General features: G+C 46.0%; 1 protein-coding gene across 1 annotated transcript; it reads right to left on the reverse strand.

Moving 5' to 3' along the window:
• Nucleotides 1-10,636: 10,636 nt before the first annotated feature.
• On the reverse strand, nucleotides 10,637-52,117 carry LOC133350544 (tetraspanin-15-like). Its single transcript, XM_061564975.1, has 8 exons — nucleotides 51,718-52,117; nucleotides 36,858-37,043; nucleotides 32,994-33,068; nucleotides 25,897-25,992; nucleotides 23,401-23,517; nucleotides 20,703-20,756; nucleotides 17,769-17,885; nucleotides 10,637-16,143 (listed from the first exon to the last, which is right to left on the reverse strand). Exons 1-8 carry the CDS (start codon nucleotides 51,823-51,825, stop codon nucleotides 16,024-16,026), a joined length of 873 nt encoding a protein of 290 aa, XP_061420959.1. The 5' UTR covers nucleotides 51,826-52,117; the 3' UTR covers nucleotides 10,637-16,023.
• Nucleotides 52,118-72,089: the final 19,972 nt, after the last annotated feature.

A 72,089-nucleotide genomic window follows, 5' to 3' on the forward strand; every position in this document is an offset into this window, starting at 1 on the left:
TGTAAAATGGAATTCGAGAAGAGAATTATGGCTCCGCTTCGTGATTCATAAACATGACGATGAGTCAGACAGGGCGATGTGTTTGAAGCCGCAGTCAATGGTGACTGAAACAAATTCGTGTTGCGTAGGAAAGCTTTTTTTTCTTTCATGAAAACTTGCAACTGAAAGGAGCAAGCTCGTTGTGACCAAACAGAATGAAACACAAATGAATCATGGGCTGGTGGGTGGGTGACACCGTCGCAGTGGGTTTAAAAAAAAAATCAATCATCGCAACACGAGAGCCGACGCGTTGGGCCATCGATGACATTAGCCAGCTGCACACAATTGCGTCGAGAATATAGAGACAAGCGTGAGACAGGGTCTCCGTTGCGAGGCAGTTTGACTCGCTGACCTCCACAACTGCAATTCTCTGAGGTCCTCCGGGTTAATCGTCATCATCATCAGCCATGATCAATCTACCGCTGGGTGAAGGCTCTCACCTAGCCGGCGGCAACCGTCATGATTCTGCGATACCACGTTACAACCCAGCACCTGCACACGACCTTGGATTCATCGCTCCATCTCCGAGGTGGGCGTTCTAAAGGGCCCTTTCTATTCCACTGCTGCCACTCCAGCATAGGCTCTGGAGGTGCAAGTAGATGTAAATATATGCTTCATATCTGTCTCTCCGCATAAACAGAGAGAGAGAGGCATCGCCTATAACATTTGGCAGTTCATCTTCTTGGTTCTTTCGGTAAAGTCACGTAGAAGGGAAGTAATAAAAGAATAAAATAAAACATAATAAAATAAAATAATAATATAATATAATAAAATTATATAATAATATAATATTATGTTTTATTTTTTTTATTTTATTACTTCCCGTCTACGTGACTTTACCGAAAGAACCAAGAAGATGAATCCCTGCAGTCACGAAAGCTTTAAATCGAAATTTGGCAGTTCGCTAGCATTCATCCAAGCACGCCCTGCTCTGCTGATGAAACACATTGACTTTTTAAGCCCGTCCAGAGTTTTCTTCTATTTAGTCAATGCTGCTAAAATGGCGTGTTCCCAAAAGACAATGGTGGCCGTTGAGTATGTCAAGATGTTTATTTTATTAACGTGGAGACACGGGTATTTGAAGGAGACACCGTCTGCTTACAGGTGTAGGCAAACGTGCGTGTATGCGTGTTGGACTTCTTTCGCACCATACGCGGCCAACCGGAGGTGCGGGGGGAGGACAGCATCTGTGGGTAACCACGTTGTGGTCAAGAGCACGCACTGGGAAGAGTGAGCAGCAACCAGCAGAGGTGGGACAAAGTCATTGTTATGCAAGTCCAAGTCGAGTCTGAAGTCATCAAATTCATGACTCGAGTCTGACTCGAGTCCAAGTCACATGACTCGAGTCCACACCTCTGGCAACCAGTGCGGCCACCTCGCCAACCCTGATCCAGCAGCAGCAGCAGCTCAACACCACCACGTGCTTTGTTCATCGAGGATTGTATCGACTTGACAAGGCCCCTGATCGGGATTCCATTTTGTTTAAACACATTCCTGCGGAGGGAGCTGGTAGGAACGTTGGGTTGCTCGGTCAATGGCCAGGGTCAACGGCGGCGTGAGTAGGTTAAACGTTGAGTTTTATAAGGGAACCACGGGGTGACCAGCCCCCCCCCACCCAGCCCCACTCCTCGCACACCCCACCCAGCCCCTCCCCACCCTCCCCTTTCCACCCAGCCCCTCCCCCCCCACCCAGCCCCTCCCTGCACGACCGACACAATAATCCCCTGTGGGCTGGTGTAACCAGGAGGTTCCTACCAGTAAGACTTCTACTTCTTCACATTTCCGCCTCGGTGCATTCCAACAATCAACAAATGCCCAAATGTGTTACCGGTTGTTGCGAGTCTTTGTTTACAGAGCTCATTGTTGGGTTGTTGTTGTTGTTTTGGTTCGGTTCGCTCAGGGGGTCCGCAACCTGCGCCCCTTTAAGGACTGCTGCTTCGTGACGTCATTTATTTAGGACTGTAAGTCTCGTATTCGACGTTGCATTGGCGGCTCTTGGATGATTGAGTTTGTATTGTTGTTTACCGAATTCGACAAAAATTGCTCTACTTGTTCCTTTGGTTGCCGGTCCATGGGTTAGCGCAACGGGGGGTGGGGGGGGGGTGTCTGGGGGTGGGGGAATGGTTAACATTTGGAGGGTCTACGAGCTGCGCATGTTGGCTGACCGCGAACAAGGTTCGTGTGTCCTGGTGGCACTGGGCCCAAGGGTCTCCGACATGAGAGGTTTTTCAGGAATGGCTCGCATGTTCCATTAAAGAACACCTCCTTTTCCTTGAAACCTGTATCCCAGGTGCCCCAGAGAGGCTCTAGCTGATGTAGGGAATTTGTTCCACGCCACTAAGGATCGAAAATCGTGTTTTCCCACGTGCCCCGTATGGTTTCTCGTACCGCTCCGTACAACGTTTGGGGGAACGCGTTTTTACTTTTGGAGATGCCCTGGGCTTTCATACCCAGAAGTGACATTTGCATTTATGGAGCAATGTTTGTGGAGTTAATTTTGTTGAAGTATGCAGCGATGTCTAGACAGGACCAGAGTGCACGCTCGTATGTCCGATTTGTGCCACGTGGACTTTTGGGAGAATTTCGCGGGATGTAGCAACGTTTTCATTTGTAAGGAGAGTTCCGTACAAAAATACATTGGATGGTCCCTAGGGAAGATCATCTGGGGCTGTTATGTAGTTACTTCCAAATCTAACTCCATTGAGAGTCTGTGATGGCATTGGGGGAAATTCCATCCTATAGTGCCTTATTTATGGGTCTCATTGGCGTGTTATAGATTATTAGGATTTAGTCGGATTCCTTAATGGCATACATGGTTCTGTGGCTTCAAAGGTAGGTGATCAATGGGGTTGGGGGGGGGGGGGTTAAATCTCCGTCTCGTGCTTCGTTAATTGCACTTCTAATCTGTATCTGAAAAAGTGTGAGTTTTAGATATCGTATTTGGCTCCGATGCTTTGACAAGTATCTATCTCCACCCTCTTCGCATTAGTAGGTCTCCAATCTTGTGGACATTTTTTTACAAATGGATCGATTCCACCAGATCGCCGAATGGGGGCTGGGTGCTTGTGGAGGACATCATTCGCCTCTGAGTGATTCTCCGCATCCACATTGTACGGCACGCCGATCAGACTGGTTTGAGGTTCAAGGGTTTATCTTTGGGGTGGGAAAAGGTTATTCCTGCCAAGGGCTTTTTGAGGTTTGTTCCCCATTTGGATTCAATTTAAGACCAAGTTGGAATTGAGGCATCTATTAAAAACAAAAATACCCCGATTTTTTTCTAATAGTGCTATCGGTTTTGTGTCAAGGAATAATAATAAAAAGGCTATTCTTGCATGCAGCAGTGCATCATAACCCTGCGCGAGAGGACAGCCTGTAAATGGTGATGTCGCAGCACTTTTTCTGAGATGCCTTCAAGTGATCTCTCATTCACACAAGGAGTGTTGCGCTTTACCAAAAGGCTCTGCTGCAGGAGAAATGTTTATCACACCATAGCCAAACCAACATTGGTAATCCTCTGGGCTGGAATTTAGCCGAATTTAGCGAAAATCTGAAACTAATATGGTGGTGTTGGGGTGGGGGAGTTATGAAGTTTTGGAAATTGGGCTGAGACCCTCACCTGGGTGGCACAATGGCAAGAAGTAAACTCCTTCGCCTGGTATACAGGAAAAAACTTAATTAGGAGCTTTCGTGACTGCAGGAATTATTCTTTGGTTCTTTCGGTAAAGTCACGTATAAAGATAAAATAATAAATTAAATTAAATACTATTATACGACGTTTCGATTGCAACACAAGCAATCATCATCAGGTATAAATAAAATAGAAACACAAATCTAGTATACTTAGAAATGTAATGTAATACGACAGAGAGTCGGATAACATAACAGTCAACACCCTATCTGGTGGATTACGTTCTTCCTGGGAATGCTAAATTTGAGAGAGAGATTAAACACAGAACCAGAAACATAGACAGACATATAAGCGGACAGATATCACAGAGATACATAGAGAGAGCAAACATAGGCACAAAGAGAAACTACGCCTCTGTGTCGAGGCCTTAAATAGAGAAAGGGGGGGCGGGGGCGGGGAGAGAGGGAGGGGACTTTACCGAAAGAACCAAAGAATAATGGTATACAGGATAGTTGGGGGTTCGATCCCGATCCCGAACCTGAATCTGATGCCTATATATTTGGAGTTTGTATGTTCTCTCCATGGTCGTGTGGATTTTTTCTCCGGGTCCACCGGTTTTTCGCTCCACATTTAGAAATATGCATTGAGATTATTTAGATAATTTTGGTGCTATAAATGTACAAACGATGGGCCACTTTGTTCAGCTATCATTTGTAGCCAGGTCGCTTCTGAAAAATAAGTTAATACCTCAGTGGGCTTTGCCTGGTAGGATGGGGATGGTTTATTTTTATTTGTATGTGTTTGTTTGATTTTAGTTTACCTTGTACTGTGCACCACTATCATGTTTTTGTACTGTTTGTTGTTGTAACGTTCTTACCCGGCCCTACTGGACATCAGTGAAAACTTTATTTATAGCTCATTGGATTCCTCCAGTATTAATACATATTCTGATTCTGATTTCCACATTATAAGCCACTTCGTTGAGTTATAATGTGCGGCCAGCTCTCTTCTGAAATAGCACTATATTTCGATTTAAAGCTTTCGTGACTGCAGGGATCCATCTTCTTGGCTCTTTCGGTAAAGCACTATATTGCTCAGTGTGCCTTACCTAGTAAATATAAAATAAAAATACGTAGTTTATAGAACTGGATGTAATCACAGGTCGCTAAGACCCATATTCATAGCCAAGATCTCGGTGATGTTGGCTCAGCGGTCTGGCTCGTGAGCCACCAGGCCACCCCTAGCACACTCATTCCAGGCTGAATTAAAGGCCAATCCAGGTGAGTGTTGCACCGTGTGCCACTGGGGTGGTGGCGTAGTTCACGCCCTGACCCTGTGAAGCTTTAAATATTTAGCTGTTTCTCAGCGAAGTTTGACCATCAACAGGAAGTGCCAATATATGTGGTAATTCTACGAAGTCAAACACCGTGTTTGTACTCAGTGCGGGAAAATATGTTACAAATATGTGGGAAAAGTCACCCTTTTGTGAGCTCTGGCCGTAAATAATTTATCACAGCCGCCTTATAAGGTTCCGTTGAAGGTATACAATGATGACAGCAAATTTGAACAGCCTCTCTGAAGCCTCGTCTTATTTGCCTTATGTAAAACCACCACAAAACAAAGCTCACGGAGTCCACATTGAAAAATCATAACCTAGCATTTGAATGAACCAAAGCAAATTATAGACGGTGCCTAGGCTTTTGTCGGATATCTAAGGGAGGCTTCGACTTGGGTCCTCTGCTCTCCCAGTGACACTGGAAGAGTTAAGCCAGCCTTCATAAATAAACAATTAAAAGTGAATTGGGATTCGCTTCCTTTGACGGTGCTGACCTTTACACATGGCATTTTATTATCATCCCCTGGCCTCCCGCTGTTTGTGTCACTCTGCCTCCTCCTACCTCCAGCAGTGTCTGCCCAGATGGACCCAACCCCCCGTATACCTTCTCACGTACAAATGCGCGCATTCGCAATCGGGCATGTCGCATGCCACATTTCACGAAGATGTGAAATATGAGAGAAATTCCCGGGTTTCAGCAGTTAGTTAGTGGTCTTGGCAGCCAGGCACTGCTGGGAAAGTGGCGTCTTCCGCGGAAAGAACACATTTCTCTTCTTGTTATGTCAAATTACCTCGCAATATTGTGGCATATATAAGGTTTGCCAAAGGCAGACAAATTAAAGCTTAGATAATATGGCAAAGATGCAATTTTTGCTATTATTTTAAAATAGCATAAAGGGAATTATTTGACCATATTTCAACACGCTGGTCACTGTGGGTTGGTTGAGGAGAGAGAGTGCCCAGGACTGGTTGAGCTATTATTTACCAATGCTGTCAGCCGTGGCTGGGAATCATCGTGCAGTGTGCTAACTACTGCACCACTGCTCACCTCGACTTATAGTAACTGTGAGGATACAATGCACTCTTTGTGCCTACAGAAAGTGTTGTCATTTCCATTACGTTTAGAGATGGTGCACTGAAAAAGCGGCCATAGAATATCCAGGTGATGGCAACATCGCTTAAAATCCAAATTGCATAAAATGTAAAAACCGGAACCTTTGTGGCACACACATTAACCACATCTCTCATTTCAACATAAAGCGACACATGCATACGTGAGAAGATATTGATAAGCGTGCATCTCATAGAACAACCAGATCGTGGAAAATACCAACTTAAATTCAAACGGCCCCAAACTTGCAAACTGAAACCTTCAGTAGCAAACACAACACAACGGCTGTTCTCCTTTTCGATATAAAGCAACACAGATATGCGTTAGAAAGATCTCTGCGTGCACACACACACACACACGATACATTTCCAACACACTCGCGCACAAATTGACGGCGCTTCCATCGGGTTGCTGTGTGGCAGCGCCTCGCCTGAACATTCATGGCGGACGCCCTGAGCCGTGCGCTAGGACCCGCGGGCCCTCCCAGGAGATGGACAACTTGGCCAATGGGGGACGCGAACCAGAGGTCGCAACCGGGTACCCGATACCCGTACCCTACCCGATACCCGGCTACCCGTACCCGGCCGGGTACGGGTACCCGTTTGCGACCCTGATGCGGCCTGGTACGGGTACGGGTAGGCCGTGAGTCACTGGTGAGTCACCGTTTGTCACTCATTTCCCAACGTCTTGTCTCTTCTCACAATTCAAGTTCCTAGAATCAACCCACCCGCGCCTGCAACATGGCTTCATCCCAGAGGTCGCAATCAGGTACCCGATACCCGTACCCTACCTGTACCCGGCCGGGTACGGGTAGGGTACGGGTACGGCCGGGTACGGGTACCCGTTTGCGACCCTGGTGCGGCCGGGTACGGGTAAGGAATCAAAACCCGTTTGCGACCTCTGACGCGAACCCCACCTGGCCGTCTTTAATTTGCCAAACGCTTCCCGTGGAACGCATTCACAGTCGGCGGCCGTCAGTGCCGTGTCACTAGTGGGCTCTGCGGCAGCTCTGCTGTCTGCTGTTCCATTTGCTGCTATCGGTTTAGAAAAAAAAATGTCCACTTTCAGCCGTCCAATTTATTTATTTTTACACAAATATACCCCCCCCCCCCCACCGCCGAAAACCGTGAGCTCATAAATCTGGTGCTAATAGACTGTCGTCAACAGTCATGGAAATAAAAGATAAATTCTCAGGCGAACGAGTGCAGTTTGGTTCAACTTTCAGAAAGACGACGCCAACCCCTGTGTTGTTTTCATTAAGGCTGACGTTAAAAAAAATTAACCCGTAAAAGCAAAGTTTTTCACTATAAATCCTTAATATGCGTGGCGGCTAGAGTCCTCTCGTCCTCTGGCTTGAGATGGCTGCCACCTATGGGTCAGATTGTGTGCCAGCATTAACCAATTGGTAAATAAATATTTAAAACATTTTCCCTAAAAAGTGTAACATTTTGGAAAAAAATTTTCACGAAAATGCATTGTCACGCACAACGAGTCTGTGTGCAAAATGTCAGCTCGATTGGATCACGAGAAGTGGGTTAAAAAACGACCGAAAGATTTGCACGGTCCTAAGCAAGCAAGCGAACTTAATATAAAGGATTTAATAAGTAAAGTTTTACCACTGCGTAGGTGATTGCGGTTGTGTTGTGCAGCCCTACGATGTGTTTTTGTTTTCAGCTGTGCGTTCTTCACCACGATGCGCAATGATTTACACCACAAGCTGAGAGCTTCTTCAGGAAATTGAATAATTCATTTTGTCCCTCTTCATTAGGTAAAAAACAACATCCTCGTTTACATCGCTCCATGCCGCACTTGTAACTTTCTCACTTGTGTTTAAGTTAGGGAGTGCGTTTGTTTTTTTGTCCCAGAGGTCATGCAATCACCTGCTCATGCTCAATTTCCCAGATCTGTGGCGCACGTGGTGTAATGTGGTTCGACTTTGATGAATGGCCGGGCAAGCATGAGGGGACGCGACATCCAGCCCATTCCCCTTCATCTCACTGCACCCACAACTCAGCCACGGAGTTACTGTCATGTCCAAATGTGAAACCGCTGTAAGTTCACCTGCGCAAAGTCTTGCCGACCCGAGGTAACCTCTGTTACCGAAGGCAATAGGCATAGGCAATCTAAGCTTAGCGTCCTAAGAATCACATGGGGCCCGCAATTCATGATAAAAAAAACGTATATTTGGATACACCAAATCGAACTCAGAGCCTTATACAATCAAACAAATCTGGTCATTCAAATAACACAATTAAAACAAATGTAATTCGTCTAGTGATTTAATAATGTCACACAACTGTGGCGTAATTAATTTACGTGCCTTTTCGCAGCACATGTTTTCAGTCGTGTGGCGCACCCAAATGAATTTCTGCTTCGGGCCCCCCAATCACTCCGTGGCACCGCCACTGTCTGCAGCGGCACGGAGCCCCCAGCCGCTTTGCGTTCCCAGACGACCCACGAGGACGGCGGCGAGCAGAGGTGAGGCGCGCCACATGGACAGACTTCTTGTGTTTCACCTCCTGCGGCGCCACGGTGGCTAGGAGATGGTAGCTACCTCGCCTGGTATACAGGAGGTCGTGGGTTCCATTCCGACCCTGACGCCTGCTGCTGTGTCTTTCGAGTCTGCGTCTCTCTCTCTCCCCGTGTTCGTCGGGATTTTTCTCCGAGTTCTCCGGTTTTCCCCTCCGCATTTATAAACACGCGTTTAGAGGATTTGGCTGCCTTACATTGCCACGCGATGAACCACCTCGTTGAGCTATCATTTGTTGCCAAGTCGCTTCTGAAAAAAAGAGCCAACGTAGCTCAGTGGGCCTTACATGGTACAATAAAAAAAACCTAAATTGTGTTTCAATCGCATAGGCGATGAGCAACTCGGAGAGGCTTTCTTTTGCATCACCTCCAAGAGGCCCCAACAACAAAACATTGTCACGCCGTGACGCTTCGTCGCGATGCACACACGAATGCTTCTGTTGTCAGGACAGGTGGGGGAAAGACCTCGCGAGTGGAAAATGAACGCCGGGTTAATGCTCGTGGGTGAACACAAGCGTCGCTATATATGGCAAACACACTGATATGGTCCATATAAACAATAAAAATAGAACACACTTATACTGTACAGTAATATGCATATCTACACAATTTATTCAAGACCCACGTATATGTGCGCATGTGTTTTATACAATCTCCGGCCTTAGGGGCCGTCCATAAATGACGTCACGCACCTAGGGGGGGGGGGGGGGTTCAGACATTTGTAACGATGTGTGACGAGGGACCGGGGTTGAGAAATGTGACGTCACAGCAAAATGGGCAACTTTAAATAAATATAGACAACACAATTAAATAGACTTTTTAATAAATGTTTTCTCCTACAACATCAGAGTGCAGCGCCACATTAAATACACACTACAATGGCCATAGTTTAAAGCGATTTGAAGCATGTTTTTTTTTGGGGGGGGGGGGCAGAGCTTTGTGACGTCATATTTGAGGGGGGGTCTGTCTTTTTGTGACGCCGTGTGACGAAGTGGGGGGAGGGGGGGTAAAAAATTGTCCAAAATCGCGTGACGTCATTTATGGACGGCCCCTTAACAAGTGGCATTAGCGAGCGTGCCTATGAAGGTCTGCAGGGCACACGAGGGGTTAGTTTAGACAGCACCACTCCGACCGACTTTATCTCCCCAGTGGTGATGCTTAGAAAAATTTGACAGCTACTTATCCGAGGCAATGTCGACCAAGGGTAGGTGCAGGGCTGGTTCAGATATTAGCCACTCAAGTTGGTAGTGAGTGATAATCAGGTCATCGGGTTCACCGGCCAGTTCGATAGCCAAAGCGCTATACTACACACTCACACACCGTTTATTAAAAACCCATGTGGTGTAGACACGTACAATCTCTCTACACAAGTACAATTTATATATATAAACATGTGCCTTATATATGCGCATACACGATACCAGACCCATGTGTATACCACGAAGACAAAGATTCCCCGTATAGCATGTAACAGACTGTTGGGGCAGGTGCCATTAGGCATCACCTATGAAGGCTGGCACGGCACATGAGAGGCGTGTGGCGAGCACCACGCCCGGCCGCCTTTGTCTCCCGAGTGGCAATGTTTACACACCACTCCAGGTGCTCATTTGAGGCTGAGTCGACGTAGCGGAGGCCCAGGATCCGTTCAGATAAAATCGTCACTGGTTTTGGCATTGAGAGGGAATCGAACTCGGGTCGACAAGTGCGTGGCGCGGCGCACTAACTGCTAACTGCTACACTACCGCTTCCCATCCCAAAGACACACACCATGCATTCGCCACCCGTGTATAGCACGCACATCGCATTGCTGTGTTGGAAACACCGTAATACCCATGTGGAATGCACACGCAAACGCGAATTCATTCAGGCCCCATATAGAGCACGTAATATGGGTGCGTGTGTGTATGTGGTTTGTTCAACACCTGTGTAGGATGCAAATACACGATTCAAGACCTATGTACGGCACAGCGTGCAACGCCATTTATTTCTTCTCTTTTAAACAACACGGAACCTCAAGACTCTTGTTTAAGAGCGTTCAGCAGGGTTTCATCGAGTGACGCGTGGGAAAAAGCCAGCGTGACCGGAGAAAACCCACGCACAATCGATCTTGGGTAGCACTCCAACATCTGCACGGATCGAGTCAAGCTTCCAGTGCTGTATTGCCATCTCTTAACTACCACGCATCTCATGAACTCTACTAACCAATTACTCACAGAGCTCAACCATAAAAAAACTTAACACATTCGTCAATAACACTGTGGCCTTGAAAAGGAAATGTCTATAATAGGTGACATTTAGGCAATGGCCCTGGGGAGACTGGGCGCATTTCGGTCGACGTGGTAACGCACAGGGCTTAATTTCATATTTTCTGGGGCCGAGTTGCGGTAAATATTTCCCCACGAGACCTGTGTGTAATGAACACACACACACAAATCATTCCAGACCCCCGCAAGCTGGCTGGCTGGCACTGATAAAGATGCATCACACAAGTCTTTGACAGCAGCTGTTTATGCCATCTGCGAATGTGACCTCAGCTCCCCGAGGCTACAGCCAGACTGTCTGGCACGGCTGGGTACCACGCCACCGGTTTCGTCGCTACGAAGTAAGAGGACCAGCGCAATTACAGCGGGATCCACGGAGCAGAGGGGACCCAGGCGCAAGTGGACTGTTGACGAGGGCATTTGGAAGGGGGCAGCCAATTTGCATTCCTTGCCAGCGGTGTTATGTCATTGCCCCTGGTGTTGTGTTCATCACACTCGACTTACACATCAGAGGTCGCCGGTTTGATCTCCTGGCGTGGCAGTTATTCTTAGCCACCGCCTCTGTCCACCCGGCAGTATTAATGGGTACACTAGTCGACTGAAAGGTTGCATGTGGTGTGATAAAGTGTCGCTACTCCCATCCCCTTTCAAAGACATCTCGCTGGCGTGGAAGAGTCGGGCAAAACACGCGGTCGCGGCTCCCTCTGGAGATCCCTCAAGTTCAGATGTTTTTTTTTTACCAGCAATGGCATTCGCAATTCATTGCAGGGCTGCACCTTTAATTGTTTTTCTGTACCTCAATCCCCGGCTCGGTCACGTGCCCACCCGCTCCACGTTTGTCTACCCCCATGTGGTGGTGCACAATGCGACGGAGGCGACCGCTTTGTTCCCCCACCGCACGGTTCGACGCGACCCCGCGTTGGCCACCACACGAGGGTGAATGCCCTGGACCGCTCCCAGCGCTGATGGATTCCCAAACCGATCAATGCAGCGCTTGATGGGATGGAGGCCACAGACGTGTGCCATGTGTGTGACGTCGCAATGCAGAGCGCTTCGAAGGCGAGCGCGCGGATCATTTATCATTGACTGCCGGCGTCATGGTCCACATTTGAAGAGTAGCACCGCAGATTACTCAATTGTGATTATTCGTGGCAATCATTGCACCCCCCCCCCCCTCCCCGACTGCAAAAACTTGGCAGAGCCCTGCTGAAAAAAAGTCACGAGACCCAAGCGAAGCTTTCCTGGGTAAAGCACCATCATGGACATCAATGCAATCTAAATGCCTGTCTTGCAGTAAATGATTCATGCGGCGCAGAAAAGAAGAGTTGCCGGTGCACAGGTATGATATGTGTGCATGTGTTGGAGCAGACAGGCGATGCATACATACATACTGCACTACTAAGTGTGCTGTGTTTTACTCGGCCAGGGCCCATTGAGATTTCAGCGAGATGCTTGGGTAACAAGGGAAAGCAGGTTACTTTTTTTTTCACAATAAATTATTTGGTGATCCTGTGTGTGCAATGGTGCACAATCACGAAAAAACACAACTCACATTCGCCAATGACAACACGGAGGCCTTAAAAGGAAAAGTATATCATGGGAAATGTCTTAGAGCAATAATGCCCTTTCTTCGTATTACATCAACATTTTTCAAGGTACCTTTCGAGGGCAATGAAGAGCCATTGTCCCAAAATGCCACCGGGATTATTTCGGTGCGGAACATGTTACCATTTCCTGTGTGCATACCAACATATGGACGTTATGTTGAACAGCTTTCGCACCGTACGTAGCCAACCGTATTAATCGGAGGTGCGGGGTGCTAATTGGATGAGCCACAAACAGAAATAAAATATTCTTAGGTGTTTTCGGTAAAGTCACGTAGGTAAAACATTAAAATTAATAAAAGTAAAATAAAATAAAAATCACGACATTTCGGAGGCAACACAAGTCTCCGTCATCAGGTGGGACCGTCACAGCCAGATTTGCTGCATCAAGTGAGGCAATGATTCAAGATGTAATCCCTTAAAAGCAAGTTGAGGGGGGAGGAGAGGGGGGGGGGGGCTCATCAGAATGTGGTAGCCAATGAATGGAACGTATCGGGGGGGAGGGGGGCGGGGCCAAAAGAATGCACGACTTTTATTAATTTAAATGTTTTACCTACGTGACTTTACCGAAAACACCTAAGAATATGAATCCTTGCAGTCACGAAAGCTTCAAATCTAGAAGAAATAAAATAATCATTAGTGTTGTCGGTTAATATCCAAACCAAAACAAATTCCCGATACAGAACACACCTAACCCGGTCACCAGCATTGGTTCAAGCAAGCACGACTGCTCAGGAGACATTAAATGTCAACAACAGTCCAGTTTGCTTGTGTTGAAACGATCTTGCTCGAATACTGCACTCCCAGAAGGCTGTGGGCGCTGATAGGAGGTGTCTAAATAACTCTTAATATTTCCTGCAGAGGGACAGATGCGAATGAGGCAATGCGTATGCTTATTTTTAAATCCTTTATATTAAGTTCGCGTGCTTGCTTGCTTGCTTAGGACCGTGCAAATCTTTCGCTCGTTTTTAACCCACTTCCCGTGATCCAATCGAGCTGACATTTTCCACACAGACTCGTTATGTGTGACAATTAATTTTCGTGAATTTTTTTTCCAAAATTTTACACTGTTTAGGGAAAACTAATTAAATATTTAATTACCAATTGCTTAATACTGGCAGACAATCATCTGACCCATAGATTTCAGCCATCTCAAGCCAGAGGACGAGAGAACTCTAGCCGCCACGCATATAAAGGATTTAGAGTGAAAAACTTTGTTTTTACGGGTTTACTTGTTCTTGTTTAAACGCACGTGTGGCACACACACAGCACACCGTGTACGGGGTGCACGCGACCGGACACAAGTGGAGCGATGACACGGTGGCTCGCGAATCGCTTTCTGAGTCCGGTGCTGCGAGTTCGATTCCTGGCCACGGCTACCATCAGTGGCGATATTCGAACCTGCTCCTAAACCACTCTCTCCTTCATCAACCTGGCCCTGAATTTCGATTTAAAGCTTTCGTGACTGCAGTGATTCATCTTCTTGGTTCTTTCGGTAAAGTCACGTAGAATGGAAATAATAAAATAATAAAAATAAAACATAATAAAATAATTCTCACGACGTTACGGCCACAACGCAAGCAGCCGTCCTCAGGTGAAGAACAGGTCTGTCAGAAAGACAGCGTTTGAATGAACACCACCAGGCTTGGCAGCGTTTATTATTTTATTATTTCCATTCTACGTGACTTTACCGAAAGAACCAAGAAGATGAACCTGGTCATTGTGACGAGATGGCGAGGCAAAGCCTTCATCACTCTGGGCATAGGTTTTAAAAGTGAAACGTTTCTGAAGCAGCATTGCGCTGCCTTGCACTCGTCAATTGCATCAGGTAGAGTGACACATTGCGCACGGCTTGATACTGACCGGTGATGAAACACTCCTGCCGCATTGTCAGAAAAATTGAGCCCCTAAATGATCGTGCGCGATATTGAAAAGCAGCATGCGAAATAATCACGCACCAATTTCACTGCATTATAGATCTACGCACAAATGTGCGTGGATTCAAGTGAAATTATGCGTGACAGTTGGTTAAATAAGGCCGCTTATAATTTTGTTGAACTAGTTTAATAGTAGGCCAAACAGCGCAACCAGTTCCAATACATGTTGACAGACCTTTCGACTAAAACACAGTGATCCGTTACTTTTTATTTCAAAGTCAAGTCATTAATCGGGTATTAAACATTTACATCTCAAAGCCCCGCTGTTAATTAAAAGGCCACGTGCCACATCGTGTGGAGTAAAAGTCTCCGTTAAATGCTCCTGGAAAGGACCCCCAAGCAATTGTGCCACAATTAACAACAAATTACTTGCCCTGATTGAATAATTAAATAGGCATTAATAGTTTGCCGACGGGTGCATTATAATTTAATTAAAAACACGTATAAAAGTGTGTCTCTTAGCCATCATCGAGTTGGGGAGGGGGGGAGGGTAGGGCAGCTTCACACAGATGTGTGAGCTCATGAACGCCATTCAACCAACAACTTTAAAACAAAACAAAAAAATGTGAACACAAAAAACAGTCCACCATGATCATTTGCACGCAAGTCAAGACGTGTGGCGTGAATGCAGGGAGCTTCCAGTGGCATTTGGTGAAGTCATAGAGAGAGAGAGACGCGGTTTGAAGCGGTGTCTCATTTTTCACGGAGAGGCAAACATGCAGCGAGTAAAAGCATCTTGGGAGACTCATCTTGTACAATGTGACAACAAAGATTAGCAATTATATAAAATGACGATGATTGACGATGACTTTTTGTGATACTGCGTTGGCAGTGGCGCATAAGCGCAACAAATCAAGACTCACATTCGTACTAAAAATGAAATGTATATAAAATGTGACATTTTGGCAATGGACTTGTTCAAAGCACATTTTTCTATTTTGACATGATCATGAACGAGCAAAACATTGGGAGGTATGTTTTTAGACTATTCTATAGTTTGTTTGTAAAATCCGGTGTGTTTTTAATGGCAAACTACAAAGTCCTTGCGCGTGTTTTTTGCCGTAATATCATCTTTATATCCTCCATCCCAAATAAATTCTTTATTAAATAACTCACATTGTGCACGAGGGATAACTCAGCGATGGAAATAGAATAAAAGCATCGGAAAAGCATCGGAGCTTTTCAGCAGGTTTTTTTTAATGTAAAACTTGCCTCTGCTATTCAAACAGTACAAGTTGTAATGTATGTTGGACTTCTTTCGCACTGTACATAGCCAACCTCGCGAATTGGAGGTGCGGGAAATATTACGACTTTCTATTAAATATAATGAAACAAAATTCTCCAAATTATTCATATAGGCACGTTGCACACACTTGCACACGTTTATTAATATACCAGAGCGATATGAGCATTATTTTCTATTTTACAACTGTTGCGATGTAGATCTTCGTCATGGCGCTTGTGCGTATGAATGCTGGAGTGTATACGTGCGTGCGTACATACGTGCGTGTGTGCGTTCGTGTACGCACACGTGCGTGGTCGTGCGTGCAGTGCAACACAGTATGCAACGTCTTCTGTTCACGCCTCTGCTTCCTCTATGAACGCATCACGAGCTTCTTCTTGCTCTTGCTGCTCGTTCTGCAGAATGATGTCCTCTAGCCGTCCGATGTAGCACCACGACAGAATTATGCCGGCAAGCTGCAATGCAAACAAAGCAACATTAAAGGCTGAGCAATACCAGCGCACCGACAAGAGACGATCAATTTGACTACGTAGCACTGCACACTTTGAGAGAAGCGATGTTCTTCAGTTTAACACGTAGGGGCTTTTGCGACCAATATCATCCATGATACAGGTTTTTTGGGTTAGATCGCGTAAATATATAAACGTGTCGTTAAACTTGTTACCACCCGACACAGCCAATTAGTGAGGTTCGTCACGTAAACAGAACATCGTTACTAGTACAGCAAAGTGGTGTGTGCTTGATGAAGCTAGTTGTAATTACCGGTGAAACGTCGTACTCGTATTGTAAATGTTGTGGCTTGGCTCTCCACACACACCGGTGTGTTGTACTAGTAACGAATTGGCACGTTCTGTTTACGTGACGAACCTTACTAATTGGCTGTGTCGGGTGGTGGCGGTTTAACGACACATTTATATATTTACACGATCTACCACCCAAAAACCTCTATTATTGGTGAGGTTCTTCTTCTCTTGTAGTTTTTTCTCCCCCACAATTTTGTCCCGATTGTGATAACGCTGTCACGGCAAGAGATGGAAGTATCCACCTGGTGTTTATTACCCGCTGACGAAATATGGGCTACGGCAACAGGGGCACTGACAGAGAATGCGGAACAAATGCTGCAAGGTTGTGCAAGGAAGCAGAGACAAATACACGCTTAGAATAACACTCGAGAGAGAAAGGGGAACACATGGATAAGGGAACAAACACAAATTACAGACTGCTAAGGAAAATAGATGTATAGATTTAGATAAGATTTCATTAATTTCAGCAGGAAGCGCCGCCAAAAGCTGTTAGGCTCCGTTTAATGGGCGTCCTGTGATGGTACAGATATATACTGGTACAGACCTTAGTGACAATCGTGGCTATATAGGTCACGATACAAATGGCACATACTAGTACATTCTTTACATGGAAAGTGGCCATGGGCAGGACACATCTCTAAAAGGGTTGATGACTTATGGACAAAACTGGTGATGGAATGGCAGCCGAAGGAGAAAACACGCCCATGACGATTGTGATGAACGCTGCAGAGTTGAAGCAATGAGATCGGCTCCTCTCGATTTAAAGCTTTCGTGACTGCAGGGATTCATCTTCTTGGTTCTTTCAGTATAGTCACGTAGAATGGAAATAATAAAATAATAAAAATAAAACATAATAAAATTATTCTCACGACGTTCCATTCTACGTGACTTTACCGAAAGAACCAAGAAGGTTAATCGGCTCCTCTGTTAGGTGAGATAGATTTTGGACTCATAGCATTTTGTGAAATGCCTTCATCCAGAAACGGTCTAATCATTGATGATGATGATGAAATGTAACGTGACATGCCTAATTATGTTGTCGATTTTAAAAAATGCCAGTTAATGTTGATGCTGATTATGTCAGTGACAGAAATAGGAACTGCTAATGGCGGTGGTGATTGTGCTGGCATTCCTTTGCTTTACAATAGTGATAGAAACTGAAAATGTCAACAACAGCAGCAAAAACGGCAACCGCGCAGTGCCGGAGAGGATTGTCGGGGTGGTCATGTCCAATTGGAATGTCGGGACATGTTAAATGCCAGAGGGAGCCCTCTAACCTGAGGCAAGAGGAAGCCCATCAGGATGGCCGCCATGACGGTGTAGTGGTCGATGAGCCAGATGAGCAGCGCGTCCACGCAGCCCCGCGTGTAAATCTGACCCCGGAGCTGCAGCCGCTGCACATTCGCACGCACACACGCACACGCGCACACACACGCGCGCACACGCACACACACACACACGCGCACGCACACACACGGGAGCAGACACCAGGGCACAACAGCAGCAGCAGCAGCATTAAGAGCAGCAACCACACAGGCGCCATTCGCCATTAAGTGGTGGTGCTGTCACCACAAGCGCTTGTACCAGGCCAAGTGCATTCTTTGAGGCCGACACGTGAAGTGTTGGAAGGCTTGCTTGCAGGAGGTCACGAGAAAGACCCAGGTGTTACGAGTTAGCCGATTGAGATGACGTGGCCAATTATACCACCTGTGCTCCCCGCTGTTGCCAGATTGTTTTATCAGCCCCGGAGCGCTGGTCGTTGTTGTGAGCATCGCTCCTCTGCCCCCCAGCAACAATCGTGAGTGACTATTGAGGTTAAAATAGCAAACGAAGGGGTGGTGGGGCCAGCATAATCCACTCCCTGCTGTCTTTGCCTCTCTTGTACAGATATTGACAGTGCAGCGTGTTGTTATCTTTTAGGCAGAGTTAACCTCGTAGAAGTCCAGGCCAGGTTGATGGTGCTATTGTAATGCATGGCCATGAATCAGTCTCAGGCCACTGAGGTAATATAGCACAGTGTATGAACCGATACATTATTTCTCCCCGACACGAACACACAAACCTCCGTTAACAAAAACACGTTACATTTCATATATGATATTGGACTAATTCCATGCGTGTATGTACAGCCATGTCGATCCACTGCTGGATGAAGGACATTTGATCATGCTTCACACCATGCTTGCCATGTGCAGGTTGGTGAAAGTGGGGGAGAGCCAGGCATCACTCACCAATGATGTTAGACCCCAGCCGGGAATCAAACTCAGTTTGCTGGATTTAAAAACACAGTGCGTGCAAACCACTATGCCACCGGCCCACCTCAAATGCATACATACTGCACAAAAATGGTAACCAGAAAAAGATGAATGTATTTTTATTATTCACCATATTAAAAAAATAATGCGTGACATTTAGCCCGGTAATGGAAAATAACAACATATTATTTATACCACTGAGAGCTGCGGAGAGAATCAGATCAAACCTAATTATTCTGTTGCTCTGCCCATTCATTGCAAGCAGCCCACATACAAACAAATCACACATACCAAATTAAATTGTTGTGTCCCAGACGCTGCAACAGATGCCTCTTAACATGAGGAACCAAGCATCTTGAAATGCCCCCTCCTCTCTCGAATGTAATAACATTCATTGCTGTGTACGGACTCGCGCTGCCCAACGAATTTGTGCAAGGGACTGCACCGTTGTCAGCAGTGTATATGCGAAGACCAAAACAACTTCGCCACCGTCACCGTTCACACCGGATTAGAAATGAAAAAAATATTACAGAACGACTCGTCAAATAACAGGGAGCAATTAAAGCGACTTTGCAGTTCAAAATCTCACCAACGGTGACGATGTTTAATAACCTGTAAAGATGGCCGAGACAGCGTGGTTTGTAGAAATGGATCTGCCTGTATGCGCATCACTGTGTTATGCAACACAGTGATGAAAAAATTAACCCGTAAAAACATAGTTTTTCAATCTAAATCCTTTATATGCGTGGCAGCGAACTTAATATAAAGGATTTAAAAATATATTCGCCTGTGGAGGACGCGGGGATCGATCCCGCGACCTTTGGCATGGGAAGCGAGGGCGCTACTAACTGCGCTATTCCGCCACGGCCTGTGGAGGGGTTACGCTCTGGGCTCTTACACTCTGACGTTCAGCCAAAGCCATGCATGAGTTCTATTTGAATATATGTAAAATATTTTTTTTTTGCCTAAAAAGTGTAACATTTTGGGAATTTTTTTTCACGAACATTAATTGTCTGGCACAACGAATCTGTGTGGAAAATGTCAGCTCGATTGGATCACGGGAAGTGGGTTAAAAAACGACCGAAAGATGTGCACGGTCCTAAGCAAGCAAGCACGCAAGCAAGTGAACTTAATATAAATGATTTAAAACGTGGTTCAAGTAGCTTTCAGCCCGAGTGAATACATTGCTGGATCATGGCCTCCCCCCACGCTGTGTTGGTCAGCGAACGCTGGCGAAGTTGACCAGGGCAGGATCTGATGTCACTCGCCACATGTTAGCCAGTGCGCCTGGGAACCGAACTAAGGCCAAAGGAAATGAACCACTGCACTACCGCTCTCCCCCGCTACACTCCACGGTGCTATAGGGCCCATCAACACTTCCTAACACCTTCCCCTCTCTGTTATTAAAAAAGCATGACCCAATATGTCAGCCATCAGCATATTTGGCCACTATAACAGCAGTCTTAATGGCAGTGAGTGTTTTCAAAGGTCAGCGCCCACTGCCTATGCACGTGTGTAATGGTAACAGGTGAAGGTGCAGCGCTGCAATTGTTTGCTCACACCACTGCTGACGGGAGGCCCGCCGCTAGAGTGAGCTCTACAGAGCCCCCATCTCGAGAGTCTTGTGGCCTCTCCTATGACGATTGCTTGTGTTGCGATCGAAACGTCGTGATTTTTTTCATTATTTTTCTATTTACGCGACTTTACCGAAAGACCCAAAGAGTTTGGTGGAACCACTTTAAACCGTGCCGCGCGTGACGGACGCCGGGGCTGGGGCGACTCAAGGAGCACGTGGTCCACCGCTTCAACTGCCGCTCCGGCAGACCGAATCAAAACGACCAACTCTGAATTGCGAAGTCCAGCGCGTTGAACATCAGCAACCCTGGGCAGCATCCCCGAAAACATCTGTGTGTGCGCGCGTGTTGCGTAACTAAATCAGGCGATGAAAACACTTGCCTCCAGTTTCAGGGCTCCAAAACCGCACTGCGTGTTTTTGACAGGCTGCGAACCCTGTGGACAAACACAGCGAGAGAGTGAGATGCGAGCGAGAGGGACTGGCTGGACATGGCTCTTGTTCCAGAAGCAGATTCGGCAAACAGACAGAAATAAAGGGTGACCGATGAATCATTTAGAGGACAGAACCTTTAATCACATGCATGCCCAAGGAGCAACGCCGGCGCATTAGACTGTAAAAGGTTAAAAGTTGCAGCCATGCAATTGCCTGCTCACTCTACTGCTGGTAGTAGAAGTACCTCCGGTGAAGCGAACGCGAGAGGTTACTTGGTCTACTCTAACCCCGCTGGCCAAGTGTGTTGGGGGACGTGGGCGTACCCACACTTTACCCCACCGTACGCGATATGCCGATCAACTCTGATGCACTTTAATACATATATATGTACTGCTGGGTGGACAGAGGCGGGCGGGAATTGAGAAACATCGCCCTTTGTTTCAACTGCCATGCCACGAGATGTAATGGAACTGGCAAACCTCTGCATTGCAATTCCATTATCTGACCATTACGCCACAGGGAGCTAAACCTGTGATGCACGCAAACTGCACCGTCAACCAGGGGGGCCGAGCACCAGGTGAGGCTGAATAAATGTGCCACTGGTTAATAATGTAGCTTTCATTAAAATTAGATTCAGAATATTTTGTATTATTTTTAAAGGTTGGATATGCATGACCCACATGTAAAATGCTTGCAAAATGAAAGGTCAATTGTCAACGCGGTGCTTTGAAATGCACCGAATTGCACGGGGAAATACGTCTGATAATTATTTATGACCCATTCAAAACATCAATGGTTTAGTTTTTCTTAGAAGATATTCAATGTAACAAAATTCGAAAGTGGCAGCAACAGGATGAGAAGCATTTTAGCATTACTTACGCTCAAGTGCTTTATGGATAATCAGATAAAATCCCTTTGAGGGTTAAAGTCTATTTTTTTTTTATTAATCAAGGGAAACCTGAGTTTAGAAAGCATACCCAGCACAGAAGCAAAAGTTACGTGCAATAGAGCCAGCGTGGAAAACGCAGAGGGATAAATCTAATGCATACTTTTTGCAAATGCAACTTTTGTCATAAATAATTACATGAGGAGACATGTAAAAGTTTACGTAATATAGTAACTGAATAAAAGGCACGTGCATCTAGAACATTGAGAGAAAAAAATATCCACTTGTCTAAATACTACTTAACTGCAGAAGCTAACGGCTTGCAGAAAACCGGGCGCGATTCAATTGTTCCCGAATGTAAAGCAGATGCAATGTGTATCCACTTGTCTTGATGGACCGTATCGTTTGCAAAAGAACCAATCCCAAACTTAGTACCGTCTTGACTTTTGGAATGTTAAACATAATGTGGGACACGTGTACTCCATTGTTGAATGTCGGCCCCATGCCATTGGCAAGTAAAAAAATGTTGGCACGTTTATTAGCACTGGCATCAGTTGCCAGTTTGGTGAAGACCCCATGACTACTGTCTGCGGCCAGTTGGAGGGGTGCTGGACGACATGGAGGAAATTAGTTAAATCAAGCCCTGGCCTCGCCTCGTATACACAGAGGATGAGACCCAGAGTAGAACACGTGACAGACAAAAAGCAGACCGAATCGTCCCTCATTCTGTGTGGGCGTTGAAGGTTAATTAAAAACGGTGGGTTTCTACAGACCACTGGGTCTCCTACATTACCCCCCCCCCCTCCTCCATGACCACCCTCCATCCCAAACACACAAGCAAAGTGACTTTGGCCACAATACCTAGAGGACACATGTCCATGCAGCTTAGTCACTGCGGTGCTAGAAAGGTATGCGTTTCACGTTGTGTATTCGTGTGCTTTCTGGTAGGCATTTCTTTCTCGTGCCGTGTATCAGAATGTGTTGTGTTGGTAAGGAGAGTGTGTCATGTTGTTGTATGATAATATGTTGTGTGAGTAAGGCATTTTAACACGTAGGCTTTCGCGACCAATATTATTCATAATCAACGTTTTTGGGTTTAGATCGCGTTATTTATAACTGATTGGCCGTGTCGGGTGGTGGAGGGTTACGACACATTTATAAATAACGCGATCTAAACCCAAAAACTTGATTATGAATGAGTAAGGCATGTTTCTCATGTAGCGGTACGAGTATACTTTGTGCATGTAAGGCATGCGTTTCGCAACTCGGCGCCGATGCTCCCCGTGAACATCCGAATTGTATCCTGCACAGTACCCATCCCGAAAAGCCCGCACGACCCACGGGCGAGAGAACCGCTGGTTTAAAGTTCGTTCAACGTTGACCGAATGTTTTTGTTTCGAACTCCCTCCCACCCCTGTGACGTTCTTGCCCGCCCCAACTGGACATCTGTGAAAAAGAGCTTGACAAGCTCCTCCGGTCTAAATAAATATTCGGATTCTGATTTCCACATTATAAGCAATCAATCTCATTTCTGATTCCGTTTTAAAAGATAGTCCGCGTGCAAAGCAAAAAGCGTGTGGGCGTTGTCGTCGTCGGCGTCGGTGTTGTTAGCATCGGTAGCATCGTCAGCGTCATCGTCAGCGTCGTCAGCATCGTCAGCGTCGTCGTAGGCATCGTCAGCGTCAGCATAGGCATCGTTGTCGTCGTCAGCGGCGGCGCTCTCTCTCCGTGCGCAACCGCGACCACGCCGGTCGCCGCACCTCCAGCACATCGCAGCAGGTGTACGGCACCCCGCAGGAGGCCGGGCCCGGCGAGGAGCACGAGTGATAGACATTCACCCTCCAGTCGGTGTAGTCCTGCCCGCCGCAGCACTGGAACTACGGCGATTGAGGGGATTAGCAGCGATGAGCACTTTTCACAATCGCGGTTCGAGAATGCTCGACTTGATATCTCAAAGCTTACAGCACAGTCTAGTTATATATATATATATATCTATTTGTTTTACTAAACTTCAACATGCCACTATATATGTTTTTTTTACCGCTCATATTTCAGTTACATGCAGTAAAATGTATTTTCTGCTCCATATAAAACGTGGGGATGGAGCGACTGTCCAGTGATTCATGCACGGTGCTGGAGATCGATTCCAGGCCACGTCCAGCATTAGTGGTGATTGATATCTGAACTGGTCGTTAGCCCCTGCCCCGTTCACCAACCTGTATTTACCAGCGCGGTGAAGTATGGGTAAACATTTCCCCAGAATCCCACAGCATAGCTAACCCATGGTTACAGCACTCCACTTCTCCCTCCCAAGATTGGACATACTGTACATTTTACACACACACACAAACATCACTTTCCATTTTCAATGCATACACTCCATCTCTGCACTCTGGACGTGTGGCACAGCAGTAGAGTGAGCGGCTTGTAATCGGAAGGTTACAAGTTAAAATCCTGGTTGTGGATTGATTCAGCCCATCATGCCCCCTCTGGGTGTCGATACAATTAATACGACTCCTGCAGGGAAGTCAACAGTGCTTGACGGATGGTTAGACTTACCATATCAATGTGGAAATGCTAACATCCAGTATTACGAAGAGCACTGCTTCAAAGGCCACTCGAGGAGGAAATCACTGCGGACCGTGTCATTCCTCGTCTCAGGGGCGCCGAGAAAGCGCGCACCGCATCGGGCAACTCGCACAGCGCTCTCTCCGCAGCTGAACAGGTGACTCAACCCGTTCTCGCTGGCACGCGGCCACATTGCACTGGACTCGCAGTGGCAGCTGTTAACAGCCAGCGCACCTTCCCCACAGCACCGGAGCAGAGGGCACTAACGAGAACCTGCTGCGCCACTACTCTTGAATAACGAGACAAATAAAGGCAGCGACGAGTGGTCACGAAGGGCCGCGTGCGGCAGCCCTCCCTCGTGGAGCGAGGGCTTGCATTCTGCACGGGCGCGGCGCGTGACGGCCCGGTGCCATGCGCGAGGGCCCTGGTGTGACACGCGTGACGGCCCTGGTGTGACATGCGTGACGGCCCGGTGCCATGCGCGAGGGCCCTGGTGTGACACGCGTGACGGCCCTGGTGTGACGCGTTAGGGCCCCGGTGTGACACTCGAGGGCCCGGTGCCACGCACGAGGGCCCTGGTGTGACGTGTGACGGCCCGGTGCCACGCGCCAGGGCCCCGTGCGACGGGCGCTCGTACAACGCGGGCTTCGAATGTTTCAATTGAACTTTTAAGAGCGAAGCGACGTTACGCGTGTATTGCGTCGTCGCAAGATCAAAGCTTTGAAGGTTTTTCTCTTTGGTCCTCTCATCAACTTCAATGGCCATCATTACCATGAACCATTAACATGCGATGGCTTTGTAGCAGATGAATAATTTGGTCTGAACAGCTGTGGCGAAGTCTGGTCAAAGGACTCTAGTGACTGACACGGCGTGGTCAGGCCTTCATCCAACAGTGGATCGATCAAGGGTTGTACATTTTCATATTTTATGAAATACATTGCCTGGGAGCTTTGGGGGGATGATACATTTATAGTGCTTTGTCAATCCGCTGTTGCATGAATGTTTTACCAGACCTCGTTGGTTGTGGGAGTTATTCAAGCATACATCACCACACCGATTCAGATATCACTTGCCGCTGACGTTAGCCGAGGCCGGGAATCAAACTTAGGTCACCACGTTCATGGTGAAGTGTGCTAATCACTATGCCACAGCTCTCGCTAAGCACCACATAACAGCGAAGAGTCAAGGGCAGGCTGTCTGTTCACAAACAGCAAACAGTTTTCCAAATGTTACCAATAATGGACTCATGTTGATCAATGGGAATGGAATCTCTCACAGGGAAAAAAAAAAAACATCAAGTAGCTAGTTTCAAAAACCACGACATTGATATATTAGTACCTCCAATTAGCGCTGTTGTCCAAGTACGGTATGAAAGAAGTTCTACAACATACAACTATTCTTCACATTGTTATTACGTACCAAAATCTCGGCTTAGAAGTTCAGCGGACGAACCCGAGCACTCTTGCACATGGCCATCCTGTGCCGTCTAAACCATTAAATTGCTCGCCGTACAGCCAGCCGCATAAAATAATGGCCCCAAAGAGATTCACGTTCTGCACAGCACTTAGTGGCAGACCATTTCAAATATTTTAAAGTCTTTGAGATAATCATTGACCATTATGCTCCGTCTTAAACTTTTAGACGGAACAATCCGTTTGCGAGAAAGACTTCTGTTGTCGAAACGGCACCTTGTGCTGAACGGAATCCATGATGTTCTTGAAATCCAGGTCGTCGTAGTAATTCTCAATCCCCTTCCGGATGTTGTCGTTAATAAAGCCTTGGGTCTGCGCACAACAATAAAAAGGAGAAATATTGCGTGATTACAGGCCAATGTTATGTGCTCACACCGGCGAGCTCCCGGACTCTCCATTTTTAAAAATAAGATGGTGTGCGGGTAACCGTGAAGCCAGCACGGTTGAAATTCTCGGCGCTTTCAATTATTATTGCGGGGAAACGCACGGAGGCACGAGGATGCCGAGATCGGGGCAGAGAAACGTCCACGCAATACCGAAGCGAGCAGGCAGTGGAAGCGTATGATGTGCAAATAGCGCTTAAACGCCGCTTGCATAAAGAGTCACGGACTTTCTGCTCCATTCATTAACATACGTGGAGGAATGTCAATCATGCTTAAACGATTTGTCCTGTCCTGGAGATGTCACTCACATTTAGAGAACCCCACCACCCCCTGAATGAATACTTGGCAACAAGTATATCGCTGTTGTACTCAATTGGTATGTTTACATATTTTATTACTATAAATAAATCTTAATTACAGAGGAAGCTGCACAATTTGTATTTGCGTTCATAATGAAAATGCATTTCCTTCCAAATTCTCAGCATCCCAACAGTGTTCCCCTGCAGAAGATATTTCCAGTCTCACCGGGCTTTCGCCTGCTACAGCACATGGTACCAGCAGCGACTCAGACTTCTGTCACGCGGAAAATATTGCAATGTCCAGAAGTCTCGCGTGCTCACCAATGTGACACAGGAAGAAGGGAATACGTCCTTGAGACAATGTTAAAGAAGGACAACTGCAGCGGTTCAAGCTCGGGAATGAGCCTGGACGTGACCTCGTATTAGGCAAAGCTGCGCACACAAATGGAGGGAAAGGGGAAGCAGGCAAAGACAGAAAGCCTCGTGGATAGGCATACATAGAAGAGGCTGTATTGAAATGTAAAAGAGCAACAGACCTGATTAAAGAAAGAGATATGTGGCAGACATTTTGTTTGGCCTCATCATCATCAATGCGCCGAAGGAAGAGGGCAGATGATTACGATGCAATTCGATAAAAGAAAAGTAGTTCTCGTCTCGTAGATATGTCCCCAAAGCCGCATATTCCGGGTTGTCGGAGATGAGTTGGAAGGTTTGGTAATGAGATTTTTTTTAGTTACAGTCAAACTGAATTTCGAACTCGTGGGAAGACAGCCGAGGGCACACAGCTCTGCGTAGTTATCTGCATGACACGAAACCATTTCGTTTTTAGACCGTGTCTCCAACGAAGGGCTGGGGCCCTCTGGCGAAGGTGAACGTGTGGAATGAGCAGGTGGTGGTTAATAGGCGAGCAGATGTAAGGTCACGTCAGCAATCCCCTTTGCACACAACAATTCCAACTACCGTGTACGAAGATTGGTGGCCTTACACTGCTCAGCCTAATTCAATAGCATTATCCCATTAAGTTTTAATTAATTTTCATACAGGGCTGTGAGATATGTAAAATTAATGATTTTATTTTTTTACCTAAATAATAAAATTGCATTAATAATGCAGTCTGCTAAATTATTTAAACAATGGGAACCAAAGTTGAATCGGAGAGCCTTGTAAATGGGTTGCCCCTGCTCAATGCATTCTACTGCAACAAGCTTAACAGTCATTATTATGCAATAAACAATTACTTATTGTGCAGCATTCAATTAACAGCGGTGTTAATGAAGCCAGCAAATACAGTGAACTATAGATATGTGGCATAGTAAGTTGGCTCTCTCCTCAGCCTTGAGTTTGTCTGAAACGATTTCAAGATCGCTTTGACCACTGTAATTGTGCAGCTTAATGGCAATGCCCAGGCAGTGAAGGTCACAGAGGTGAACTCTGCAGCAAAAAACATTGGCAGGGATTTTATTAAACCTAGTTTGTACGTATGTTGAACTTCTTTCGCATCGTACGTAGCCACCCGTGCTAATCGGAGGTGTCGTTTTAAAGTCAACGAGTGATTGAATTAGGCAAACGAGTTGCGCGGCTTCGGTGGGACATTTGTGCAGAAGGGCCCTGGTTGCCGAGACAGACATCGGAATAGTGCCCACGAGTCTGGCGACCGGGGGGGAAAGACCGACGATCAGATGTGGGGAAGAACTTGGGGTATGTGGAGCGTTGACGGAGTGCGGAGGCATCTACGGACATTGGCCACGATGGCATCTTGATCTTGACAGTCAAAGGAAGTCTTTGCACAGTTACAGGTCGATCGCAGCCAGAAAAGATGTTCATGCCACAGTGGATGGCAGCCATTTACCAATACAGCATCCCCACTCCGTGCTATTGTCGACAGTCGCAAGCACTGATTCAAGAATAAATAATGTTGTAATTACCGGCAAAAGTCGTACTAGAAATATAAATGCTGTGGGTTTCCTTTACAACACACCGGTGTGCTGGACTAGTAACGAATTAGCATGTTTTGTTCACGTGACAAACCTCACTAATTGGCTGTGTCGGGTGGTGGCAGGTTTGACGGCACATTTATATTTACGTGATTTAACAGAAAAAACCTATCATTGATATTGGTCACCAAAGCAGACTACGTTCTAAATAATGTATTTTTCTCATTCGTATTATAACTCTTTAGGTCTTAATCTTGATTTGAAGCTTTCGTGACTGCAGGAATCCATACTGTTTGGTTCTTTCGCTAAAGTCACGTAGGTAGAAAATAAAATAAATCACGACGTTTGGGCCGCAACACAAGCGTCCGTCAACAGGTGGGAAAGCATGGTCTGCTGCTGAGGCAGACTGTTTTAAAAGGTTTGAAATGGGTGTAGCCCAAGGGTCATAAATAAGTAGCCAGGGTGAGTGATGTTAACGTGAGAAATTAGCATGTAACTGTAAGATAGGAGAGCGGCCTCCTCTACGAGGGCACGGAAGTGGCTATGTTATTGTGAGAGATTAGCATGTTAATGTAAGATCGGAGAGTGGTGCAATCCAAAGGCAAAAGGACATGTGAGCATGAGAGATCTTTAGGTCTTGTTTGAATGCTGTTCTTTTCTCCCACTTCATGAGCCTAGATGTAACATGAACACATCCATTCACATGTAAATTGGCATTAATCGTAAATAAAGTTACTTTGCACGACTTGGTGAGCGCAAGGATGAATATGAATCGACGATTATTTCATTGCTGAGAGGATGGGACCTGGGGGTCGAGGGGGGGGGGCGAGAGGCGGGCCAAGGGACCCGGTACCATTTTAAAACGACGACAACAACAACCATGAGTTGAGTAAACAAAGTGCACTGTAGAAAAAGTGGGAGAAACAACGAAGCGTAACGTCTCGCAAAGTCTAATGAAAATCAAAAAGAGCAATAATAATAACCACGTATTTGCATATCTCTCTGTGCGGCGCGCAATCATTTGTAACGCCCGCGTGCGCAAACAGGCGACCGGGGAAGCAAGCAGATGCACGTGAAATATGCAAAATCCGAACCTCGAGCCCGTCTCATTATGCAAATGATTAGGCCCGCGCGTGGCAGCATTTGCTCGCGTTCGGTTATTTATGCACCTCCCCCCACTCAAGGCCAAGACATCCCAGCAGGCGGATTACCACGACAGAAGCAGCCCAACTTCCGTGGAAATTTTGGAGAAGCTATTTTAACGTGGACACAGTCGATTTAGAAGTTTTTTTTTTTTTCATTTGAATTAACATCCATCGAAGGGCACCCAATTTTAAATCTTCGAGTTGACACTCCCACTGGCTCGGTCCACGGTTTAACTATAATGGAAAAACGCACAAAAAGCAGCCGAAAAGGTAAATGGAAGTGGGTAAAGGCATCAATGTAGCCCTCCTCCGATACCTCGTTTAATACCCCTTGACACTGGCACACCTGAGCTGTGACATTTCCCGCACCTCCTATTAATGCGGTTGGCCACGTACTGCGTGAAAGAAGTTCACCATACATATACACATACATTGCGTGGCCCTCATGGCACGGGTGATTTTTTCACTCTGCCATTTGCCGAGTCGAGCGAGATGTAAAAAAACTGTGATACGCAATGCCTCTTGTGAGACGTCTCAATCTGCCTCAGGGCCATGCAGGGGCCAGGGGCAGGGTTAATCATTTCCGTCACGCGTTGCGGCAGTCGGAGCACTTGGACATTTGATGCCGATGTCAAACGTTCATTTGCACGTTTAACACGTAGAGGCTTTCGCGACAAATATGAATCTTAATAAAGGTAGGTTTTTTTGAGGTTAGTGGTAACTAATTGGTACGTTGTGTTTACGTGACAAACCTTACTAATTGGCTGCATCGGATGGTGGGTTAACGACACATTTATATTGACGCGATCTAACCTCAGAAAAAACCTTTATTTTCATTTGCACGTGATGCCAATGGCACGGCCCAGCTCTTGCATCCGAGATCTTAACTACCTCGCCTGGTATACAGGAAGTCGTGGGTTGAATCCCGACCTTGACACCAAAATATTTTGAGTTTGCATATCTCTATCCCCGTGGTGGCGTGTATATTTTTATCCTGGTCCTCCGGTCTTTCCCTCCAGAGTTAGAATCAACGTGCATTTAGAGTATTTGACTGCTAGAAATTTCCACGCGAGCAGCCACTTCGTTAAGCCCTAATCTGTGATGCCCAGGTCACGTCTGAAAATGGAGATATGTAGCTCAGTGGGCCTTACCTAGTAAAATAAAAAATTTAATTAAACAACTGGTGCCTCCTGAACTGCGCCGCACCGACTCGGCATGGCCGCGGTGCTCCTCAGTTCGACAGCAGAGAAGAGGTTTTTTTTGTTTAACAGAGTCGACTATTTTTCACAGGGGGGGGTCCGCCCGCCCTCGATGGGTTTTTGTTTGATTGCGGCGGAAGCTCCATTGAACGCACGTGCAGGCGCGCAGCTGCGTGGTCACGCGCACGCCACAGAGCCACTTTAACTCGAGCAACTAGACCCCCACCGCCAACCACGCTCATGGTAGAGCGAGCCCTGGTGTTTCACAAGCTGCAGCAGATGGCAACGATCGCGTTACGCAGTGCTTACCACGTAAAAGGTACGATTCACATTGTCCGTAAAAATGTGGAAGATTCATTTAAAATTAATAATGATGACTTCTGTTTATTCAGGAAAACCTCTCAAGAGTTGTTTTTAGGATGGCCCTGCTTACACCAAATGTTTGGCAATTTCTGCTAATGATTATCTGGCATCTCAGATGGAATAAACAATGAACAACCCACTTTCTATACTGCCACCTCGCCATTCACCAAGAATATGCCCCTCGCCATGCTCTTTGGCCCACATTTCAGCATCTGCTCCATTTTCTTTATCAATATCCACGTTTCTGATCCTGATGCAGTCGGAGATAATAAGATAATATACACCGATTAAGAAAACATTCCTTCTGAGGCACATTGGTTTGTTTGCTTTTTATTTTTAGGTTCAGTTTCCCAAAAGCACTCCACACTACACGTTATGTAAATGACGTTGCTTTGTCAATTACAGCTGGTCTGGCTGAACTACACGGTCAGTAAATAAAATGTAATGATCAGGGCAAGTGGTGGCCCAGAGGCAAATCAATTGGACAATTCTAAGAAAGGTTTCACCGACATACTTTCTACTCAGTGTTGCGAGCGAACCTATGAATTTTACGTATGCTTTGGCAGGACACATCGCTCGAAGGTTTGAGGACCGGTGGTCGAGACTAACAATAGAGTGGAAGCCAAAGGAGAGGCCACACCTGAGAGTACGTCCCCTGGAGAGACGGAGCAATGAAATCAATTTATACACGGGTGCAAGATGGATTGCTGCATCGCAAGACCAAAAGCGATAGGTACCGGCACGTAGGAAGACATTCATCCAGCAGTGAATTGATCATGGCTGATAATGTTGAGGATTTCTACACTTTGAGATGTTATCCACCACGGGAAACAAAGTGTGAAGGTGTCCATTGCCAAATGCTTGCTACAGCATGGCTGCTTGAGCCCCATATAATCTATTTACATCGCTAATTTGTGCGGAGCAAAAAAGGGTGGGAAAATCTTCCCTTGTCCTACAAATGATGTACAGATTTTTTAAAAAACATGTTACAGGCGAAGATTCATCAGTCGGTGGTGTCTCGTGTAGTAGCGAAATGGATTTTCGTAAGACATGTGGGCTGCACTGCTAATTTAGAACACCGCTTGTATTTTTAACTCGCCGATTCATCTGCCTTTTATGGCTTAGCGCGTGAAACAGCCAGACGGCAATGGTCCGCTCAGAAACGCTGTCGCTAATAGAACGCATGGGAAAAGCACAGTTGACAAACGTGGTCCAGGCTGCACGGTGGTCAGGAGATGGCAGTTGAGCAATTGACTCTTAATTCCATCACTGTCGAGATTTGAACGCAAATCCCCTTTCGTACGCATCATGGGTTTCCTCTCCCCACGAACTGCAGGAATCTCATGAAAAATAGTCTTGAGAGTCATTGAGACTAACTCGGTAAATATAGGGAATTGTTTTCTTTCTATTAGCATTCAGCGCTCACTTTAATGCGAAACACGTCGCTACAGACAGTAGATAAAAAGCACGGGCTTTGCTTTGCGAGTGAGCAAGATTACTCTGTTAATTGCGCACATTCTTTAATATTCAGCCATAACTTATCGTCTAATTCCTTTAAAGCTGCATTACCCCAACCTCCCCCCCCCCCCCAAGGCCAGCTAGCCACTAATGGCGGTTCCAGGATTATCTTTTGGGCCTTGACCCACCTCTGTCAGTGAAATAAAGATTTTCCATTTCAAATCCAAGCCACTGGGCGTTTGGTTGGGAGCGCATAAGCGGCGCCGCAGCATTGCTCCGAAAGAGACACTTAACCCGTGGCCGCATCTGCAGTTCACGCCGTTAAAGTTTTTCGTGACCTCAAAGGATCTCACGGCACCGCTTCGACCAGAACTCATCTGTGGCCGATGTAACCGCCCCCACGTCTCAGGTTCTCTCACGCCTGCGACCACGAAAACAGGGCTTCCGCGCTTAATAAGCACAATACATTGCGGGGAACAAACGACTCGACCCCACGGGGGCATCTGATTATAGCCGCGGCTCGCGCACGTACCGAGTTGCGGAAGACCAAAGCCACGATCCCGCCAATGAGCTCAATGATGAGGCCCAGTATCATGGTAACCAGGAACTGTCAATAACAGAAGAGGAGTGGGTGTGGGGACGGGGAGTAGGAAGAATGGGAAATGAAAATGGACAAAAAAAATAGGTTAGCGGTCAGAGTTCAAATCAAGCATTCAACATTTGACACCGTTAATGCCATGTAAAGCAGGAGATCAAGGCTATAGAACGTGTTCATTGAGTTCAATGATGGGCCCCCCGTGCATGTGTGGGTGGGTGCAGTTGCTACCAGGGTTACCGGGGAAAATGAGACGGAATAGAAACACTCGGGAGGCCAGAGTTCAAATCGAGCATCGGCACTTGAAATTGTTAATGCCATGTAAAGCGGTGAGACAGGATTTCGCTGGGATGCCTCGCTGGAGCTCAGCAATAAGCCCCGGGTGTCGCGAGCTTCAACAGACATGGAGGGATGATGGGGGAAATTACCAACGGCAAAAAAAAATCCCAGCACATTATTGCAATGAAACAATAATAGAATTTTCAAATGTTTTTTGGTGCAAAGGTAGCCTTGAAAACGCATTGCGGAGGCGTGTGTGAGATGAACAATGACACATGGAGGCACTTACACATGCATTCACATATATGCTTATAAAACCAAGGCAAAGATACCCCGTGTAGCCGTACAGACATCTTGGGCAAGTTCAAGTTAGTGAGCACCTGACGATATGTAAGAAGGGGCGGAGTAGCCAGCACCACACCGGGTTCTGATATTTGCAATATGCAGCAGGTAACTCATGAGGCTGATTCCACGTAGGGGAGGCTCCGGAGAGGTTAAGCTACAACTTTTCACTCACGTCACCCATGGCCATGAATTACAACCAGGTGTTCAGGTTCAGAGAGCAGTGCCATGCCATTGCGCCACACCACCTCCACCCCGCCCCCACACAAAGACAAAAGATCTTCCGTATAGCCTTAACAGATCATTGGGTCAAGTGCTGTTCGCGAGCACCTATGAAGGCTGGCATGGCACACGAGGGGGTGGGTGGCCAGTACCGTGCCCGGCGACCTTTGTCTCCCCAGTGGCAATGTTTACACATCGCACCAAGTACTCACTTGGGGCCGAGTCGACCTAGGGGAGGCCCTAGGACCGATTCAAATAATCGTCACCGATGTTAGCCGTGAGCGGAAATCGAACTCGGGTCGCCGGAGTTGATGGCGCATTGCACCACCCGCGTCCACCCCGCCCACACACACACATCCACCCACACACAGACATCCACCCACACACACACAGACATCCACCCACACACACACACACAGACATCCACCCACACACACACACACAGACATCCACCCACACACACACAGATATCCACACACACACACACAGACATCCACACACACACACACAGACATCCACCCACACACACACAGACATCCACCCACACACACAGACATCCACCCACACACACAGACATCCACCCACACACACACAGACATCCACACACACAGACATCCACACACACAGACATCCACACACACAGACATCCACCCACACACACCAGACATCCACCCACACACACACAGACATCCACCCACACACACACACAGACATCCACCCACACACACACACAGACATCCACCCACACACACACACAGACATCCACCCACACACACACCAGACATCCACCCACACACACACACAGACATCCACCCACACACAGATATCCACACACACACACACAGACATCCACCCACACACACACAGACATCCACCCACACACACACAGACATCCACCCACACACACACAGACATCCACCCACACACACACACACAGACATCCACCCACACACACAGATATCCACCCACACACACACACACAGACATCCACCCACACACACAGATATCCACCCACACACACACAAACATCCACCCACACACACAGATATCCACCCACACACACAGACATCCACCCACACACACACAGACATCCACCCACACACACACACACAGACATCCACCCACACACACAGACATCCACCCACACACACACACACAGACATCCACCCACACACACAGACATCCACCCACACACACACAGACATCCACCCACACACACACAGACATCCACCCACACACACAGACATCTACCCACACACAGACAGACATCCACCCACACACACACACAGAGATCCACCCACACACACACAGACATCCACCCACACACACACACAGACATCCACCCACATACACACAGACATCCACCCACACACACACACAGACATCCACCCACACACACACACAGACATCCACCCACACACACACACAGACATCCACCCACACACACACACAGACATCCACCCACACACACACACAGACATCCACCCACACACACACACAGACATCCACCCACACACACACACAGACATCCACCCACACACACACACAGACATCCACCCACACACACACACAGACATCCACCACACACACACACAGAGATCCACCCACACACACACAGACATCCACCCACACACACAGACATCTACCCACACACAGACAGACATCCACCCACACACACACACAGAGATCCACCCACACACACACAGATATCCACCCACACACACAGACATCTACCCACACACAGACAGACATCCACCCACACACACACAGACATCCACCCACACACAGACATCCACCCACACACACAGACATCCACCCACACACACAGACATCCACCCACATACACACACACAGACATCCACCCACACACAGACATCCACCCACACACACACAGATATCCACCCACACACACAGACATCCACCCACACACACACAGATATCCACCCACACACACACAGATATCCACCCACACACACACAGATATCTACCCACACACACACAGACATCCACCCACACACACACAGACATCCACACACACAGACATCCACACACACACACCTTAAACATATTTGTCTGAGAAAACAGCAAGCTGAATGAACTCCTTTGGGACCTCAGAATGACGACCTTTCGAACCCCACTGCTCTTGCTAAACAAACACCATTCACAATTGACCCACAATCCACATCCATCGCTTCACACTGCGTGGAGCAGCAACATAGCAGAAGAATTCTGGTTCCAAACAATGAGACGCTGCTGAGGAATGTGTTGCCTTGGAAATAAAATGTATATACTATTGTTACTGAGTGAACAGAATACAATTGTTATTTACTTTTTTACATGGAAAAAGTTCAACATTTAAATGTGCAGCCCTTCAATTGCCTGCTCATGCCTGTAATTCCAGAAAGGCCTCTACCAGAGAGAGCTCTGGACAGCCTCTCTAGAGGGTATTTGGCCTACTCTTTCATGCTGCCCAGACGTGTTGGAAGATATGGAAGTACCCACACTTTACCCCACCACACGCATCCTGCCGATCGCCTGTGCTGTGCCCATGTATTCTGCCGTGTGGACAGAGGGCTGGGGTGTTTCAATAACTTGACCCATTGTTTAAACTGCCGAGCCAACAACCTCCGGATTGCAAGTCCAGTGTGCTAACCATTACATCATGACTGCACAAATAATGGAAAGATACAAATCCTACCTTCGTTATTAACAGTGCCTTTAAAAATAGACTTACACAGCTGGATGTGCACAACATCATCCAATCGTATAGACTCCCTGACCTACAAAAATCCAGGCCACGTCCCAAGGGGCAGCGAGGGGCGAGCGAAACCTGTGGGACGTGGATCTGAGGCTCGGAGGGAAGGGATGGAGTGGGACAGGGGGTGGGGGTTGGGGCCACGATTGCGGAACAGAGGAAGCAAATCGGTGGCAACGGAGGAGGAGGAGGAGCGGCCTCACGATCTTGAGCAACGTCAAGTTGTCCCGGAGTGCCCCGAGCAAGCCGAGGAAGGAGACGATGAAGAGCACGGATCCCGCCAGCAGCAGGAGGATGGCTGGCGCCAGGAACATGCCGCTCATGGTGCGCGAGCGCTGCCTCTCCACCTCCGCGTAGGCGCCCAGGCACAGCAGCAGCACGCCCAGCAGCTGCGGGCAACGGCGGCACGGCACAGGCAGGGCCAGGGTTAAACGGCGATGAGCACGGTTGGCAACGTACGGTGCGAAAGAAGTTCAACATACGTACAACATACACAATACATAGACAGGGGTTCATGTTCTTGGGTTTTTTCGGTAAAGTCATGTAAGTAAAAAAATTTTAATTTAAATTAATGAAAGTAAAATAATAATAAAATAAAAATCACGACGTTTCGGAGGCAACACAAGCTTCCGTCTTCAGGTGGAACCGTCACAGCACGATTGCTGATACAGCAAGCGATTGCTGATACAGCAAGCGTGCTGAAGACGGAAGCTTGTGTTGCCTCCGAAACGTCGTGATTTTTATTTTATTTTTATTAATTTTTTTACCTACGAAAAAACCCAAGAATATGAATACTTGCAGTCACGAAAGCTTCAAATCTAGAGTTCATAGACAGGGGCTTTGCGGGTTTGCAGCACAGGGCTTCAGATTGTGCACGTCCCCCCAAAGCCAAAACAATATAAATAGAGTGCTTTATATAATGGTTGAAATGTAATAGAGCACTGTAGCATTACGATAAACCTACAGCTAAATTGGTCATTAAAGCCACGGCACCGTTATGTGCATTAGCTGCCATTGGGGGGGGGGGGGGGGGGTTACGTAAGCTAAACTAAACTATGTTCCATGATGTTTCATTATGTTATGGGTGCAATATAAATGCAAGTATCGTTAGCATTACTCCTAATACTGCCAATTATGCGCCAGAAAATAATATTTTTGGTTTTGCTGTGAACTTTGACTTTTGACTTGGAATTTGTATGTCACATTTCAAAGCTGCAACTGAAATAGCCGAAGTAAATAATAATGGAGTATACTCTTAGGTTTTTTCGGTAAAGTCATGTAGGTAAAAAATAAAATGAAAATTAATAAAAGTAATAATAGAAATAAAATAATAAAAATCACGACGGAGACTTGTGTTGCCTCCAAAACGTCGTGAATTTTATTATTTTATTTCTATTATTACTTTTATTAGTAAAATTTTATTTTTTACCTACGTGACTTTACCGAAAAAAACCTAAGAGTATGAATCCTTGCAGTCACGAAAGCTTCAAATTTATCATTAATAATGGAGTGTTCAGCGCTGGGCAGCAGGGTGGTAAAACAGTCAAGGGGAAGGAGTTCAATATCCAAAGAGGCCCCCCCCCCCTACCCAACCCCCCCGCTAATCTACAACAGCCACAGGACCCTCACCAACATTGGCAACGAGGCATGGGTTAAAGCAGCCGGTAGCGGCGGCAGCAGCAGCAGGTCTGCCTGTCGTGCGCACCCAAAATCGGACGATCTAAATTCAGCACAGGCCAGGGTGTGCCGCGTTGATGCTTCGCGATGAATGAGAAGAGACAGGCGAATTTGACAACATCGTCGGTAGTGAACAGACTGCTCCCCCAACTACTCCCCCCACCTCCCCTCCTGGATGGACGGTGTGTACAAAAGGGGCACCACGGTGGCGAGATATTAACTACCTCGCCTGGTATACAGGAGATCGTGGGTTCTATCCTGGCCCTGACGCTTGCTGTATATGTGCAGTGTGCATGCTCTCTCTCTCCCTGTGGCCACGTGGATCTTTCTCCAGGTCCTTCCGGTTTTTCCCCCCATATTTAGAAATATGCGTATAGAGTATTTGGCAGCTATACATTTCCACATGATGAGCCACTTTTGTTGAGCTATCATTTGTGGCCAGGTCGCTTCTGAAAAAGAGCGATATACCTCAGTGGGCCTTGTCTGGCAAAATAAAAAAAAAAAGTTTCGTTTTTAGTAAAAAGCCACAAGCCACTGAGCCCCGAGTAGTCGTGAGAGTTTGAGTGATCATTGTGATTCTTTACAGAACGGTAAATGTTTTAAAGGTACCCATTTTTATTAAACATAAGCACCAATATTTCATACACAGATGCTCACTCATGGTAATCGGTGACCATTTGTAAAATGGCTGCCATGGCCATAATTAAGACTTATTTGCAAAGGAACCTATATCCAAAAAATTGCATAGTTAACTAATCTGTTTACTACAATGTATGCTTTCATCATCACAATTCTGTATTTTTCACACATCTGTTAGATTAAGGGCGAGAGCGAAGTGAGGTGGTGGCAATAATTTTTTTCAATTTGCAATGTACAACGCGAGAGAACAGTTAAGTGTGCACTCGATGGCCAATATGAGCTGGCTAAGGATGTGAAAACTATCAATCGTTCAATTACGTCGTATTGGACACACCTGACACGGCCACTCAGGGGAACTTGGGTTGGCGTGGTTCACTAATCAAAGTGGAGTTTAATTCATCCCCGTGTCTTCACACCATGGCCCAAGGGCTTGGCCTCAGAAAGGCCCAATTTGTTAACCTCGTCAGACTAGCGAAGGAAAGACAAAGAGTTCCACAGAACCCCGAAAACCTTCCAATGTCACAGCTCAACAATTTGCCGCAGACACGTTGATGCGTACCGTAACTTTTCTGTTCAGATAGATGAAATCAAGTTTCCATTAATTGGATATTTCAACTCGCAATGGGTACCAATGTTGCACCCTGCTGATTGGCTCACAAATACGTTGATTTTGGTCAAAGTAATCCCAGTGCACTGTTAGATTCCTTAATACGGCTACATCCTAAACATTCCAACGCTGACTTTACCATCAACACCATAACCATCTTCATCAGCACCAGCAGCAGCAGCCAAATCCACACTCCATCCATCGCGGTTTAATGTAAGACTCATCACGTTGGTGTCAATGCCTTTGATCTAATGCAGGGTTGGGGAACGTCCGGCCCGCGGGCCGTATAAGGCAACGGAATCATTTGGTCTGGCTCTGCCAAGGCAACTACAGGCAGGACTCGAAATTCAAAAAATCTAGGAGCAAACCTGGAAAAGCAGTTGCGAGTAGCAACATCATCAATACCAGCTAACATCACACGCCTCACCAAAGAGAAGCAGTTCCAGCCATCACATTAGGGGCGAGTTAATTAAATGTTTGACCAAATATAACAGGACGATTTTTAAGTTGATAATTTTGTATTACCCGCGAATGATGTTAGAAATATCCAAACGGCCCTTGGCAGAAAAAAGGTTCCCCATCCCTGATCTAATGCAACACTAATCCACTTTCGAAAGGACACCAGCAATCCACAATCAATGCCTTCATTTCACAGCAAAGGGAAGGATTGGCCCATTACCATTCCTCAAAGGGAGTCACTTGGGCCCTCGAGTGATGTTTTGCTCCACTGGGGTACATGCAGCTATATTCTTAGGTTTTTTCGGTAAAGTCATGTAGGTAAAAAAATTAAGTTAATAAAAGTAAAATAAAAGTAAAATAAAAATCACGACGTTTCGGAGGCAACACAAGCTTCCGTCTTCAGGTGGAACCGTCACAGCACGATAGCTGTATCACTTGATAGCTGTATCACTTGATACAGCTATCGTGCTGTGACGGTTCCACCTGAAGACGGAAGCTTGTGTTGCGTCTGAAACGTCGTGATTTTTATTTTATTTTTATTTTACTTTTATTAATTTTAATGTTTTACCTACGTGACTTTACAGAAAAAACCTAAGAATATGAAACCTTGCAGTCACGAAAGCTTCAAATCTAGAATACATGCAGCTAGTCTGGAAATATCACACAACCCTTGGTTTATGTTATAAAGGCTCAGATGAAAAATTAGTGTCTCAAAGCCCAACTTGTTTCATTATTAAAGCGCTACGTGAAAGTTAGCTTGCAGGTTGAGTGGCAGTTGGGCCAAGGTAACCCCCACCCCCCCCCCGGGTATCTTGTGACCTGAGGGGTGGACCCCGGCTAGGGGCGGAGTGAGCCCCGACTCGGGGTATAAAAGCCGGCCCTCTCAAAGGAACCGGCAGTTGTCGCCCACTCGAAGAACTCAAGCCCATGGGGGAATAGGACACGCTGGCCGGATATCGGGTGGAAGGGGCCCGTACCCCTTTTGTGCCAGGGACAACTGTTATTGCGTTTATTGTTAACTAGCTTTACTACCCGACTTTGCCCGGGACTTGGATTCACCACGCCTGGCAGCCTTTGTCTCCCCAGCGGCGATGTTTACGCACCACACCAATTACTCGTTTGAAGCGGAGTCGACCTAGGGGAGGCCCAGGACCGGTTCAAATAATCGTCACCGGTGGTGGCCATGAGCGGGAATCGAACTCGGGTTGCCGGGTTCGTTGCACAGCGCCATAAGCACTACGTATGCGCGGGTCACATGACAGATTTGACGTCACAGCTCACTTGCCGTGCAAAAAATATATGCATTATTGAGCTCCCCCCACCCCCCCCCCAAAAAAAGTGTATTTTTATAATGTTTGCATAGTGTACAGTCTGGAAAGTACCCACATGGCAAATTTTAAGCTTGTTGCATGTCAGGAAGTACGATAAACATTTTGAAGACACACATAATCACAATTTTGCCTTTTATATACTGTATATGGAGATAAAAGTGTTGCCTCCAAGAGGAAGTCTCCTACAAGTTTGCACCCATGGCACAAGCATTGTGAATTTTTCATATGTAAGCTCAGTTGCTGTTGAGCTCAAGGAATACTTTGGCCAAAGTTTTATAAACATCACAGCAAATTCCAGACTCTAAAATAACTCGTAAATGTAAGTGTCGAACTTAAATATTCTGCAAAAAAAAACCACATAATTGGGAAATCATTAAATGTGCTTACCATGTCTGATCTCCCAACACTCTTAGCAATGCTGAGCTCTTGCAAGTATAGTGTGGGGCAAAACTACCGTAAGAGTTATTTTACAAGGCAGGAGAGGTTGAATGATGAATGCTGATCCCAGATAATCAATGAGATTAAAAAGACCACGGCCTTCGCCTCCAGACTCTGTCACGTTCAAGTTGTAAGTGTAAACTATTTAACGAAGTGAAAACTCAAGAGAACAACATAGCGTATCATTTGCAGGCATAACCAGAGTCAACATAACGACAAACGCCAACTAATAAAACCAACTGAAGTACAGCAATCGGGAGGATATAAATCTAAACAAAAATACTCAGACTGTGAGCAACTTGTATACACACTCCGTTTCTACAACCATCGTAAAGCTGGCCCCTATACTTGCTGGCCTATCCCAGGAATGACTCTGCACTGCTCGACTTTTATCCCAATGCATAAAGAACTGAAAGGTTCCGTGGTTACAGCCTCTTCCACGCTGTTACCCCATCTCATTCCTCATACTTTCCTTCTTAGGCTTGAGGGAAGCAATCAGGAGACAAGGCTATCCCTCATGCTTGGGATATGTTATGCTATTCCAAGCATACATCTTTTGTCATTGTCATTTTTTCTTTTTTTCATTACAAAACAATTTGATTCCGAAGTTAACCCAAGTGAGAGATGCCATGGATGGCAGACGTCTCTTTTGCGGTGACCCCGTGAAGTGACAAATATTTGCAAGGGCAGCCCAGTAAAAAGCGTGCAAACTCGCTCAGGAAAGCAAGCCAAGACGGCCCCCACTCACAGTGTGCCAGCTTCTTCTTCTTTCACAGGGGCTGATGTAGATGCAGAGCAACAACAACGATTTCACATTCAGGTTTATCAAGCCAGATGGCCGCGTCAGTAGCAGCGGAGTGAATCGCTGTGATGTCTCCTTCGTATCTGTGCCAGCTAGCTTAGCACTTGGGAAGCTAGGCCAAGGCCCACCTGCTCAATTCACGAGCCAGATCTGTTTAAAGCTTTCGTGACTGCAGGGATTCATCTTCTTGGTTTTTTCTGTAAAGTCACGTAGAAGAAAAATTATCAAATAATAAAAATAAAACCTAATAAAATAATTCTCACGACGTTTCGGCCACAACGCAAGCAGCCTGAAGACGGCTGCTTGCGTTGTGGCCGAAACGTCGTGAGAATTATAATGTTTTTTTTAATTATTTTATTATTTTCCTTCTACGTGACTTTACCGAAATAACCAGTTCACGAGCCAGATCTGCTTGCTGCTCAGTGACGATGGGAACATCCCAAGTAAACATGGAACTTTGGATAAACGTTGGTTCAAATGTTCCAACAACATGATGACGTTGGTACAACACTGCATCACTCTGATAATTTGAAAAGTTAATAACTTCTAAAGTTTCGATTTAACATTCAGACGCTGTCTTTCCGACAAACCTGTTCTTCACCTGAGGACGGCTGCTTGCGTTGTGGCCGAAACGTCGTGAGAATTGTATTTTATTATGTTTTATTTTCATTATTTTATTAGTTCCCTTCTACGTGACTTTACCGAAGGAACCAAGAAGAACTTCTAAAGTTAATTTAGTTTTTAAAGCCATATCGTCACTGTATATCACTTCCGGTTACGTGCTGACATTTAAGTAGTTTTGGTCCTTTTAAACCTGGATGTGCACTTCACAACTCGTATATAAACACGCACAAACGAGAAGTTACATAAGCGGTGTCAATCGCAATGGATTGTGTGACATTGGGCACGGTTGGTGGAAAAACAGAAAAGGAAAATAATTTTATAAACATTGAGGTACCCCCAAAACTATGAGAAAAAAAACCCCACGGGGCTCCCATCCAACTTAACCCGTAGAGTTTCTCATTGAAACCCTCCACACCTCTGTGCCATCAAAGCCAGCACGGACGGAATTGCAGCTTCCAAACAAAGGCCGCACTTCTCGGCGGCGAATCCGAGGAATGTGGTCAGACAAGCGGCAGTTGGAGACGTGACTGCTTCACAACACGATCAAGGGATGGTTTACGCTAGCGATGAGACGATTTGATTGTGAAGATTGCATGGGGAAAAAAAACTTAACCCGTAAAAACAAAGTTTTTCACTATAAATCCTTTATATGCGTGGCATCGGTTTTATTGTATTATTCATTTCTGTTTTTCTTGAGTAAGAGTTTCATTTTATCACATTGGTATTTTAAATAAAATATGAAAAAAAAATTCCTAAAAAGTGGAACATTTTGGGAATTTTTTTTCACGAAAATAAATTGTCACGCATAACGAGTCTGTGTGCAAAATGTCATCTGGATTGGATCACGGGAAGTGGGTTAAAAACGCCCGAAAGATTTGCACGGTCGTAAGCACGCAAGCAAGCAAGCAAGTGAACTTAATATAAAATATTTAAAAAGGTATCGTTTTTTACATCACTCTAACGTGGCATAACGCTAACAACATATTCTGCTTGGATCGCAGTACACTGATGCTCAGAAAAAATATATATTCTGGGATATAACATGTCACACTGGTTTCCAAAACAAATGCACATTTCTTATTGAAGGGAAACAAATAAAGCACTGAATTGAATTTTCCTGCAATATATATTGTGCCTTAGGAAATCCCATTTTTTTTTCTATTCATGTTTTGAAAAAGACAGAGGCAAGTCGAGAAGTTAAACTATTGCATCACAAGAAAAAAGCAGTGCATAATCATCATGCATTCTGTTTATAGCGATCTGGCTGAAAAGGCAATTAAAGTTACGAGATATATAAATGCAGAGGCAATGCAAAGTAACACAACTACGCTCATAATGACGTCTGCTTACGTTCTACAACGAATCATTGAACCTTTAAGCTGTGGTTTGCGTCTTACCTTATTTTTTCCTTGCAAAAAAAAATAAGGGAGCATATTAAATGACATACTATATCACTTGAGTGGTATTTGTATGCACGCTGTTAAATCTATATTTTACTATGCATGATTTAATTAAAAATAAAGCCTTGATTTTAGCTTAAGGTTTATTTACATTGGCAAGACAAAAACTCACATTTAGCAGTTAACAGTGTAAGTGGTTGCTCATGGAAAAGATTTTGACAAGCAGACTTAATACGTAATCTCTATGCCTGTGCAATTATAAAGCTAATTCCACATTTTTCGGTCGTCTTGTTAATGTATATTGCCAGATTTTCCTTGCAAAATACACTTTACGTTATGGATTCCAGACTAGATTGATATTTATATTTTTATATCAAGGGGAAATTCATGTTTAGGAATCGTACAATGATAATAATTTACACCCCTTTATCAATTCACTGTTAAGTTAAAGGCCTTCCCATGCGATGCCGCTCATGGTTGTTTAACCATACTTCACCATATTGGTCAGTGCTGCTTTGAAGAAGGAGCCCCGTATGAACCTTATCGCATAATGTCCGTGATGCAGTCATTTTTAGTCTGTTGATGGTCGACTTTCGGTCTGTCACCACATTGCTGTGTAGCTTATGAAGGGATTAATATCATGCCGGAAGATCACTGTACATTTGCAAAACGTGTTTGTCCATTTTAAGCTGCAACAGTCACTGTACAAACGGGAATACTAACCACGAATTATTTAGACCGTGCATTGTAGATGCTGCAGATTGAACCACACAGTAAATTCCACATTACTGTGCTGGAGACCAGTTTTTGCATATGACTCCTATTGATTAAACAGCTACTGTTATTAAGAGTAACACATAATTAAAAGCAGACTATGGTGCCAGCATTGGGGAGGGCCTCTATGCAATATGCACATATCCAAATGTTTGGTTTCTTTTGACAATTATATTCATGCATTAGCATCACAATACTGAAATGCGTTTGGCAAATTTAAAAGTCACATTTTAAAAGGCAAAAATTATAATAGAAATGCGGAATCCAAAAGGAACCGCCTAATCCACTGCCCAGGAATGAATGGCAGTGGCATAAGGCCCCCTCCATTGTGTGACAAATAAAAACAATAGAGAAATGGTGACATCAATGAACTATTTCACAAGAATAAAATAATGAAGCAGATGCCATAGAAATATTTATCTTAGATTATTATATAACCAAAATTACGACTTTATGGGAAGTGTAGCAGCTGGCAAAGCGATTAGCAGAGGATGCTCTAAACCCGAAATTCTTGAGTTCGATTCCAAGCCACAGAAAACGTCAGTGGCATATGGCATCTGCATCGATCCTGGGTGGCCCTTCAATCAATCTGCACTGACCAGCATGGTCAAACCAACACCACGAAGGACACAGAGTGATAAGGCTAGCAGTGCATTTACAAACTAATTACAATTTATATTCTTGGTTCTTTCGGTAAAGTCACGTAGAAGGGAAGTAATAAAATAATATAAATATAAAACAATCAAAATTGTCAGCAAGAAAAAAATTCTTGCTGTGGATTTCACACCTGATGATGATTGCTTATGTTGCAGTCGAAACGTCGTGAGAATTTTTATTGTTTTATATTAATATTATTTTATTATTTCCCTTCTACGTGACTTTACCAAAAGATCCAAGAATATGAATCCCTGCAGTCACGAAAACTTACCAACACTCGTTTTTGGTTATGCCACTCTGACTTGACGTTTGTCAATCCACTGCTGGATGAAGGCCTCCTCTCCTATTGTGTCAGTTACAGGGGCTGTTTAATCCTACTTCGCCATGCTGGTCAGTGTGGGTTGGATGGGCGGTGCAGTGCGTGAACCGCTGCACCACCACATCAACCCACCAGCGGCTGCGTGTGGCCTCAATTTCATCATTTGCAGCGATTAATGCTGCAATTTCTGGACACGTCATGCGCCTGGACAATCAATTGTCTTGGACGGTACATTCTACCGATGGCGCGAGCGGCCTTGTAAGTGGATTTCAAGAGCATGCATTGTGTGCTACAGTTGATATGGGGAAAAAAAAACATCTTTGCAGAAAGAATTTGGGGATGAGTGGCTTTTTACCCTCTTTCAAATTTCACACGAACGAATAGCAGCCATTTTCCAGGATGGCACATACACATTTGCACACTTCTACACACAAAGCCTTTCTATGCCTCTTGCCAAATTGAACAAATTAATGCCGATATTGTTTCACTTCAGATAACGTCATGCAGGTACATTGCCTATCGCAAATCGCTAAGGAACCACAGACAAGCTGGAAGGCAACCTGGGGGTGACCTGGCACCAGTAACTGCCCAAGCTCTGTGGCCCTCTACACATTAAGATGTTATCAGCCAATGAATGAGTGTTTAAACAAGTGAAAGGAAACCGGTTCACCCAGAGAAAACCCAATCATGTGATGGTACCACACTATCGGCACCTCCGGTTAGCACGAGTGGCTATGTACGGTGCGAAATAAGTTCAACATACGTACACACGTACACATAGAGAAGGGACATTTGATTCGTCTTCACTTTGATACCCACCTTCTCCTGGCAAGTCAAGTTATGCCACTGACGCCCATGGGAAGGGAGGTTCGCAACATTTGTGTGATCCAGCAAAACCCTCACCACCCCTGCACAGTGCTGTATGTTGAGCAAGCACCACCGCTGCCTGGCTAAATATTCATATAGCAGGGCCATTTCATGATGAAAGAGAACACCACCTGGCTGCATTGTTTGATGGTATGCTATCAGTGGTTGCTATACGGAGAGACTGTTCCGCCCATATAAATGTGACACATCCATCAATAACTCAGCACTGCCAATGCATTATGAACAACACTCACTCACCGATTCAGAGAAATGTGTGCGAGCAGTCTTTATATCACCAGGGGCATGTCAACATTAAGTCCAACTGCTCTTTCCCTTATAGATTTTTTATACCCCCCCCCCCCATGCTTGCTGAGAGGCGGAGCGGTGGCGCAGTGGTTAGCACATTGCACTACAAACGTGGGGATCTAAGTCGGATTCCCGGCCACAGCTAATAGCAGTGACGAGTGATATTTGGCCCACCCCCTCCTTCCCCCTTCATCGATCCCCTTCAACTCTGTGAGTTAATTGTAAGGGGTGTTAAAATGGGTCTGAATGCATTGCTGGTAATTGCATGAAAACCTGGTAAAACACCGGTTACCAGATGGCCACACATACGTAAATATTTCTAGCGATGAACGTCACATTTTTACCGGAAAGATGAAGGGGGTTGCCATGGTGCTAATATATATAAGTTTAACTTATTTTGCACCAGTACGTAGCCAACCGTAATGGTTCGCACACTGGATGTGCAATCCAGAGGTTTTATAATTATTTACTCATTTATCCAGGAAAACCACGCCGACATTTTTGGTATTTTTAAGATGTTTCCGGCCAACTCATGAGTGTTCATACAAGCAGGAGGAAACTAGCGCACTCGGAGAAAACCCCACGCTCGCGAGGGGGCAACACACGATGCCCGTACAGCAAGAAACAGATGGCGATCAGTCCACTCGCTGCACCGCCGTCTCCTGGAGAGCCAGGGTATGGCACCTCGATGACGCCCCACCGGTTTGGGGGTTTCGCAACATTCGTGCGGTGATCTACCAACCCTGGATCACAGGCCACGTGCGTAGCCACCACCGCTGCCCGGTCAGTTGCAGCCTACCTTCGGAGTGTCTGTGTCCACACGGCAGTGTAAAATCGGTGCATCGCAGTCGAGGACGGGGGGGCTAGTGGCAGCGCGTTGGCAACTTGGTTGGAGAGTTTCATGGTTTGTATCCACCGGCCGCCCCGATTAATACTGCGGTGTGTAATAACAGTAATAATACTATGCACAATCTGCTTCACAGCAAAACGTTAAAGATCCCCTGATGTCATTATTCACAAGAGTAAGTCATAGTGTGTGTCGGCTTCAAGGTCCAAAGGTACCAATATCGAAAATTACACTGCAAATTACTCGATCGGGGTGATACACATATATAGCAGCAATCAAAATCCTCTCCAAAAATGCTGTTTAAAAAAATTACGTCTTCCCTGGTGCTATAAAGTAAACGTCGTTTTGCTTAAATTATGTAGTAAAACACGAACTTTTCACGACAATTAGTTTGCGAGAGAATTAGGAAAAAATAAAATAAAATCAACTAACACTACTTAAAACTCTTAACATTGTCAATTACCTTGAGTGCATAAACAATATTAACGCGAATTACATTTAATTACAAAAATACAACATCGGGGGGGGGGGGGGGGGAGAGATATACTCCACATCGGAGAAAATTAAATCTTAAACTACCCCTAGTGGGTAAAACGAATGTCCTATATGCCTACTGAAACAAATATAAGCCACTAATCATGAGTCATTGTGCACTCCTCATTTCACAGTCTCTAGACTTCTTTTTTACTACACATTGTAAATAGACTGGGCAGCCTCTAGAGCTTACAAACCTGGAAATCAATACTGTTATAATAAGAAGAAAGAGCCACCCGTGTAAGATTTATCATATCAGCACTGGTGTGCCCTTATAAACAGCAGAGGCTTATATAATCCTTAGCCCAAGCACCCTAATTGTTGAAACAGCCTCCGTGGTGCTGAAATATAAATCGAAATACGTGACACGTCCATGCAGCAGGATATCGATGCGGAGACGCAGCGTTTTGTTCACAAACGAGTTTCCATCATTACAAAGATTACTTTGACAACGACCAGTGGCTTGAAAGCAGCACAAGGCCATTCATGTGTAGTCATGTGTGGTGGATATGAGCGTGCTACATCCATTAATGTTGAAGGCCACGTGTTAATGGTGGTGATCCAGGAAGTAACTTGAAACCGTTTGATCGTCAAAGCAGAAGGGTGACGCAGTGGTTAACGCACTGATCTATAAATGCAGCAACCTTGAGTCTGAGACGCGCCCGTGGCTGACATGACGAAAACGACACTAAAACAACACTTTTTGTTTCAAGGCCCACTAAACTAAATATATATCTTTTCAGAAGAGACCTGGCCGCAAATGATAGCTCAACAAAGTGGCTTATCATCTGGACATTTATAGCTGCCAAATACTGTAAACGCACGTTTCTAAATGTGGACGGAAAAATCCGAGGGCCTGGAGGAATACCCACGTGACCACGGGGAGAGAGACACGCAAACTCCAAATACTGTATACAGCAGGCGTCAGGGTCGGGATGGAACCCACGACCTCCTGCATACCAGGGATGGGAACTAACATCTCGCCACCATGGCGCCCATTAGTGGCAATTGATATCTGAATCAGTCGTGGGCTCCTCCTCATAACTTCTCCAACCCAGTGACCAGCGTGGTGAAGTATGGACGACAAGTCCCATGACCAACACTGCGTGGGGGAGGTCTTCAGTCCAGCAGTGGACTGACAAATGGCTCTGCATTAAATATTTCGAAATTGCACGTATGAATGTTGAACTTCTTTCGCGCCGTACACAGCCAACCGTGCGAATCGGAGGTGCGGCAGGCTGTCTTTGCCCCCAGGTGAGTAGCTATCTCCCGAGAGCAGACATGTTTGTACCTGACGTACAGTCCAATGTGCCGATGTTGCCTCTCCACTACCCTGCTGGAGGCGTGTGGGGAACTCCGTTGACATAACTTAAACAAAGAAGGCATGGGGTGCTGTCACTACGCGTGACTAAGCACATCACTGTTCTCAATCGGTAAGACCCACCCCGACCACATTGTAACATCACGTGTTCATAGGTATTGCCTAACCCACGACGGATAGCTTTTAAACAAAAACAAAAGTAGATCGTGTCTTGCCAGGTTCACGGAATGGTGCTCTTCTTCATATTTCGTGCTGCGGGTGTTCGATGCAGAGCATCCAACCACATTGTCACATTATATGGTGCCCTCACTACCACCCCTGTGGTGTACACAGTATATATGTGCGCCAGTTTCAATAATTTAAGACTCCCATCCATCGCGCAAGTGAAAGCACCGCGTACAGTGACAATCGTCCACGGCTGTGCCCCACTCACACCACCACGAGCGTGCCACTCATCTGCGCGCGCGCGTGCCACTCATCTGCGCGCGCGCGCCGCCACTCTCATCAACGCAGGTGCGCGGCTCGGACGCACGGCTGTGCCACAACGCCAGCGGTGATGTGCCCACTGAACACCCAGAGCGGCAAGTGCGCGCCATCGCTGGGCCAAACGCGCACGCACGTGGCACCACCGGGAGCTTAGGGGGCCCCATGCATTTAGGAGGTACGCAAATAAATCTGTCAAAACTTGACCTGCCCCCCCTCTCTCCTCCCTGTACGCGCGCGTACTTTTTACACCCCCCCCCCACACCTGCGTGCATACGTACGCCTGACGCACCCCCCCCCCTACCCCGAATTCTATAGAACGGCCGATACGTAATCCACGCAGAAACGATCAAGGATTAATAATATTCACGTGTTTAAGCAAACAGATGGCCCACCGCCAGACTAACTCATTTGAAGGCCGATGTAGACAAATTAATATCGAGGTTGATGTAGACAAATTAATATCGAGGTCGATGTAGACAAATTATTATCGAGGCCTCACCCCCCCGTTCCCCATGCGTACGCACATTGTCAGTAGACCCCCCCCCATACGCTAGCGTACGCGTTTGGGTTAACCCCCCATCCCCCCATCCATGCGTACGCACTTAATTGATGGCCCCATAAGACGCCGCCGTGATGCTGTAAAGCATCGTAATGCGCCGGCGTCGCGGTGGGTGTGAGATGTTATCCCCGTCGCCTGGTCTACAGGAGGTCGTAGGTCTAAGTCCGGACCCTGACGCCTGCATTTTTGGAGTTTGCATGTTCTCCCCGTGGTCGCGTGGATTTTTTTTTCTCAGGTTTTTCCCCTCCACATTAAGAAACGTGCGTTTAGAGTTCTTTGGCTGCTTTACACATTTCCACATCGGACATTTTTCGTTCAGCGATCACTTGTGGCCAGGTCGCTTTTCAAAAAGAGCTCATACAGCTCGGTGGGCTTCACCTGGTAAATACAACAGTAGCAACAGGAGCAGAACTCACCCAGAAGATGACGGCATATGCGAAGAGCGCGTACTTGAGACATTTGTACGTGAAGGCATCGCAGCAACGCTGGGATGCAGATGGGTTCTCATCGTTCCCAGTCGCCATGGTCGCTCGGCAGAGGAGGTGGGGGTGGCGATGTGCTTGGGGCGGTGTGTGTGTGCGGGACTATAGGTCGTGGCACTCACGCGCCCACACACACACACACCTGTGTGCGGCTACACGGAGACGGCGGTTGTACGAAAACCCCCACCCTCTTCGCGTGCCCTGTTGTACCTTGAGCCCATCTGCCTGACCAATCAACCAACCAACACCTGGCCGGGCGGGGACATCCACCGTGGACTCCACCTCCTCTACGCCCGCGAGAGCGCAACAGGCACCTGGCGTTGCCAAATCACGCGCCCAACCCACTCACAACAATGCAACTCTCTTCACGATGGACCGGTTTTTCACGGGGCTGCCAGTGGGATAGGAGGAAATCCCGTGTATTCAGCTCTTCTCTTTCAACTCCATGCCGGATGTTAAGTCCAGCCCCCCGCGGGAGTTGGCCAGGGATGGGCTCTGGGAAACCTGGTAATGGCGCAGCCCTGCAATTTACTCGCTCACGTCCCTGTTGGCGGATGTGCGCCTCCAATTGAGGGAATTATGGGGAGCCGGTCTAAGAGGGTGCTTGGCATACTCTTCGACGCTGGTCAGACGTCTTTGAATATGTATTGGAGTACCCATTGTTTACACCACCAAAAAGACAAAGATGCCCGTATAACCTCAACAGACTATAGGAACAAGTGCTATTAGTGAGCACCTATGGAGGCCGGAACGGTACACGAGGGCTGGGTTGCCAGCACCACGCTCGGCCGCCTTTGTCTCCCCAGTGGCGATGTTTACACACCACATCAGGTACTCATTTGAGGCTGAGTCGACCTAGGGGAGGCCCAGGACCAGTTCAGATAATCGCCACTGGTGTTGGTCGTGAGCGGGAATCGAACTCGGGGGGCCGAATTTGTAGCGCAGTGTAGCGCTGACCGCTACATTACGCATTGTTCACACCACCACATGCCACCACACGTGACCCTGTTCGATCAACTAACTTTGTTACGGCTATTTAATACGAATGCAAATTATACATAGTGTGTTCGGTATATATATAGATATTTTATTATCTCTTATCTCATTTCACCATTGAGTGAATGAGACGCACAATAGCCCTACCCACACGGTGCATTCGGCTGGCATCGCTTTTGATGGAAAAAGAGCTGCGCTTGTAACTCCGCTAATCCTGCTGATAAAACAAAAATAACAAATTGCAGCCCTTTATTGTGCGTCGTGATGCCCGCGTATTCTCCAATGGGTGAGATTTACAATGTTAAACAACTCGGTCATTGTGGCTTCATAATCTCTGGCTTGGACGGGGACCCAGGCTGGCTACTGGGGATAGGGGTGCAACCGTGGAACGAGTACTGTGTGGCAATTGTGGCTCTGTCGGTTGATCTGACCAACATTTAAACCTGCCAATTTCAAACGTTCGATTGTTCAGGGATGTATGTATGTATGTATGTTGAACTTCTTTCGCACCGTACGTGGCCGACCGTGCCAATTTGACGAATTTGGAATGCCAGGGCGGACCTGCGAACATTTCAGGAGAAGAGAGATAAATACATATTCAAATACATCATCATCACCCATGATAAATTCACTGCTGGATGAAGGCCTCGCCAATATATTGGCCCCATCCTGAACGGCATGTGCTGTGTTCTACATCTCACCTCACTAAATAATGTAACACTTTATTGAACGTGAAGGTCAAGAGGTCATCATAACGAATGCCAGTCGATACCAACATCCTTTAACATTACCCGGATTTGTCGGCGAAGCAGTGGCAAAGTGGTTGGTGCACCGGATTATGAAGCAGGCGAGCAGAGTTCCACTCCTGGCCAAGGTTAACGTCAGTGGCGAATTATATCTGCGCCGATCCTGGGCACCGTTGACCAGAATACTTGAGAATGGTCAAACAACCGCCGTGTCTGACGCGATGTGGGGGGAGTATTCATGCAGCAGTATCATTTGAAATATAAATATATGTCTGTAATGTATTACTCTGCAGGAGGGTTGAGGCAGGGGTCGGAAGCCTGTGGCTCTGAAGCCGCGTGTGGCTATTTAAGCAAACTTTTTCGTGACGCTTTCTTTATTAAGACCCACCACCCTCTCGCATTCACCACCGCAGTGCATTGCGGCTCATGAAATATTGAGGTGTTTTTTTACCGAATAAAAATAAAAATGTCTCTTCTTGTTGTTGGTTTGGTTGCCGACCCCTGGATTAGGGTGTCTGGATTTTTGCATGTGGTTTGGGACTCCCCTAGGTTGACTCAGCATGAAGACACAGTACTAAACTCTGTGTGGTGGCATGATATACATCAGCACTGGTGAGATTGGGGCAATTTAACCGAATACATCCTCTTTGAGGGTTGCTTCCATTGTTTGGAGCCGTACCGAGTTATTTGTGTTTCATTTTGGCCTTTCCTCAGTTGTGTTCCGCTTACGCCAGCAGAGCTGCCAAAGAAAGTGCATCACCGGCCTTGTGTATCTGCTAATGTCACGTGGACATTTTATACGGCTAAAGCGATGGGGAGGGCCGGTGGGGGGTTGTATTTTATACCCCTGACGTGTATCACTTCATCTTGTGACCACAATGCAGCTATGAATTGGATCGCGACGCGATTTGCAACAAAGACGATGATGTCCAGCCACTAGCTAACCTGTTTAAGGACTAAATAAGTCGCGCCTTTAAATAAAAAAAACGGCGATGCATTGTGCAATATTCACTCGTCTCGCTTGAGAGTAAACAATCCTGCGTTGTTTATGCTTCTCCGCTTGCAGCCGAGGAGGTGGGCGAAATTACTTTAATCATCCCGCATGCGGGGGCACTTAGGTGAAAAGTGTCAGCTAACATCATGGCAAAAGTATAAACACTCGCGCAGGCTTTGCTGTGAAACAATGACGCCGCCAATTTGGCAGCGCTCCTCACAAAAGCATTGCACATTTATTGTTTTGAAGGTCACCTTATTCTCATCGCATGAAGTCAGAATTGAAAAAAGTGGTAAATCTATTCCAGGTCCTGCTTGCACGTTGCCTTGTACGCATACCTTTTTCACAGCGGATGGATTGGAATGCTTTTGAGTGGATATCAAACGTAACTTTTTCTACTGTGTCGTGTTATCACGCTTCTCCACCTAACGAGCAAAAGTAATTCAACAACTCGGGTTTATGCATCTTGGTCAATAAATCCCACAAGTCTTCCTTCAACTTTCTGAAAATGCCTACACAAATTCACATCTGCAAAACCTTACACGTAAGGTTTTTTTTTCGGAGCCAAAATTATAAATCGTACAATTAATTTGCTATATCTGGTTGTTGAGAATACTTATTTTATTATTTGTTGAAACAATAATTGCCCCTTTAAACGCTCGTACACCACGTGACAATTCAACTTTTTGGCTGCATCAGGTGGTGGAGGGTATTACAACATATATTTGGTCAGATGATTACTTGGCCTCACCCAGGAAATAACGTATGAAGCAAACTATTGGATGTTTGAAAACACATATCTAACAAAAATATATAATGTTTATTTATAAATCAGATCCGTCTTTCTACTCCATTCCCTTTATCACTAAATAACGCTTGCAAAGCTCAAAATCGTAAGATTTAAGACCCAACCCGATAAGGCTAACATCAATCGGTTTTCGAAGACACCGAGAATTTAAAAATATCCGGACTTGTTTTTTCTCTCCAGATCTTTAATCAAAACCTTTGTAGTCTAGACACGGGGACATTTCCAACTCGATAGACCACCCCAACTGCTACAGTGTGCTTTGGTCTTCACAGGGCTACGATAACATTTTATCACTGGGAACCTGAGGATATTAATGAGACCATAAGGCTTCATATATGTCAACTCAGCTTCAGTAGAGTCTATATTCCACGAATTGCAATGACGCAATATATGCGCTACATTTTTCTTAATCTTTACAATTTCCTACAAAAAAATAGGTAAAGTAACCAGACAGTTATTTGCAAGATGTAATTATATTTTTAAATATTTTAAATTACGTGTTAATATTAATATGGATATAAAACAAAATACAGGACAGAATAATGGTTAACGGGTCTGCCATAAAAACACCTTGACACTTGCATAGTTAATGATGTAGATATTTTTTTCACGATTATCTTACAGCCCTTTACACTATGGGAACCTCATTTGCCAGTAAAAATATGATAATTGGTTCTTTACCCTTCTATCTGGCAACAAAACTGACACCTTTTTACAAGGAGTCATGTTTGCATAGACCGCAATACCTGCAGTCATAATACAAACAAAAGAACATAACTCTGATAATGTGCACTGTCCTTGAAGTTGATTGGTCCACACCCGAGACAGCTTTCCTTAGAGCCTAGTCTCATATGGGTTGGACCAGATGACGCCAAAAGGCGCACAACTCAAGGACAATGCACCATCAGAGTATGAGAGCTCGGGGCAAGCATCTACACTATGGGAATCTCATTTGCCAGTAAAAATATGATAATTGGTTCTTTACCCTTCTATCTGGCAACAAAACTGACACCTTTTTACAAGGAGTCATGTTTGCATAGACCGCAATACCTGCAGTCATAATACAAACAAAAGAACATAACTCTGATAATGTGCACTGTCCTTGAAGTTGATTGGTCCACACCCGAGACAGCTTTCCTTAGAGCCTAGTCTCATATGGGTTGGACCAGATGACGCCAAAAGGCGCACAACTCAAGGACAATGCACCATCAGAGTATGAGAGCTCGGGGCAAGCATCTACACTATGGGAACCTCATTTGCCAGTAAAAATATGATAATTGGTTCTTTACCCTTCTATCTGGCAACAAAACTGACACCTTTTTACAAGGAGTCATGTTTGCATAGACCACAATACCTGCAGTCATAATACAAACAAAAGACATAACTCTGATAATGTGCACTGTCCTTGAAGTCTAACATGGGTTGGACCAGATGAGACTAGGCTCTAAGGAAAGCTGTCTCGGGTGTGGACCAATCAACTTCAAGGACAGTGCATACATCAGAGTTATGCATTTTGTTTGTATTATGACTGCAGGTATTGCGGTCTATGCAAACATGACTCCTTGTAAAAAGGTGTCAGTTTTGTTGCCAGAGAGAAGGGTAAAGAACCAATTATCTTACAGCCCTTTGTTAGGTCAACTGAAAGGTCACGGGGTGGGGTCAAGTGTGGGTGTTTTCACCTCTTCCCAGACATTTGGCCTGTGTGAAAAGAGTCGGCCAACCTCGTTTGAAAGGCTCTTCAGGGCTCCGTCCAGTGGCAGTCCTTCTGCCAGCGGCCGTGTGAGAAAGCGATTGCAGGGCTGCACCTTTTCCTCCGTTGCCGATCAGTGTGGGTTGTTGAAAGGGGGAGTTCGGGACCAGTTCAGATACCGTGTGTCTCCCCACTGATGCTCGCCATGGCTCAGAGTCAGGCTACTGGGGTTCACCACTTATTACACTAACTCCCCCGCCCCCGCCCCACCCCCCCTCTGCCCCATTGTTTCACGCTATCAGTTATATAACAAACTATTATTTTATCAGTTGATTGTATTTGTTACGCGAATTATACCATTTGACCAGTTGCCCGGCCATTTGACAAGCGAGACCCGCGGTGCGCAAGCACAGCAAGAGCAAAAACAAAAGACAACATTACTATTGCAGAGAACAAATACCAGGTCGTTAAGGGATATGACACAACTTAACAAATGAGATGTTTAATGGCGGTAAACGAAACGCGCGAGAATGATAAAACTGTGCAATGTGAGAGGTACACGTGCGTTTCACTTTAGTCGAAGAGTGACAAACACACGTGAATAAAAAAAAAGTCAGTGCAAAAATGGACCGATTAAAGAATTGATTCAAATCAATTGGTATGCTCACAATACATGTCTGGAATAATGTGCGCGAGAATTGATACCATTCAATGTTTACATTCTGTTTAACTGGTTCATAAGACCCTGAAGCCATTATATAACAGATAACATCTCCCGGTGCAGAGATAGTATCTGCCTCGCCTGCTATGCAGGAGGCCGTGGGTTCAATCCAAACCCTGACGCCTGCTGTATATTTGGAGTTTGCATGTTCTCCCCGTGGTCACGTGGATTTGTATCCGGTTCCTCCGGTGTTTTTCCTCCACATTTAGAAACATGCATTTGGAGTATTTGTCTGCGATACATTTCCACACGATAGACCACTTTGTTGAGTTAGCATCTGTGGCCAGGTCGATTCTGAAAAAAATCCATATAGCTCAGTGGGCATTGCCCGGTAAATTAAAAATATTACAAATGTCAAATGCAACACAATAGTAAAAAAAACTAAATATATCGGAGTTTGAGTCGAACATTTTCCACAAATAGTGATGTTCTTTTCGAATGGTTGGCAGAGTGAAGTGTTACCTGTCGAAAAAAATGAATAACAAGACTAAGGTGCAGACATGCCAGAGTCAGTGGATCTTTCTGTACAACAAAGAAGCATTTTAAAGACAAAAAATATTATCCTGAAATTGCTCGTAATGACAATGTGTAATGGCGCGCATACACGTAACACACCATGGCCGTTCTAGTGTTTTAGATAGTGGGTCACCCTATCCTGTGCGGTTTCAGATAAAAGTGGCTGATTCTGCTGACAAAAGGCTGCGTGGGAAGGGATTTACTCCTGGCCTTGTGCGAGCACGGACGATGGACTATCATGTGACATTAGTTGTGATGACAACACCATTATGTCCAATCGTACACGGCAGTGTGTAACAAATTGTCCCTGCCAAGAGGCGACGGATGGACAACACGGTCAACAGAAACTATGCACAGCATTACCTCTCTCAGAACTCCGAGATGTATTTTAATAGGTAACAATGACATGATAATTGGTTCTTTACCCTTCTATCTGGCAACAAAACTGACACCTTATGAGACTAGGCTCGAAGGAAAGCTGTCTCGGGTGTGGACCAATCAACTTCAAGGACAGTGCACATTATCAGAGTTATGTCTTTTGTTTGTATTTATGACTGCAGGTATTGCGGTCTATGCAAACATGACTCCTTGCAAAAAGGTGTCAGTTTTGTTGCCAGATAGAAGGGTAAAGAACCAATTATCATATTTTTACTGGCAAATGAGGTCCCCATAGTGTAACAATGACATGTTATGAACCATTGTCTAATCACTGCTGATTGAAGGCCTCCCCATGTTACGTTGGTCATAAGGGATTGTTTGACCATACTTCCCTTCGCTGGTTAGTGCATCTTTACTGAATATTGATGTTTTTGTGTGTGTTCCAGGTCTGAAAAGGAGTTTTTGGTCTCAATAGGCACTCACCTGGTTTAATTTTGTACGACATTTTCTAGCATTACTTTTGCTAATAATGAGAATGATTTACAGTGGAGAGGGTTATGTAAATAAATCCTTTCCAGGATTTATATAATTATATATCAACTGTAAATTGAGGTCTTACATTTGGTGTTCAATCACATACAAGTCGTTGTTTGTTTGCTGTATTATCTTAATTCGCGGCTGATTAAAACTGATTGCAAATTTTAACTTCGCCTTTTTGTTTAAAGCGAATACATTAAGTTACATAATGAATTAGTCATTCCGAACATTTGCGTATATTGTGCTGGTTAGTTTGCGCGTAATTAATTGCAGAGAGAGTCACTTTCGCTGGAAATAATCGTTTAAAGTACAGTTCAAAGCTATTTCATTTCCATCCTGCTCAGTGCCGGATGCCGAAGAGGGGGAGAGGGAGTTAACTTCGGGTCGGTTCAGATATCAATGGTCATCGATATTAGTCATGGATGGAAATCAAATTCAGGTCACAAGGTTTTTAGCAAAGTGCGTTGACCAATGTGCCACCACTCCACGTCATTAAACATGTAATTACCCATATTACTGGTAGGAACCTCCTGGTTACACCAGCTCACATGGGGTTATTGTGTCCGTCCGTCCGTCGTGCAGGGAGGGGCTGGGTGGGGAGGGGCTGGGTGGGGAGGGTGGGGCTGGGTGGGGGGTGGGAGGGGTGGGGCTGGGTGGGGAGGAGCTGGCCACCCCGTGGTGCCCTTATAAAACTCAACGTTTAATCTACTCACGCCGGCTTGTGCCCGCCCTCACAGTCGGGCATATTTGCGGAATACACCACGCCGCCGTTGACCCTGGCCATTGACCGAGCAACCCAACGTTCCTACCAGCTCCCTCCGCAGGAATGTGTTAGGGTAGAACAATGAGACTGTGAATAGCTCACTGATTGCTACTTTTTTTGTGCTGGACAGATGATCTGTCTTCGAAGAGATGGGCGTACCCACACGCGACCTGACCGTACGTGACCTGCCAATCGACTCACTGCGGCGTACCCATCTTATGCCGCTGCGTGGGATTTAAGGAAATTGAATCGAGCTGGCGGACCTCTGGATTACAAGTCCATCATTCTAACCGTTTCACCGCGGCAGGAGCATCGTCATCATCATAATAGCAAAGCAGATAAACTGATCCCTGCTTTCTGGATGCCGCCCGCCTTGTGTGAGCGGAATGCCAATGTAGGCTGCAGCTGCGTGAGTCCGGCAACCCAGCCGTGTGCCCTTCTGCTCGCAGGCGCGCTCTATTCCTCGGCAGAACACATTCCTGCGGAGGGAGCTGGTAGGAACGTTGGGTTGCTCGGTCAATGGCCAGGGTCAACGGCGGCGTGGTGTATTCCGCAAATATGCCCGACTGTGAGGGCGGGCACAAGCCGGCGTGAGTAGGTTAAACGTTGAGTTTTATAAGGGCACCACGGGGTGACCAGCCCCTCTCCACCCAGCCCGACCCCTCCCACCCACCACCCAGCCCCACCCTTCCCACCCTCCCCTCCCCACCCAGCCCCTCCCTCCCCATCCAGCCCCTCCCTGCACGACGGACGGACGGACACAATAATCCCCTGTGGGCTGGTGTAACCAGGAGGTTCCTATCAGTATAACAGCAGTCCCTGCCGTGTCACAGCCCAGTGACCGCTTCAAAACGCCCGCATCCCATGGGAGGGGTGTCTCTAGTGCAGGCCAGCGTTATGTGGTTTATTTTGGGAGGAGGGGTAATTCTTTTTGCGGAGTGGAGGTTGAACTTCATGTGCGTTTGGTCTTTCGGTACGGTCACGCAGATAGGTTCAAAGAAAATTACAAAAACGACGACGTTTCGATCGCAACACAAGCGGTCGTAGTTGTTGTTGTTGTTTTCTTTGAACCTATCTACGTGACTTTACCAAAAGACCCAAAGAATATGAATTCCTGCAGTCAGGAAAGTTTTGTCAAGATTTGTGTTGAACTTCTTTAGTACCGTGTGTAGCCAACCGTGCTAAGCGGAGATGCGGGGGAAGGATAACAGACTGAACACAAACGGCAGTTCCAAATAAATGGTTTTTCAATCTAGATGAGTTTTTATTCTAGATAAAGCATGTATGTACGACATTGTCAAGCATTGTTCTGGCTAATAATGAGAATGATTTACAGTGGAGAGGGCTATGTAAATAAATCCCTTCCAGGCTTTATATAGTTATATATATATAAACTGTAAATAAATTGAGGTCTTACATTCAGTGTTGAATCACATACAACAGATTGCGGGTTTTGTTAAGTTACGTAATCAGTCATTCTCAACATTTGCGTAGATTTGCGCGTAATTAATTGTAGAAGGTGAGTCACTTTCGCTGGAAATAATCGTTGAAAGGAGAGTTCAAAGCTGTTTCATTTCATTCACATAATTCATGCATTTTCACATTAAATGTGCGCGAGGTATCTGGACACTGCAGATAAGATTGTTCGCCCCAGTTCCGTGTTACTAAAGGCATCTTGGTGGCATGGCCCAAACCGCCCAATGATAAAACTCTATTTTCTTATTTCCCCCCCCCATGCTGTTCAGGGAGATGAACTATGGCGTGCTTAGTGACACGAACTCCAAAGGTGGCTTTATTTTTCTCGCCTCCAATCGCAACGCATTCATTAACTTCTGTCTCGTCCCCCCTCCCCCGCCCTCGGTGTTCTCGCACGAAGAATGATATCGCCCCACCGACATTCTCAATGAGCATTTAATGAGACGACACGCGCGCCTCTGCGTGGGCCGATCAAAGGCATATTCTCGTGGTCTGCTCGAGTCTCGGCTTCCCTTTCACGACGCTGCCTTTCAATCGCCACGTTAATTGTCACTGTAAGAAGCCCCTGGCCACGTGTACTTGCACATTAGGAGTTGGCTTTTTGTTCCCCGAACTTAGTTTGGGTTCATTGAAAATCGTGTTCATTATTTGATGGGCGGTTTGATTACAGCCGGCAGCACCGCATCTTGGTTAGCTTTTTGCCGAAATATATATATTTTACATACATTTTGAGATAATTGTGAGATCTTTACGCCGCGCGTTAATTTTGCTTCACGTAGCGCTCGTCACCTCGGACCCCCTCCTGTCTGTGTGAGTCCAGCGCCCAGCAGCACTGAGCGATGTGAAGGGCTACAGCTTGAATCGTCGGTGATTGCAGCACGCCACCTCAATATACCCGAATGAGGAGGGTTGCCACCTCCCCTGGTTTCCCCAGGATGGTCCTTGTTTTTAAAAAATTGTAGCTGTCCTTGGGAAATCTATATGTCTTCCCGGTGCACTAAAAGTCAAATATTGTTGTCAGTTGCATAAAAAATACACCACTCAAAGACAATTAATTTATACGCGGTTCCTCAGTTTAACACGTAGGCTTTCGCGACCAATATTCGATGAGTTGATGAGTTGATGATGACGTCACCCTGCTGCTGCTCTATATAAGAACGGGAGACAGAGCAGAGCCTCACCATTCTCACGAATTGCCCGATGATGTTGGATGCAATTACCAGCGAAACGTCGTACTCAAAAATTGTAAATGTTGTGGTTTCACGCTTCAACACACCGGTGGGCTAAAGCAGTGAACTATTTGTCTTTTGTCAACGTGACACTTTTTTACTGATTGGCCGTGTCGGGTGGTGGAGGGTTACGACACATTTATAAATAACGCGATCTAAACCCAAAAACGATGATTATGAATACGCGGTTCCTTTCTCTTCCCACGTCGTGAGATCATCATATTCTTCTTCTTCTTCCCACGATATGTCCCAGTTTGTGTATACCTCGGAAGTGGCGACACTACTCGTGATGCCAGCAGCATGGACGCATTCGCTCGTGACTAACGCGCTCGGCTAAAACACTCGGCGAAGACACTGCTGTCGCAAGGGTCACACTTTGGCCCCCTTCACTTACATCATCGATTGCAGGGTTTAAACAAAGCGACAGGTATTTTTAGTGGCTGCACAAGCAACATTGGGTAAGAGCGTTTCTTGTTTTGTCACGGCCTTCCGAGGGACGAAAACGCGTGTCGTTCTTCTTTGAAACACTCCATATTTCAGAAACAAGCGAAGACAGGTGGGATGTACAATAACGAAGTACTGCAAACCATGTTCAAGTATTCAGGGATGTTCACTTTGTATGTTTAACAGTTCCCAGGCAGGTGAGTTGTTGATACATTTAAAATAATTCTAGATTTGAAGCTTTCGTGACTGCAAGGATTCACACTCTTTGTTTTTTTCGGTAAAGTCACGTAGGTACAAAATCAAATCAAATAAATGAAAATAAATCTAAACTGGCTGTCTAGCAGTAAACTGCACGGCAGCTAAAGGTTTTTTTTTTTACTTGGTTAATTACATCCTTCTAATGATTGCTCAATTTGAATCCATCATCTCGAGATGATGGATGTATTTCATAATCATATCCATATTCCCAGTCTGTTACCCCCACCTTCACACAATACCATCACCATTACCACACGGTGTCTTCAGCTTGGGCAATTAACCCCCCGCCCCCCCCCCCGGCAGAATAACAAAAGGCTGCTAATCCTTCCTTATCTACTTCCGGCCTCGGCATCACAAAGCTTCAGTTTGAACTCCGTACGTTGAGCCCACCCCATTCCTCACATCGCCCACACACTCACCATGGCCCCTCCCCTCCCTCCATCCCCCGCGACTATATAATTCCTCGTCACAGCCATCTCTTGGACACACTTAAGCAGTTGTGCTTTCGCTACGTTGTCCTCACCTGAAGAAGGACGCTTGTGTTGCGCCCGAAACGTCGTGATTTAATTTAGTTGTTTTCATTTATTTGATTTGATTTTGTACCTACGTGACTTTACCGAAAAAACAAAGAGTACATTTAAAATAAGCACGATAATTGCAAGTCACTCTTTCAAATTATCTCCGTCCATTCATATATATAGTGTAACTATGTAGCGCCTGTTGTTAGGAATAAAACAAAGAACACCATATGCCTGCAATGAAAACCAGAAGTGATTTGACATGGCACAGCTGTGCGGTGGTGAATTTAATTAGTTGCTTTCATTCTGGTTCAGCCACACGTTTTCATTCGATTGCATTTAACGTGAGAACAATATCAAACTGCTAGCCCCAGCAGCCTCCATTGTTTTTCAAGGCAAGTCTATCTTCTCAAATGGCAGTGCAGGCAATGCGGTCTACACTGTGGTCCCATGCGGGAGCTCAGGGTACATTACAATGCCAACGCCCGCTTTCAAGTGCATAGCACTGGCTGCATAAAAAAAACAGTGCGTGGGCAAGATAAAATTCAGCCCGACGGTAAGAGGATTACTCCACTCTGATATACAGGAGGCAGTGGGTTCGATCCCGACCCTGATGCCTGTATATTTGGAGTTTGCGTGTCACTCTCTCTCCGTGGTCTCTTGGATTTTTCTCCGGGTCCGCCGGGTTTTCCCTCCACATTTAGAATCAGCATGCGTTTAGAGTATTTGACTATGATAGATTTCCATGTGATAAGCCACTTGGTTGAGCTATCATTTGTTGCCAGGTGACTTCTGAAAAATAACTATATAGCTCAGTGGGCCTTACCCTGGTAAAATAAAAATTAAAATAGTTTATATGCCAGTTGGTAGATGTTCGTGAGAAGTCTGTGCTGGACACTTTCATTGGTCAGCGTGTTCCCACCGCACCAGGACCGGCGTGGTTCCAATGTTTGGTCCGGGGGGAATAATCGAGCCGTGCTTTCTGCTTCGAGGTTAACAGTAACGGTTCGCGCGAGATCCTCAGCAAATGCTGCGACATCGTGTGCCAGTGTCACGGCCCAAATGTCCAGTTTGAAACGTTGAATTTAATGTGACGCTAATTAGATTTTTATTCGTTACAGTTCGTCAGGTCTCCGTTGCAAAAGAAGCGGTGACTCTAAACAAGCCCCGACTTTGCTCTCCGCTGTGTTTCCCGGTTGCGCCGCGCGCCGTTCGGCACGATGTCCGACATTTCGCTCCACGCGCCGGGAGCTTCTTCAGGAATCGAATTGAAAACTGGACCGAAATGTCCGACAATTCCCGAACAAAGCACGCGGGGCGAGCCGGTGGCGCTGTACGGAGAGCCGTGCAGCAGCACGGCCGCGGGAACCGACGTGGTCGAGCGGTCACCATGTCAGACTTAGAACTATGGTGTTTAGATGATCTCTGTGCGTCAAATAATTTGTAGTTTTCATAATAGAGGTTTTTGTGGGTTAGATCGCGATCTGACACAAAACACCTCTTATTGATCATATTGGTCGCGAAAGCCTGCGTGTTCAAAGAAGTTATTATTTATTGAACGGCAGCCTATTCTTCTCCCGGAGTAGATGGTGTCCAAAAATGAACAACGTTCAACGTGAAAAGATGAATTTGAATTGTGAACGATAATGCTGATTTGCAATCTCAGTGGCAGGGGAAATGTTGGTGAGTGAAATTTTTCTGCGTATAGAAGAAGAAGAACGATAATAGGAAAACATCGACCCTGATATCAGCGCGGTGAAGCGTCTAAATGCAACCAAAGGCTTAGAAAAAAAAGTACAGCACACATGTCGGTGAATATATTTCGTTTCGTGTTTTCGTACAAACGTCCAGCGTCCGTGCGCGTGTGTGTGTGTCGCCCTGCCCTTCCGTGAGCCCTGAGCAATGCCAGCATGCTCGACTGCACTTGTGAATGGCTGCCATGGTAGTTCCGTCCCTATCCATCATTTTTTTGGGTAAGCCCTTACCCTGCGCACCCTTGAGGTCCCATTAATAAAATACATATTTATGATACGTGAACATGGGTGCAATCCACGGAACAGAATCTATTGCCTCATATTAAACATTCAGCATTGACATTTTTTCGTGCGATGCTGTTTTTATTATAATAATACATATTTATATATATATATATTTGGTATACATATTGTATGTATATATGCAGAACTTGACACACATAAATGTATGGAAACTTTACCAAAACTTTTTTCCGTCGTGATTGAAGGAAGCATCATTCGACCCCTTTTAATATTCAGACGTTTATTCTAAATCCCCACGTGTTAGTTCGTCACGAATTTTTTCCCATTACAGGGAGAATTTATACGGGAAACTTTGTTTTTGTTCCATCAACACACATTGTTGCATCTCTGTGATGGATGCGGCAGTTGTATCAACTTCTGTTGCTTCTAATCTTTTCTCTCGAATGCGATCCACATGGCCCGTAACTCCCTCGACTCCCTCTCTCTTCCACCCACCCAACCCCAGTCTCCTATCTATTTATTGCGCCTCCGCTTATCACATTTGGCGACGTACGATGCGAAAGAAGTTCAATATACAAAGCCTGCTGGCTCGCCAACACCAAACCAGTTTTTTTTTAATAATTAATGTCCTCTTTCGGGCTTTCACTTTCCTATACAATGTTTGCACCTGATGACATTCTTGATGGACAGTTGCAAAGTCATATTTTTTTGAGAAAGAAAATGTTCTCATGCACGCAAGGTGCCCAAAGATACACGAATATGGTCAAGTGTGCACGTTGGATAGTTGAATAATGTGCAGTGGACACGTACATACTGTAGGTGGAGTGATGCTGCAGTGGTGAACGCACTGCGCTGTGAACCCAACGACCTGAGCTGGATTCCCGGCCAGGGCTATCGCCAGTGACAAGTGATAACAACACCGAATCGCGCTGTCTCTTCCGCCAGCAGGCGTGTGAGAAAGCAATTGCGGAGCTGCGCCTTCATCGTTTTTTTACCTGAACCTATACATGCTGGTAACGAATCAATCCTGGAGAAGCATTTCCACGTTCGCAGTCTGCTTTGTTCTCACCTGTCGTAGCGCCTATGCCACAGACACGTCAGCCTGTTACACAGAACCCCAAAGTTGCTACATTTTGCATTGTATTTCAATTACACCGCGCGAAAATGAAACACTCACCACGTGTTGCACCAGCTCGAAATGTGGCCGGATAAACATTTGAACTTAAATATCGCAGCTCGTCCCGTGCTGGCATGCAATCTTGGCATCAACAGTTTGGCCGGCGTTTTCATTATAAATTGCTCCCAGGAGTAGAGCCGTCACCCGCCTCTCTCCTGACCCTCTCCACGGGTCCTAATGCCTCCGGTTTTTATGTATGGATTTGAGAGAGTTGAGCTCCACACTCACCACTCATATTTACTTTTGGAATCGAAGAGCGGCAGGAAAATTCCGGTGACACCCATGCGGAAGGGAGCCAATTACCTCGCCTCGAATGTCATAGAAAGTTCCCTTCCCTGGCCGGAGAAACATTCTGGGCGGTCGAAAGCGAATTTGGTAAATAAATAAACACGCGTGCAGGGTAAATAAATAAACAAATGCCACGAGAACCCGCCACAACCACCACGACCACCCATAAATAAATAAATAAGAGAGACGTATCTTCCCTTGTGGGAGGAGATGGTGGTCTCCCTGACAACCTAGCACGTCACAAAATGTCTCAAAGTCAAAAAAAGTCACCACTATTGGCGTTGACGCCCCCCCCCCCTTCACCTTTACCTGCGATTGTATCCAATTGTTTACGACCCACGCCTCTGGCTCTGCGTTTATTGAGAACGCGCGCTGCAAGGTTCATCTGCAGCGCGGCCGCACGTGTTGAGCGCACTCAAGTGCCGAGCACTGACCGCGCACCTGCCGCAGAGTCAATTAGCCAGGGCGCGCAAAGCCGAGGTCGGTTTTGCCCGGTTTGTTTCATAATTATCGATGTCGTTGTGGCCTCCGCGGGGTGATGAAGCCGTGGTGAATAAAATATTATCCGCAAAGCTGACACCCGGGAGCCTCTGTTGACGGTTCTGCCCAATTATCGCAAACATTTTTATGAGCATTACCATTTCGTTTAAACAAATAAATTTGGTTGATACGCAGTCTCGACGGTCCGCTTGAAGAAGAAATATTTTTCTGCCGTTTGTTTTCCCAGGTGAGCTTAGTTTTTTTCCGTCAGGACTGACATACAGCAGGACACTTTGTTGCCATTAGTTCACGTGTGTGTGTGTGTGTGTGTCCGTCTGGGTGTCCGTGTGTCCGTGGTTTTATGAGGGTTTTGTGAGCCCGAGCGTGCCGTAGTATTGGACTAAATACATTTATTAAACATTTTGTCGCACAAAACGAATCGCCAGGTTTTGAATCGCAATCTTAGGTTATGTCGGTAAAGTCACGTAGGTAAAAAATAAAATTTAAATTAATAAAAATTAAATAATAAATCACGACGTTTCGGAGGCAACACAAGCTTCCGTCTTCAGGTGGAACCGTCACAGCACGATTGCTGTATCAAGTATCCTCTTTACTTGAGAGTAACCTAAGAGTATGAATCCTTGCAGTCACGAAAGCTTCAAATCTAGAATTTGAATCGTAACTTTTATTCACCACCCTACCAAAATAGTCCACTGGCGGTTTCAAGATTGAGTGCAGGACGTGAGAGTGCTTGCATGAAGAAATCAAATAGCGGGCCTGGGAGTTGGGGGTGGACAGGCATGAGTAACGAAAATCATACAGCCATCTCCTAAATCACACAAACCCGCACAGCTCACACACCGGCTCAGACCAGAGATTGATTTGGCCACTTGCCCCCATACCCAGACCTTGGAGAAAGCTTTTAAAAAAGATATCCCACACAACTTGGAAGATGCAAAACTACAATTGGGGTAACGTGGAGTGTAAGTTTGTACCCATCTTCTGAGCACTCATTGGAAGGACGTTATCAACCAGTTTAAGTCATAATTGGCTATGATGTTCCCATCCTACCACCTTCCGATGTTAGTTGTGCTTTACGCCCATTTCAAGCTGGCGCTTTCACGGGGTTCACACCAACACAGCCACTTCGCGCGCAGACCCCTTGGTTGCGGGTCTGCGATCCCCCATTAACATGCTAATCTCCCATTAACATGCTAATCTCCCATTAACATGCTAATCTCCCATTAACATGCTAATCTCCCATTAACATGCTAATCTCCCATTGACATGCTAATCTCCCATTAACATGCTAATCTCCCATTGACATGCCAATCTCCCATTGACATGCTAATCTCCCATTGACATGCTAATCTCCCATTAACATGCTAATCTCCCATTGACATGCTAATCTCCCATTAACATGCTAATTTCCCATTAACATGCTAATCTCCCATTAACATGCTAATTTTCACCTGGCAGCGTTTTGATTGACTGCCCACCACTTACATTATCATTGGCTGCTGACATTTGGGCTACGCCCATTTCAAACCCTTTATAAACAGTGTGCCTTGGTAGCTAAACCCCCTTTTTCTGAAGACGACCGCTTGTGTTGCGATCGAAACGTCGTAGTTTTTTGTTATTTTTTGTTATTTTCTTTGAACCTATCTACGTGACTTCACCGAAAGACCCAAGAATAAGAGATATCTTATTTGCGATGTTCAACTTTTGTAAGAAGACACTGCAAGAATGGTAAATACGTTCTGAATAAATGCTTCGTCAAACGAATGCCTCTGTTATGCTCGGGCCGTGATTGTTGTGACATTAGAATATTTCATGACAATATCCTCTTACGTGAAAACATTAAGCAAGTGTCTCTCTTCAAAGGAATGCTTTCCTCTTATTTTTACAAATCGCACAAACATCCCTGGATCACACATATGATTTGGCACACAGTGTATACTTAGTACTTTAAAAAATGTACAGCCAGCAGATGCCATAAGAATCGATTTTCGTAAATAACCTAATTAGACAAAGGATCCACTGTTTTCTGCGCATATCAGATATCTCACCAATCTTTTTTCATTATCGGAGGACGAACCATTCAATTTTCCTCTCTGCGATAGCTTTGGCATTTTGCTGTGGGGCAATTTAATGGGACCTCTTAAAAAAATGCATCCATCCCAGCCTGTGCACAACAGCAATCACGCCAATGTTTAAACTTTTACACACACCCACGATACTAATGCCTCGTCCTAGATTGCCTTCCTTCCGTTAGGAAGCCACTGGAGCAGTTTGCATGACTTCAGCAATTTCAAGGAGCATAAACGATCACGCAAACTCCGGTCGTTATCCTCGCAGCGGCTGCTTTTGGTTGGGCATCGAACGAAGACGGTCACAGCGTCGCTTTCATACGGGCTTCTGCGGCCGTCTGGAACGCTCTTCCCTCCGATATTAGAAAGCCACTGGCGCTATGCACTTTTAAATTTAGATTGAAAACTCATATTGTTAGAACCGCTTTTTATGTTTAGTTTGTTATCCTACCCCCGCACATCCGTTTAGCGCGGTCGGCTACGCGCAGTGCGAAAGAAGTTCAACATACACGCGTCGTATATATTTCAAATCCATTGACATTGTGTCATATCGGTTCGGGACGTCCTTTCGGACGGGTTCCATTGCATTGGCAGCCACTCCGTCAGCATCCGCAATGGCCAACGGTCAAGAATAATTACAGTGGCAGCCAAAGAATGGGACGCTTCCGAGAGGAACGTCCGCCAAAGAGATGGAGCCATTAGATCAACTTGCGTGCAGGTGCCGGGTACATTGTTACAGCACAGAGTGATGCGAGATGGCGATTGCTTGGGGAGGCATTCATCCAGCAGTGGCTTGATCAAGGCTTATGATGATGATGATGACGATCAATGATAATGATGCACCTATGTGTGTGCTGCACCACGGAACACGTTTCAAATGTAAGCAGGCGAGCGTGTGCTTTGCGAGCGTGTGCGTAAGTTATTGCTGGTGTTGTTATCGTTGTTGTTGTTGTGCTACGAGGTGATGCACCGGCAACCAATTACGGCCTTGCAAACGAACGCAATCAATGCCTTCGCGTGGCGCTGCATGAACAGGAAGAGAAGCAGCTTTGAACTGGAGATGTTTTTAACACCGGTGACCTCTTGACATTAGCAAGTGCAATTAGACATTTGGTACCATTGGCTGCCCGCATGCTGCGCTGTCAATCATCACAGAGAAATGCGACGTTCGTACCCACGATCCATCCCAGCCATTAGCCGTGGGCTCGTACGACACCGCCTCCTCCTATCCTCTCGATCCCCCCCCCTCTCTATCTCTCTTTTAGCATCATTTGGGAGATGTTGGTAAATTAGTGTTGCTTCCCGTGTGACCTTGGCCCCCAGCGCCAGCGAGCTCTGTGATCTATGCCATGCCGCATTTTTTGTTGTTGCAGGTGGTGAAACCGTTATAATGACTTAGTGGCGATACACAGGCGCGTGCATCCAACCGACCACCCCAGACCCACCGTCTTGGCACGGTGTGCAATGTTCGCGGATGGTAATGAGCATCCCCAACGCGGCATTAAAATAAAAACGAATGAAGATTTACGCACAAAACTGCCGCAAACATTCTGGAGCTCTGTGTGAAAACAACCTGGGCACTATCCAGGTTTCATGCTACGTTTCTTTTCACATTGATTACAGACAGATCCAGGCCTTAATTTATCTTGGAATATTTACACCCTCCCCCCCAACACCCCCCCCCCTCCCCAATCTGGACCCTCCGCACTCCCCAAACAGTTGGGGTGCTCAGGGAAATATTTTCTGGAGCAGAACCCTGGACAGCTCCAAATACAATTCAGCCCTGTAAACAAGATTATTTTTGTTGGACTACAATGTTTATCCCACCTTCGATGGCTTTATTCAATACTCCTTTCTCCTATGAGAGCATATCACAGAGTTGTTCTGCATGTGTAATTGGCTGCACATTTTGCATGATTAGCAAGGCTGCTCGTAAAATCCTTGCCAGGGTTCCAGCCCACACACGAGTGTGTGCCCAGTTTTACATTTATACGAGACACACGTGGTGTGAATGCATTATCCGAACACGTATTCGATTACGTAATGAGACACGCTCTGATATAATTGGGTAAAGTCACTGTGTCACAATAGGGGCATTAAGGTTATAAAATCATGGCACTCTGTCACATTGTTTAAAAAATAAAAGAAATGTTGAAACCAAACAACTCTCGGTTTTCAGCCAAGAGCTTCGCTTGATAAA

This window comes from Lethenteron reissneri, chromosome 34 (genome assembly GCF_015708825.2).
Source record: "Lethenteron reissneri isolate LAM-NWPU_2019-01 chromosome 34, ASM1570882v1, whole genome shotgun sequence".
NCBI lineage: Eukaryota > Metazoa > Chordata > Hyperoartia > Petromyzontiformes > Petromyzontidae > Lethenteron > Lethenteron reissneri.

What these genes read in the sequence shown, in the direction of transcription:
- LOC133350544 (XM_061564975.1), bottom strand. Translation starts at nt 51,825, where the DNA reads ATGGCGACTGGGAACGATGAGAACCCATCTGCATCCCAGCGTTGCTGC. An exon ending in CATATGCCGTCATCTTCTGG is followed by an intron (nt 37,044 to 51,717) that starts GTGAGTTCTGCT and finishes CGTTGCCCGCAG; the next exon opens with CTGCTGGGCGTGCTGCTGCT. An exon ending in TTGGAGCCCTGAAACTGGAG is followed by an intron (nt 17,886 to 20,702) that starts GCAAGTGTTTTC and finishes GCGAATGTGCAG; the next exon opens with CGGCTGCAGCTCCGGGGTCA.